Below are 72,089 nucleotides of genomic sequence, written 5' to 3'. Positions count from 1 at the left end.
CCTCCTACCTCGTCTTCTGAATCGCTGGGATGACAGTGTGTACCACCATGCCAGGCTAAGATGTCTCTCCCTTTTAAAAAGTGTGTTACACCATCGTACTTCAATTTTGTTATTGTTATAAAATGAGACTTTGATACCAATGATTTTTACACTTCACAGAGATTAGCCTATGATTAGAAATATTTCAGAACTCTCAAAAAGGGGATATTGGGTGAGAAATCTGTTAGGGAAATTCCTAGTAGAAGTTCAGTGTATAAATAAATATCACTTAAGCAACTTCCCTAATTCAAAGTTCTTGATTAACCCCTAGAGAGACATACAAAGCACAAACCTAGTTACCAAATAATTCAATAACATCAACATATCATGAAAGTAGAAGTCCTCTTCCCCCAGAAAAGGCATCCCTCATTCCATTCCCCAGAAGAAATTGCTGCTAAAGGTCACTTGAATAATCTTCCACTTCTCTTTGCAAATACAAACACATGTACATATATTCAACATAAATTGATCATATGCTACATATGATTTTGATACTGCTTTTAAAATCCACTTTATTTTTATAGTCATAGTAGGTCTTACACAGCTTGTCATGTCAACACCTATAGCTCTACCACATTCTTCTTAGGGAACATTTCATATCCCACTATTGGTGATTTTTCATTTTTAACCATTCTGCCAAATTGATTGGTTGTTATCCAGTTCTTCCCATTCTTACTATTTCAGAGAGCTTAATCAAACTAATAGTCTTACCTGAAGACATATAATGTTTAGTTAATATTATCAAAAGTTGTATTTGCCTGTTTTCCCCTTCTGTGGAATCCTTAAGATATTAATGGTGTTTAAAACTTTGCTTAGGCCATTTTGAAATGGCAGTAGTTTGAGGTTCTGGGGGGCTATGAAGACCCATTGACTAAACTGCAGATCCACATTATACCATGTGCATTTGCAGTAGATAAGTTTCAGGGAACTCCAAGCCAACAATCAGTCATAGAGTCTGCACACTAGAAAAGGACTTTGCAGGCCCATTAGTTCAACCCCCATAGTCTATAGATGAAAAAGGCAAGGTTTAAAAGAATTCGGTCAGTAGCTCTAAGAGGCTGAACCCTGGCCTGACTGTTCACAAGATTGATAACTCCCAAAATAAATAAACGAGGAGAATTCAGATGAATCCTGGCATGGCTCTAATTTGTTACAAGACACAAGCTATTGACCTCACTTCCTCATTTTTTGTTTTTTGCCATCTACTAGTTTCCAGTTACATACATCTCCTTCTCATTCCTGATATCACAACCATATATCTCTTACAAGCTTGCAAAGTTTTGAAGATAAAAATGCTGTATGCAAAGCACAAAGTTCGGAACATCTTGGTTAATGTTTCTTCCTGTTGGTAATCATATTTCTACAACTGTAAACATTCTGGTGGAAATATAATATAGATCTAAAATCAGGAGAATTCAGTTCAAATACAAACTCAAGTCCTGCCACGAAAATGGTGCGTCTGAATGAACAGGTTTTGCCACTTTGAAGATTTATTTATTCAAGCTTTTGTTTGCAGGGTGGGCAAGCAGCATTACATTTAGATATAACTAAATGTTATTGTCTCACCATATATTTTCCTGATAACAGAGGAAGTTCTGTTCACAAGAGAAAGTCAGGGCTTCTGGTGACTCAGCCATGGTTAGTAAATGAGTAGGAATGGGGTCTGACTCATCACCAGTCCCCTACTTTGTCTAACACAGTACCTTGCACAGAGTAGGTTCCCAGTTCTATTTGTTGAATGATTACATAAGGGTAGAATTTCCTATTATGAAGGTAAAGCTCAAGGTGCCTTTAAGAATATAAATTCATAAATTGCCCCCAATGTAGCACAGCTATATCCTATGTCCATAGGATACAATTCACAAGAAATACAGCATCTGAAAAATGTTTCTGCTTTTTTCCCTTCAACTTAGTTCTACTCAAAACATAAATACCACTTTTTTAATATTTGGAAAATGTATTATGAAAACATACAGCCCTGCCCCCCCACACCCCCTATAAAATAGGACAAAACAGAAATATCAAAGTGCCAAGAATCACTAACTGAAAAGGAAATTGACTAAACTGCAGATCCACATTATACCATGGGCATTTGCCATTAACTGTCTCAGGCAACTTGAACATAGATGGGTCAAAACCAAGTTTGAATCTTGGTTTGAAATTGACTCTCAGATCTGTGCTTCCTCATCAGTAAAACAGGAATATTTACATGCCTTTTCAATTTCAGTGTGAGAGACCAGTGATGCAATAGAAGTAGTGTGTCTGCCTTAATACCTGGCATACAATAAGTAGGGAATAAAAGTCACTATTTTGATACTAACACACACACATACATACACACACACACACACACACGATTGAAGGCCACACAATCTGAATTCTACATTTTCCAGTTTAACAAATGATGTGATTTAGAAAGAGAATAGAAACACCTGTGCATACAAAAATTACACACTCCCATTTCTACCATAATTGGTTCACTAATTGAGCATCCAAATTTACCCAGTGTATTTGCATGTGTAATTAGCTATGATTCATCAGCAAAGCCAGGCCTATGTCATGGTGTACTATGCTATTTTACAAATCAAATTACTAAAAGATGCATGACTTTAGGCACTCATTGACCCAAAAAACAGGCAAAACAAAATTACATGGATTGTTTACATCACTTAAAAAATTAGACCTGGCTCAGAATGGAACTTTTACATTTTAAAATAATATGATTTGAAGCTAAGTATGTCTGAAGCTGGTTGGAAAGGGGGAATTTCCACACTTAAAAAGTTCCATTGGCATAAAGGAATATTTCACATTTTGAAACCATGCTCTCCAAAAGATCCCTTAAGTTAGGAAGCCTCAAAGGTATCTTTCTCTTTAAATAATACATTTAGAAAGGCTTTGTTCATTGAGCTCATTTTCTCCTTCACCTGCTTGATCAGAGCCCAAATTCCTCATTGCAGTTGATCTTCCTCCTGGCATGAGTCCTAGAATGCTAACTTGTTGATATCTTCAATTCCCAGTCTTTCAGCCCAGCCATCAAGGAGAGCTAAGAGACACCTTGTTTGCCATATAACATTCCAAGGGCTTGGGCTCAACTATTGAGCATAGAACAGGACTAACCTTGTCCTGGTTGTGCCTGTTCCCAGGTGAGACAAATAAACCCTGTACTTCCACTGGTGGTTCAGGATGGAAGGGATAGAACTTCTGAGAAAAAGGGTGAGGATGGAATTTCCCTGATCTCCACTGCCCATACCCTTCTAATGACACCAGCTGCTTTTCTTCTGTGACACTAATTCCACTTCAACCCTTCCTTTAGAGGACCCAGTCCTTTCTAGTCTCTCCTTATCCACTTTATAAAATCTGACCTTCAGAAAAGAAAATCTTTCTAGTGATGATAGTTTAACATGGGACTTCTATGGGATTTTTTTTTAAGTTTCAAGCTTTGATTTCCTCAGCAAATGCTGATCATGCACTCACTATGTAGCATTATGATGAAGTGTAAATAAGGTGTCTGAACCTGAAGTGTCCCTTGCCTGTAGAGAGATGAAGACAGCACAGTAGAAGGGCTGGAGGGAAGGCTCTGTGTTTGAATTACCTGGAAACTGCCTTGGTGTGTTGTAGCATCTCTGCTTTTCACTTTCTTCACTGAAAATGAACATATCTCTTAGAATTGGGAGAAGGAGTGAATGATTTTGAAATTAGCCACATGTGAATGGATTTACAGGCTTTTCAGGTAATCCCACTTCTCCTTGGTAGACTTGGATTGAATTTTCTTTATGTTAAGTCTATGCACAAGTTTAACACAGCCTAAAATTTTATCCAGACCAGGGGTCTGCAAACTGTGACCTGCAGGCTACATCTGTTCTGCCACCCATTTTTGAAGAACTGAGTTGAGGATGGTCTTGTAATTTGAATCACATTAGAATTACATTCTACGTAGCTACCTAAGTATCTCCATAAGATCCTCAATTTCACCTAAAGTATTATGTTTATATAGAAAGTTTGCCAACTCTTGGTCTCGACAAACCTCTAACAGAAATTTCTGGGATGATGAACACATTCTGTATCTGTATCTTGCAATACAGTAACCACTAGCCTAATGTGGCTTTTGCGCAGTTAAAATAGAGTTAGTGTGACTGAGAGACTGAATTTTAATTAATTTAAAACTAAATAGCAACATGTGACTAATGGCTATCACATTAGAGCAGCTCTAGAGAACTTCAAATGCAAAGACTTTGTTTTCTGTCTGCTCTCTGGGTTCTGTGCTCCTCACTTTCAATTTAATCAACTATCCTGAGGCTCTCTAAGTCAATGGGGAGGTAACACTCTTAATCAGATATTTGCCCTGGACTGGCTTTTAATGTCTGCTAGAAAATGCTTAATGGAAAGTGCTTGAAAAATGCATGTGGACATAGGCTTATTTTCTCTAAGGCTGCTACTTTGATTCTATCCATTACATCTGTCTTAGTTTGGGAAAAAGTAGTTGGCTTTTTCAACTTAACCAGGCCTCAAATTTTAAAAAGTCATAATCAACTTAGTGTTCAGGCTGCAGGCAGACAAAATCTCTTTTATCAAAGTTCTGTTTCCTTCCAGTTCTTCTTTGAAGACTGGCCAACTTCAGCACTAGTTCATTTTTTCTCATAGGACTGCTGAAGAACAGCAAGAATCTACCTACACATAACCATCATTATGAATATTGCCAAACCATTTCTCCTAGAGTAAAGTTATAATTGGCATATGTTCTGCCTTCCAAGATTTTCCAGGTGATAGTTTATGAAGTGTCTTTCAATAGTATAATATGGGCCATCAGCTTTCCATCCTCCAAGACCTGAGTCTTTCTTGCTTATAGACTGATGAAATCAACATTAGATAATTTAGATTCTCTCATGGGCAGCAATTTATTTACAAATTCTATATTGGTTAAAATTATGATTGTGTGCCAAGCATGGTGGTGCATGCCTTAAATTCTAGCTACTTGGGAGGCTGAGGTAGGAAGATCACAAGTTCAAAGCCAGCCAGCCTCAGTAACTTTGTGAGGCCCTAAGCAACTTGTTGAGAACTTGTCTCAAAATTAAATAATAATAATAATAATAATAATAATAATAATAAAGGCTGGGAATGTGACTCAATGGTTAAGACCCTCTGGGTTTAATTCCTGGTACTAAAAAACTATTAGGTTTGTGTTTGTGCAATGAAAATCCAGTTAGCATTGATGTACCATAACTATTTTCTGCTTTATCATTAACTCCTAGAAATCAGTAATTCAGAACCATTATTTCTATTCTGCTCTATGAGGTCACACAGGAATGATCTGGACACTCTGGATCATCCACCTTGTTGCTTCACTATCCCTAACTTGTTTCCCTCATTTGCATCATCTAAGATGGCTGCCTACAACATTCACATTATAAGAAGCCACATGGAAGTAGATGGGAGGAAGGGGAATAGCTCCATTGTTTAAGGACATGTGCCAGAGATTGCATGCCTCACTTTCTCTCACATCTCATTGACCTAGTCATAGGTTCACACTTAACTGCAGTGGAGTCTGGGAAATATAATAATTTTACAGAGTGGTGGATGCCCAACTAAAAATGGAGAATCTGTCACTATGAGATGAGGCAAGTGGGGAAAATGTATTGGGAATATATTGCAATTGCTAAACTCTGATGATAATAGAAAGAAGTAATTGTTAGTATTAAAAAATACCAAATGGAATAAGAACAACATACATTTAAACTACACATAACACAAGTGTCAGAATCTTGTCTGAAAAGAATTAATGGTTTTCTACATTGTAGACTCCTGTTGATTCCAGAAGTATAACCTGAAGGAACCTTCTCTGAGGGGAATTATTCTCCTGCAGAATAAACATTAAATGAATAAGCCTATAAATCAGTAAGATAATTTCTGACTGTGCTAAGTAGTATGAAGGAAATAAAGCAATGTAGTATAATACAATGTATGCCTCTCTGTGTCTCAATTGATTCATCTGTATAATGAAGACACACAGGTTTACAATTCCAAAATCCCAAAGCTGAAAGTTGCGTCCTAACTCAGTTGAAAGCAATATGTCATGATCTGAGTTGCTCTCTGGGCCCCAATATGTATTATATATACAGGGTATATGTGTCATGTTACCTTCTGAAATCAGTAAAAATCTGAAATCCAAAACACAAAGGTTTTGGATAAGCGACTGAAAACCATTAGAACCCTCTCATTTGGTTATTGTGAGGATTAAATGAGTTAGTATATATAAAGTACTTAAAATGATGCCTGGTAAATGCTGCCTAAGTTCACTACTATTACTATCATCATCACTACTACTACATGGGAGGTTATTTAGATTAATTGGTCAGGGACTTCTTCTCTGCAGATTGTCACCTGAGCAGACACCTAAGAGGTGGTAATGACCTGGCCATGGGAAGAGAAGGAGAAAGAAAATCTCAAAAAGAGGGAACACCAAGTATCAGGATTGAGAAGGTTACAAGCTTGGCTCCAATGCAGAAATGAAAAGAGGTGGCCAGATGGCTGATATGTGTTGAAAGAGGGGAAAGCTGGTTCAAGGTTAGAGAGGTAGGTTGGAAGCAGAATATACACACAATAAAGAATGGAAAAAACTTTGGATTTCATTCAGAGTGTAATTAGGAAGTCATTTTAGTTGATTGGATTTGTGTTTATAGAGAATGCTCTGATGCTGATTAATGAATGAATTTTAGAGAAGGGGAAGCAGGGAGATCCATTTGGAGTCTACTGCAGGAGTCCAGGTAAAATTGAATGACTACTTGGATTAGAAAGGTGGGAGTAGATGAGCAAAAAAGTAGACACGTGAAGAGAAAATTTAGAAGGTGGTAAAAGTTTTCTAATTAATTTTACACTTGAATTTATAACACCAGTATGTAAAAGCTAAAACTTTCAGTCATTGTCAGGTGTGTTAAACCAAGTGGTATGATGCACTCAGTACATACAGGCTTTACAAGAGCAATTCTGTGTATCTCTCCCCATTGCACAAGTAGCTTGAAATAGGCCATGGTGAAAGTATTTACACCATGGACATTGACACATGCTATGAATCAGGACTTGACAAGTGAGAGTATTTTGCTGGCAGGGGAGAAGGAAGGCCAATCATTTAACATTTATCTGCACACCACTGGTTAAGATGTGACTTTATTTTCTATAATAATACTTCTTTAGTGCCTCCATTTTAATTGATCACAAAAGTACTTAAACTAGAAACACCCTGGGAAGCTTGGTTGGTAATTACTGGCTCAATCATTTAATGTTTTTAAATCAGTTAATTCAGGTATACTCCCACTTCTACCTAGGGTCTCATATATGTTCATGGGAATGGGTTGGGAAGAGAGCACCTGTTTCATGATTGTCCTTTATTCATGTTGGGCTCCTCTGGAATAGAGTGTGCCTCCCTGGACCACAATATCACTCTTAGCAGCAGTATCTATTGCCTTCAGATAGTATGATCCAAGCACCCATCATGCTTTTTTTAAAGAAGCATAGCCAGGGTAGGGGTCCAAGGCCTGGGAGCCTATAATCAAGGCCCATGCATAACATTCACTCTACTTCTCTCCTTTCTCTCTTCTAAAATATTTCCTCCTATCTTGACTCATCCTCTCCTCCCTGAGTAGTGAACACTTTCCCTGTATGTTTGAGTAATTGTGATGCTCTAGGAAGATGTGCCATATTTATCTAAGGTCTTCTTGTATCCCCTGGCCCATTACCATATATTCCCAGGTATCTGCATGTTAGAGTAACATAGCCTTAAATAATTCTGGTGGATGAAGAAGGTAGGAAAGAGTATGGCAAGTGGGGGGACTTGAAAGTCAGTGAACTTGGGTTTAGCAGTAAGAAAAGCTGGTACAGGAGTTATATCAGATAGACCTAGACAAGGAGGCAAGGGGAAAAGTTATGGAAGACTTAGAATCCGTGATAAAAGCTCATGCTATAAAACGTGAGAATAAAACAGAAAAAGAAAATAATTTTAAAGACTACACAGCAAGACAATCACTTATTAATGTTTGGGAATCTGGATGGATAATGTGGATTGGAAGAGTGAGGGCATAGGGACTAGGCTTTGGAGTAGACCAAGGCCCAGCTGGTGTTGTGTCAGCTAAAATGGGAAAGCAAGGAGGGTGTTGAGAAGTGTAATGGAGGAGGTCAGCTGTAATTGATGAATGGTTTTAATGATGTGGAAGAGAGGACAGGGTTGTGAAAGGTTAAGAGGACAATTTTGTTCCCTTACCTTCAATGCACTTGTGGGTTGCATGTAAAGATGGGTTCAAAAGCCATTTTGAGATCCTTCTGAGCTATATTGCATTGGAGAATAAGAAAGCTAGGGTAAATTTTGCTTATTTACCTCCTTTTAGTGGAATTAAGGGAAGTAGGAATTTGATTTATTAGATATCAACATGATTGATTGTCCATTGGGAGTGCAAAATCATTAGTTGAGCCAGAGCCTACTGTAGAAACATAGTCTGGATTGTTCCATGTATAATTACTAGTAAAACTAACACCAGCATTTCAAAGTAAAATACTGATAGAAATCCTGAAATATGACAACAAGTTCATGTTTGAACCTCCTTCTAAGGCAGGGCCACTTGAAATTCATATGCTGATCAGCGAAGTTCTTCAGTGCTTCTCATCTTGCCATTTAAGGCTCAGTTTTCCAGGGTTGCAGTGTCTTTCCTGCTAAACCTAAATGCCCAAGAATCATCTTTCAGGGTAGATTCCTGTGTGTCCCATTTTGCCCATTTTGCCATTTTTTGGTTATGCTTATAATCTCAGCATAATCCTTTATGACTGACCCCCTTATCCCCTGTAAGTATCCACTTGATCAATTATATTACTCTAATTATGGATCACCCAGGTAAATTTATGTAATGTAAACCTAATGGATTGGGAAAAACATTCATCCTCAAATCATTTTGGAGGTGATTTCTGGAATTATTTCCAAAAACAGTCCATGAGAAGAACCAGTTTATAGAATGGCAGTAAGGCAGTGCCAAAATGGCAGGAGTGTATTTGATAATCAAATGCCATTTGTTAAGTGGGTGACCTTGGGAAAACCAGTTAATATTACTAATCTGTGCCTTAATTTGTAATATAGGGAAAATGGATCTCTTATATTTTCTTATTTAGAGTATTATGAGGTTTGAATATTATGAAAGTCTCTTGAAATGTGTACCAGGGCATGGTGAGCAAGTAAACATTAATTGTACTTAAGTCCTTTTATTTTTCCCGTGCTAGGGATGGAACCCGGGGCCTCCCACATACTAGGCAAATATTTTACCACTGAGCTACATCCCTAGCCTGTACTAAAATCTTAATGTGTGGTTCTTTTCAGATGCATATGCATTTTTCACATTCCTTGATCCCCCAAATTTAAGACTTCGATAGCTAATTGTTGACTCCTTCTTGTTGTGGTATTCTATTTAACAACAAATCAGAAAAAAGTCTGCTTTTGCACAATAAAAGATATTTTGCTAGAAAGTTAAGGTGCCCAAAACTGAATATGTGACCAAATTATGGAAAACCTCAGTGATTGACAAATACTGTCCCGAGGTATGCTATTTAGATAGCTAAGAACAAGATCTAAATTGTTTATTTTACAGAGAGGTAACAAATGGGACTTTCAAATTCTGATTACTAGCATATTTTAGAACAATGGTTTGTTCTTTTTTTATATTTTCAGGTGTTTCCAATGTGGACATTGAAGAGACAATTTCTTATCCTTTTAAACATGATCCTAATTTCCAAACTCCTTGGGGATAGATGGTTTCCAAAAACTTTGCCCTGTGATGTCACTTTGGACGTTCCAAAGAACCAAGTGACTGTGGACTGCACAGACAAGCATTTGACAGAAATTCCTGAAGGTATCCCTGCCAACACCACCAACCTCACCCTCACCATTAATCACATAGCCAGCATCTCCCAAGACTCCTTCCATAGGCTGGACCATCTGATAGAGATTGATTTCAGATGCAATTGCATACCTCCTCGAATGGGGCCAAAAAACAATGTGTGTACCAGGAGGCTGCAGATTAAACCTAAAAGCTTTAATAAACTCACTTATTTAAAATCCCTTTACCTGGATGGAAACCAGCTTCTAGAGATACCTCAGGATCTTCCTCCCAGCTTACAGCTTCTGAGCCTTGAGGCCAACAACATCTTTTCCATCATGAAAGAGAATTTAACAGAACTTGCCAGCATAGAAATGCTCTACCTGGGCCAAAACTGTTATTATCGCAATCCTTGTAATGTTTCATTTTCAATTGAGAAAGATGCCTTCCTAAACCTGACAAATTTAAAAGTGCTCTCCCTGAAAGATAACAACATCACAGCTGTCCCCACTGTTTTGCCATCTAATTTAATAGAACTGTATCTTTACAACAACATCATTACAGAAATCAAAAAAGATGATTTTAGTAACCTCCACCAATTGCAAATTCTTGATCTAAGTGGAAATTGCCCTCGTTGTTATAATGTTCCATTTCCTTGCACACCTTGTGAAAATAATTCCCCCCTAAAGATCCATGATAATGCTTTTGATGCATTAACAGAATTAGAAGTTTTACATCTACACAGTAACTCTCTTCAGAATGTGCCCCCAGCATGGTTTCAAAAAATGAAGAAACTTAAAGAACTAGATCTTTCCCAAAACTTCTTGGCCAAAGAAATTGGGGATGCCAAATTTTTGCATTCTCTCCCCAACCTCATCCAACTGGATCTGTCTTTCAATTATGAACTTCAGGTCTATCAGGCATTTATAAATCTATCAGATGCATTTTCTTCTCTGAAAAAACTAAAGATTCTGCGGATCCAAGGATATGTCTTCAAAGAGCTGACAAGCAGAAATCTCTCTCCATTACGTGATCTTCGTCATCTTGAAGTTCTTGATCTTGGCACTAACTTTATAAAAATCGCTAATCTTAGTATATTTAAACAGTTCGAAGGATTGAAAGTGATAGACCTTTCAATGAATAAAATATCACCTTCAGGAGAAGTTGGCTTCTGCTCTAACTCCAGAAGTTTTGCAGAAAGTCCTTGGCCCCAGGTACTTGAAACATTCCATTATTTCAAATATGATGAGTCTGCAAGGAGTTGCAGGTTCAAAAACAGAGAGGCTCCTTCTTTCTTGCTTTTTAATGAGGATTGCCACATGTATGGGCAGACCTTGGACCTGAGTAGAAATAGTATATTTTTTATCAAGTCTTCTGATTTTAAGCATCTTTCTTTTCTCAAATGCCTTAACTTGTCAGGAAATAACATTGGCCAAACTCTTAATGGCAGTGAATTCCAACCATTAGTCGAACTGAAATATTTAGACTTCTCTAACAATCGACTTGATTTACTCTATTCAACTGCATTTGAGGAACTTCACAAACTGGAAGTTCTGGACTTAAGTAGCAACAGCCATTATTTTCAATCAGAAGGAATTACTCACATGCTTAACTTTACCAAGAACCTAAAGTTTCTGAAGAGATTGATGATGAATAACAATGGCATCTCTACCTCCACTAGTAGGATCATGGAAAGTGAATCTCTTCAAATTCTGGAATTCAGAGGAAACCACCTGGATGTTTTATGGCGAGATGGTGATAATAGATACTTACAATTCTTCAAGAATCTGATAAACTTAGAGGAATTAGACATCTCTAAAAATTCCCTGACTTTCTTGCCTCCTGGAGTTTTTGATGGTATGCCTCCAAACCTAAAGACTCTCTTCTTGGCCCAAAATAGGCTTAAATCTTTCAACTGGGGAAGACTCCATCTTCTGAAGAATCTGGAAATTTTGGACCTCAGCCACAACCAATTGATGACTGTCCCAGAGAGATTATCCAACTGTTCCAAAAGTCTCAAGAAACTGATTCTTAAGAATAATCAAATCAGGCACCTGACAAAGTATTTTCTAAAAGATGCTTTCCAGTTGCGATATCTAGATCTCAGTTCAAATAAAATTCAGGTTATCCAGAAGACTAGCTTCCCAGAAAATGTCCTTAACAATCTGCAGATGTTGCTTTTGCACCATAATCGATTTCTGTGCACCTGTGATGCTGTGTGGTTTGTCTGGTGGGTTAATCACACGGAGGTGACTATTCCTTACCTGGCCACAGAAGTGACTTGTGTGGGGCCAGGAGCACACAAAGGCCAGAGTGTGGTCTCTCTGGATCTGTATACCTGTGAGTTAGATCTCACTAACTTGATTCTGTTCTCATTTTCCATATCTACAGCTCTCTTTCTGATGGTGGTTATGACAGCAAGTCACCTCTATTTCTGGGATGTATGGTATTTTTACCATTTCTGTAAGGCCAAGATAAGGGGGTATCAGCATCTGCTATCAACAGGTTCTTGCTATGATGCTTTTATTGTATATGACACTAAAGATCCAGCTGTGACAGAATGGGTTTTTGAGGAGTTGGTGGCCCAATTAGAAGATCCACGAGAGAAACATTTTAATTTATGTCTGGAGGAGAGAGACTGGCTACCAGGGCAGCCAGTTCTGGAAAATCTTTCCCAGAGCATACAGCTTAGCAAAAAGACAGTGTTTGTGATGACAGACAAGTACGCAAAGACTGAAAATTTCAAGATAGCATTTTACTTGTCCCATCAGAGGCTCATGGATGAAAAAGTAGATGTGATTATCTTGATATTCCTTGAGAAGCCCCTTAAGAAGTCCAAGTTTCTCCAGCTCCGGAAGAGGCTCTGTGGGAGTTCTGTCCTTGAGTGGCCAACAAATCCACAGGCTCACCCATACTTCTGGCAATGTCTGAAAAATGCTTTGACCACTGACAATCATGTGTCCTATAGTCAGATGTTCAAGGAAACAGCCTAGTTTTTTTTTTTCAAAATGTGACTATCTAACTTACTCAGGAGGTGCCTGGTTGCCTGAATTTTCTCATTAATTTTTCACCACAAGACTGCTTTGATATTCTCCAAGAATTAGAATTTCCTATGTTGGAGGAAAGTCACCAATGTATGACAAAGAAGTTGGAAAGATGGAATTTATGTAATATATCAAGTCTTCTTTCTTCTTTCTTTGTATCTCCATTTACATTTCAGCTTCTCATATCAACTCTTGTATAAAGTACTTTTGGAAGACAGATGGCAAGGAGAGAACATGAGGCTCTGATTCACCTGCAATTATGATCATTAAATATATGCACAATCTTGAAATTAAGAAGAACCATACTACTACCCTTAAGAAGTTGGCATATGGGCTGGGGCTGTAGTTCAGTGGTAGAGCACTTGCCTAGCATGTGTGAGGCACTGGGTTCAATTCTCAGCACCACATATAAATAAATAAATAAAATAAAGGTATTGTATCCATCTACAACTAAAACATTTTTTAAAAAGATGTTGGCATGTTCAGAAATAGGTAAAAATACTAAATCTCTATGATACCAAACTATACCAGAGTGAGTTTAGTGAAATAAAAACCCAGTTAACTCCTCAACAAATTGCTTGCTAGCACCCCTTCTGTGAAGACCAAATGTTGGTACCACACAGACAGTTACTGCTTTTGTGTCTCTTGTTCTTGTAGCTTGGGTCTGTTGATGGGCTTCATAGGGAAAAAGAAACATCATTACTATCCATGAACATGGTCTACCTATAGGTGGAAAAATAATTAAAACAATTTACCTTTATGCAAAATGATGTTCTTTACCTTTGATGATAATTTACTTGTGAAGTACTTTTATCTGAACTGCAAAATATTATATCCAAAGTAAATTAGCCTCATCAAATGATCTTTCAAACTACTTTGTTAACTAACACTATATATTTAAAAGTATCTGCAAACTTGATGCACCAATATTATGTGGTCTTGATGGTAAACCCCAAAAGAGGATGAAAAGGGCATGTATTTATAGTTATCAGAGATGACAATTAGATGGTTGACAACTATACAAATTCCTTTTTATTTTTGAAGACAGGAAAAGAAGAATCAGAGGTTGATAAATCTTAACATTGAAAAAGTTTCATTTTCAAAAAGAATCAAAACATTCTTAAGACAAAATGAGTATAAATTCACATGAGTTCAAAGTTTGAAATCTGAAATCTGGCCAACTTGCTTTATTTTATAAAATAAAATTTCTACAAAGTTATCTGTGCCATTTGGAAAAATAGCATGCATATATTCAAATCCTGGAGCATTATCTTAAAGAAATTGCATTTTCCTCATATGTGAAGATGCCAAAAGCTGTACTGTAAATGAATGCATACTATGTGAATTAATATAGTATAGTATATAAATTATCATAGTATCTGAATTACTTGCACAAGATATTTAATCGATTAATAGGAGTACACATTCCCAAAGGAATTTTTGGAATGATAGAGAGGTGATTAAGTTGCTAGAGTCAACTATTTCACAGCTTCTAGTAGCTTTGCTGTGCTCAATAGATTTTCCTTTTTTGTGAAAACAAAGATAATGTTGGCTTTGGGCCATTATAAATTTTCTACTATTAAAACATAAAGTCATAAAGATTAAACTATTTTGGTGATTTATAAAATCATAAGTCACTTGAAGACAATTTAAACATCTTCTGAAATGGATTAAGAAGAAGGGAAATTAAAAAAAAATAAGGCAACTCAGAAACCACAGCTTCTTTTGACATGAAGTTAAGTACGGTGGTTTGATGCAGAGAAAACAACCAAGAGCATACCAATCATGGTTTTTGTTTAATTCCTTTATGACTTTGACAAGTCACACTTTTAAATGAGGGCCCTCTGTGAAGTTTTGTGGGGCTGGAGCTGTCCATGGATGGCTCTGATCAAAAGCCATCACCTCAAGGTTCCAAGAGAACATGACTCCTAGGTCCCTCCATAAAGCTCAGAATAAAGAGCTTCTCTGCTGACCCACCTCTGGTTGGTTCTACCCCAGAAGGGACTCCTAACTTTTCCATAAATCCTGCTCCACCATCAATATTTGGCCCCCAGGTCCTTTCAACTCTGTGCCTGCAAAGGTGTGTTCTTCCTGCTCGGATAAATGCTGCACCTGAGCAAGACTTAGACATTTTTAGGATTCAAGCCAAGGGATACGTTGGGCAGGGCATATATTACAGTTGAGGGAAAAGCAAAACAAGTGTCTAAAGTTTTTAGGGGAGAGAAAAGATTAATTTGATTGTAGGCCTATTTCTAAGTCAGGTTCTCTGGGCCCCAGCATCCTGTTTACTTCCAGTAATATCTGTCTGAACCCTCTTAGGTCCAGATGGTCTCTCAATTGTAGTCATGGAGTATAGAGTACATGAAGGGATGTAGTGATCTGAAAATGTGGACATCTTGTTTAATCTCCTAGGAAGCTGTGGTAAAGGTAACAAGGACACACACCCTTCTTTTGAGGAGGTCTTTTCCCCTTCCATAAAACATGCCTTTTGTTTACTTCCTTTTCATCCTAATCCAGGTAAATGAGAAATCCAGGATGCACATCCTGCTAGTTATTTATGGTCCAATTATTAAATGGGGGTGGAGCTGAGGTTGGAGTTTTTCCTATACCTCATCTGCACATGCTCAGTAAGAAGAGAAGATTGACTTGGGAAATCACTCCTGCTTGGAATTTTGAGGTGCCAGGTCCCAGAAGCAGTTAGTTATGGGACATGCTGCCAGTTGTATTTGATGAAAGGTTGAGTGCTTCGCCCTAAGGAACATTGGGAACTTATTTGCAGCATCTGAAACATAAATAGCCATCTGTGTGGGAGGAAAACAACCAAACATGATTGAGGAGACTCAAAAGTTTAAGGACACCAAGCAGAAAATCAATCCATTTAATTGGGTTAATCTAATGAAGAAAACATGAAACCAACCTATTTACCAACCAACACATTGAAGGGGAATCATGCTGGAGAAAAAGTCCCAAGCCCACAAAAAGATTGTAAGGAAAAAAGCCCTGGTGACATAGGGGCCATCCATGCTGGTGAGAATGGAATTATAACAGGGCATTTTTGTGCAGTTCTATGTTTTCTTTCTTTCCCACCATCCTTTTTCCTCCCCTTCCCTCTCAGTTTCTTTTTGGCTATAGATACACACAGCAAGCCTCATGAAATGCACAAGAATGAAAAGAAGGCAGCTATACTTGCAGGTGGATTCTTCTGTTTGGAAAGGTGGTCACGTGTGTACTTTTGGTTTAAAACCTCTCTTTCCTCACACACACAGAATAAATCCCCACCTGCTTCAGTGAGCATGACCTTCTATAATTGGCTTGGTGAAAACTTCCTGGGTGACATTGGCTAGATTTTCTGCCACATTCAAATTCGTATTTTTCTACTTTCAAGCATGGGAGGTAAGAAACTGGATATGAACTGGTGCTCTGCCTTGAGGATTGCCCTAATCTCAGATTTTAATTCTTTTCTCACATGTTTGTCATGACATTTCAGTGATTTCATTTCTTCATATGTTTATCCTTGCCCCTTCTTGATGACTTATATTAATTAAAAGTTTTAGAAGTGTACAGAGTTAAACTGACCGTGGAGGTTTGAGTCACAGTATCTAACAATAAGCACCCTCTGGAAACAGTCTGGTGGGATCTGGAGAGGAAAAAGGAAGTCCTACTGCCCTTGTGGCAGTTTTCAAATATCCCTTAGTGCCCACCACTGGGCAGGGGGAGGAAGGCAGTTTCTTCCACAGACAACAAATGGCTCTTAATGTTCTTCTGGTTGGTGATGACTCCCAAGGCTAAACCTAGACAGAAATGGCCAACTTGGATGCCACACTGCTCTTTCATGATACACATGACGGCTTAACATCACCGGTGAAGGTAGCACAGTGGAATATAGATTCCAGGGACTTTTGTAACAGTGAATTTCATGAATTGACATCTTGAGCAAACTTTGTAGTAACATCTACATGAACCCATATTTGAGGCCCATTGTCCAGGGGGACCACACTGTTAAGATCTCTTAAGCTGTTTTGGGAGTTAGGGCTTGGCTGTTGTCCGGCTGTTGTCTCTGAGATTGTGAATAACATCTCTGGGCAAGGTTCTAGTGGGGCCCAATACACAGGACTTAGATACCTGGTGTTATGCATTAAACAAAATAGCTTTCAGCTTCTATCTCTCATTTTTAGGACTGAATTTGCCACAACGTAGTTGCCTTTGGATTGAGGCATCATAACCAAAGTTCTCAGTTAACTTATAGCCTGCCAAGGATTATCCTAACACAGTGTACTTAATCATTAGTTGATTATTTTATGAGATGATCGACTCTTCAGAACAGGTCACCTAAGAAAACTGGACACTAGAAGAACATTTTGAATGGGGAGGTGCATTTTAAAATAATCCCAATTTGGGTTCCTACTCATGAGAGCAGATCCACAAAGGAAATGACAGACAAGGAGAAACTGAGGAGGATTTTAGGAAGACAGATGCAATATGAAGTCTCTGGGACCCCAACAATGTTATTGAGTGGGGGGAAGTCACATATATTATGCAGCAAATGCAAATTAAATGTTTAATTTATTCCATTAAATCTTCATATCACCTCTACGAGGCTAGTATCTTCAGTACCTTCATCTTAAGCATGATGGGTTAACTCAGAGATGAAGGGGCATTAGAAAATGAGCATTAGCTGCCCAAGGTCACAGAGAAACTAAGTGATAACACTAAAGAATTGATCTAACTTTGTCCGAAAGGTCCAATTGCATCTTGAATTCTACCAGGAGCTGATATCAACTAAGGAGCTTGGAAATCATGTAGATTCCAAGTCCCCACACCAGAGATTCTGATAACTAGGCTCAGGAATCTACATTTCTAAAACTAGTGCAGGTATATATGAAGCAGCTCACTTGCAAAGCAATTTTGGAAGACCAATCCCTTAACGTATGTTCAATTATTCTTTTTCCTTCTGTGTATAAACCTTGGTGCTTGTAGTCCATTGCCAGGGAGTAGAGTTTCACTTGAACTCTAATTGTTCCCCACTGGAAACCTTTGGTAGGGGAATATAATTTAGGTATGTCTGATAATTGTGTTCAAGGCTAAAATGTGAAGATAACCTGGACAAAAACACTGGTGCTGGTTTAGGCAGAGAAAAGGGCAGATTCAGGGTAACTGAATCTCAGTCCCATAATTCCTGATAAATGGAGCTACTACTTACAATTAAGGTGGGAAAGGATATTTTTACCATATTTTTTCCAAATGTCTTACTGAATGAGTAGATACCAGATGTGGTTCTACCTATATGTCACAGGGTGCCATCTAGTGGAACGTGAAGCCCTTCATGGGTGCTGATGCTCTGCTTCTAAGACCTTATCTGGGTCTCCAAAGTGGGATCTGGAAAGAAAATACTGTGTAAGAACAGATGTAATCATCTTTTCAAAAATATGTTTGTGGCTATTTTTATCATAAATCCAGTGTATTAGTACAGAAATTAATAACATATATATCCAGTGTATAATTACAGTAGGGGTGTGTGTTAAATATTGTTGACTTGTGGGGAGACAACATAAAAGGGTGAAGACAACACACCATCAAGGTTTGGTTTCTCCTACTTATTTCCAAGGCTTTTGCTTGATGTCTCAAGATGGAGCTGATCATGCATGTCCCTTTGCCCACACAGATGTAGATGAGTAACTAAGTTAACTACATGAGTGGCCCTCTTTTCCCCTACAACACTTTTCCCTTTTTTTTCTTACAGAACACGCTCCCCCAATATTAAACTGTGTTGGAGAATCAATAGAACCCCTCTTTCATTTTCACTTCTTGAGTGCACTCTCTCATATTTCTGAACAATCCAATCATTAACACTCCTCTCCTACCACTAACTCCCACCACTCTAGAAATGGCATTTTGGAAGCCTGCTGTAGCTTGACAGTGTCTGAGGGTTAGCAAACTTTTTCATCCTCCTCCGTGCCAGTTCATGACAATGGGATGGGCTTGATCAAGCTGAATGGGCTTGATGCTTGGATGTTTCCTGCCTGCTTCCTGAAAAGTTAATCAAGTCAAAGATGATGGAATGCTCACTTGCTGAAACTGTATGTGTGTGTGTGTGTGTGTGTGTGTATCCACATATTTATTATATAATTGTATATGTATCTGTACATATATGTTTGTGTATATATGCATATGTAGTTATGCAAGTATGTATATATTTGTGTTTGTGTGCATGTATTAGAATCACTGAAGTCCATGCCACCTTCTACATAGGTTAGTTGTAAACCTAAGGGAGAAAATCCACGAAAAGTATTCAGCATAAGATATAACATCTACCAAGATCTCCATAAAGATTATCTTCTGTTATTTTTATTTTATTGCTTTAGACAATCGATTTTATCATCTCAAGAGAATAATTATGTGTTCTTCATACAGTTACTATTTTAATCTTTTTATTTTAGCAAATAATATTTGGTAATCTTTTCCTACTAACCATTTCTGCTGTGTATAAAATTTATGCTTAACATTCCAAGTACTATGTTCATAGATTACATAATTTTTTTTTAAATTTAAAGGATAGCACTTAATTTAGTCCTTCCATACATTACATATTCTTAAACACTGCTTGATATACTCTTGCTTTTTCTGGATTTAAGTTCATTAAACTTTCCAGAAATGTCCCAGATACCCAGAGCTCATCTCTGTAAGCTTTTTTTTTATATAATTTTTTTTTTTATTTTCCAAATATTCTACCATAAAAATGCTGGCCACTTCTTGCTTAAAATTTATCTGGGGAAAGTCCCTTTTAGTTGATATCCAAGTTCCCAGATTTCTCCAGTTCTGCATCTTCCTATAATACCACAAAAAGAAGAAGAAAATTCAAAAGTATGAAGTAGTGCCAAATGTTGGTTTGCATAAAATTCAGTGATAGTTTCTTACCTGTGAGAATCAGAATTAAGGCTTTCCTGGTCTTTTCTTCTCCACTTCATGCTGTTTCCTTTAATTCTGGGTATAATTGGTCTTCTCTACTGTTATAGTGAGTTTCAATTTTTCCAGATATAGCCTGTTTTCTTAAAATGCTATGTTGAGGGAGACCACAACAAGTTTTATATAAACAACTGTCAGGTGGTTTCTTCTGATAATGCAATTGACAGGGTTTGTCTCTCCAGGGGAAGCACTGGCCTCCAAGGTTGTGCTAGGTCCAGCCTTTGTGAAGTTCACCTGGGAATTTACAATTCCACTTAGAAAGGCTGAAGCTTTCAGAATTGTTGTTTGAAAGAACAGGTTACTTATACCTCTCTCCATATGAGTGGTAGAGACAAGTGCAGTTAAAAGCCAGTATTTGTGGAATTTGATGTCCATAGCTTGCAATTGTCATCTTGCAACGCTCCAGTCCCTCCATTCAATTGAGTTGACCCACTCAGTCACAGATAGAAAAGGAGAAATGTAAGACTTCACTCCAGAGTGAAAGCTCTCTGTCACAGAGAGCTTACCTAGGAAAGCAGAAGCCAAGAGAGGGTGCATATGGGCAGACTGTCCCAGGGGAACAAGAGCCAGGGGACTGGAGTGAAGAAGAGCAGGAACCCTTTCTCCTACTGTTACAAATCCACCAAGTCACTCCATGTTTCATGAGAAGCACAGGGTTGGGGAAGAGGGACAAATTCCCTTCCTTCCTCATTTCAGAGATTGATGTTGAAATGTAGGGAGAAGAGAAAATTCCCTCAAAAGTACCATTCTGAATCAACAATAAATTAATAATAAATTCTCAACTAAGTTTTCATACTGGTAAATTAGGTCAGTAAAATATGATGCCAAGCTTGAACTAATGTGATAAGGAAGACTCTTCTCTTTTGAGCAGAGACCAAAGTTTACTGGTTTCCCTCATCATGCATCTACCTTCCAGAAGAGTGTCATTTATAAGACTTATTATTATTGATTAAATTCTGTAGTTTCCTATTTACCTCAATGAGATGATACAAAATGTAGCTACGGAATTTGTATTCTGCTTTATATAGATGTATTATTCAGAGAGGAACTGCATTCATTCATTCATTCTTTAATTCATTTACTCAGTCAGTCAATAAATATTGATTGTGTGCCTACCATGTGCCAGGCATGGTGTTTAGGATGAGGAGACACAGGTAGGCAAAAGTAGAGATATTTCCTATCCTTCCAAAGATTATTTAGAGTTCCATTATCAGATAATCACATCGAGGGAGACAAGAGTTCTATGAAGGAAAAGAAAAGAAAGGAAGAACTTTCTGTAAGAATATATAATTTTCATGTGATTAGTCAAAGAACTGAGTCAAACTGGGGAACAGGAGAGGTAGGTTTCCCTGAGGATGGCCAATCACATGGAGATGGAGGATCACATTTGGGGGTGGAAGCTAGCAAGTGTGTCTTAGTCATTTCGAACTTGGGGGCCTTCAGATAACCAAATTGGAGATGCTGAGTAAGTAGTTGTCCATAATCAACGGAGCTCAAGGAAGAAAACTGAGCTGGCGAGATGGAGCTGGAATCTCCTGTGGCAATGGTAGTAATAGGCATCTTGGGTAGGACCTTACTACTCAAACTGTGGTCCTTGACCATCAACATCAGCACCTGCTGTGGGTTTGTTTTGAAGGCAAAATCTCAGGCCCCACCTCAGACCTGCTAAATCAGAATTTGAATTTTAACAAGAAGCTCAGGTTATTCCCAGACATAGTATAGTTTGAGAAGTACCTTTCTATGGTAGAATTTCACTGCTCAATCACTATTGACAGTTGGGGACAGAAATTCTTTAGTCAGGGAAGGAGTAGAGCTGTCCTGTGTATCCTGGAATATTTAGTAGCAACACTGGCCTCTACCCATTAGATGCCAAGAATGCTCCCCTCCCCAAGTTATGACAATCCAAAATATTTCCAGACAATGCCAAATGTCCCTTGGGGAATAAAGTACAGCTAGCTCCTCTTCTGAGTTGAGAACCACTGACCTAAGGGCAGAATATAAAGTAAAGTGGGAAGAAGATCAGAACTGAAATTTGAATAATTCTAATCTTTCACAGTGGGTAGATGAGAATGAGCCTGAAGAGGAAAATAGGGGTGGGGTGGGGGAAGGGCACAGATAAACCCAGGAGAATCATGTCTGGGAATCAAAGAAGTAAGGATGCCGCTAAGAAAAGGATGTGGATTAAAACATGCCCATTTAATTTAGAGAAATGGAGGCTACTGGTGACCCCAAAATAAGTTCTATTTGGTAGAGAGAAAAGATTAAGGTGAGTAGGAGGTAGGGAAACTAAGACTGTGAGTTAGTTCCTTAATACTCAGTGTGGCCCCCAGACAGTAGCATCAGAATCCCCTGGGAGCTTGTTAGCAATGTAGATTCTTGGGTCCCACCTCAGAACTATGGAGTCAGAATCTGCACTTGAACAAGAGCCCTTGTTTCCAGGTAATTCCTGTACCCTGGAATATTTAGTTTGAAGAACCCCAGAATAGGCAATTCTTTAAATCTGCTAGTGAAGGAAAAGAAAAAACAGACATTATACAACTGGTTTGCTACATATGAGTGCCTTAAATATATTACCTTCTAAAGATTTGAAAGAACCACATACGGTTGAACATGTTGGATCTGTAAAAAAAAAATGTGCAATTTACAAACTCATAAATCAGAACTCTGATTGCATTCCTATTTTTGAGATGCTTGCTAGATTTAAAATTGTATGATTTTATTAAGTTCTCAAGTATCCTGGTTATTTTATACTTTTGCTCAGGAAATGCATGTTCAAAAACAAATGCAACTATGTTTGTAACTATTTGGTTTTCATAAAAGAAGAATATCTAGTGTAGTTTGCTGTATGCAAATCTTAATCTTTTTATAAGTTGTTTGTTATGGTGGTGGGAATGCAGTTGACCTATATTGCTCTAAATTTGTGGTTTTTCAATTTGTTTTGGGGAGGGTACCAGGGATTGAACTCAGGGGCACTCTACCACTGAGCCACATTCTCAGCCCTATTTTGTATTTTTTTTTTTTTTTAGAGACAGGATCTCACTGAGTTGCCTAGTACCTCAATTTGCTGAGGCTGGCTTTGAACTCATGATCTCCCAGTGGTTACTGGGGTTACAGGCATGCATCACTGTGGCCGGCCTGGTTTTCAATTTTTTTTCTTCATGCAAACACTCAGGTAGAGGATAACCTTGTCCCCAAGGGTTACAACTGCAGAATCTTTCAGGGTGAGCATAATACCAAAATATCCCAGAATGGAGTGTATATTTATTGTGAGACAGTCCTAGTGATTCAGATAGCAATTCCTCGCCTGTTGCAGGGGTTATTAATTTTGGCTGCACTTTGAAATTACCTGGGAAGTTTCAAAAATACTCATTCCTGGGCCTCACCATGGAGGTTCTGATTTCATTAGTTTGGGCTTCGGCCTGAGCTTTTGTATTTTAAAGCTCAAGGGTAATTCTTATAGGCACACAAATTTGAGAACCACTGCTGTAGAACCATTGCTCTATTACCATTGGTTTTGAAGCTTAAGCAGGCATGAAAATCACCAGCGGTGATTGTAGGTCCCCACCTCAGACTTTCTGATGCACTGGATCTGGAAGTACAGCTTGAGAATTTGCATCTCCAAAAAGTTGGGTCAAGGTAATGCTGATGCTACTGATCTTGCCCTACTCAGTTGTTCTCAAACTTCATTCTTCACCTGCCGATTTCTAGGTCTTATCCTGGAACTCCTCAATTAATAGCTCTGAAGGCAGAGTCCTGACATCTGCATTTTAAAGAAAAACCTACCAAGCAATCTAAAGATGAACTTTTAAGTTTAAATAAAAATCTCTAGAGATAATGCATAACTTTATGCACTGAGATGACACTGGAAGGCAGAGTCAAATGTCATCTCTTTTCTTTCCCTTTTCTTTCATTCCCATTCAAGCTGATTATAAGCTCTGTACTTGTTGTCTCAAGAGACATGTTCAGGGCAAGAAAGTTATTTAGATTTTGTCTTCTTAAGGTTGAATGGTCTTAGGGGAATACAGGTAGGTTTGTGGAAGTAAAGATACTAAATGACATCAATGGGGTGAGTCTCCAGGAAGTGTCCATTTTGGAGAAAGAAAGGAAGAGAGAAGGGAAGGAAGGTAACAGGAAGGCTGAGGAGGTCTGCTGGAACTGAGATAAGATGGAAACTGTCAATGCAGAAAATGTTTCTACATAGAGGTGGGATTAGTAAGCCCAATTAAGAAATCAATTGTGTTGAATCTCTTGGTTTAGTCCACAGAACTACCAAAAGAAAGAAAGAAAAGAAAAAGAGAAAAAGAAATCAGTTGTGCCACCCTTTCACCACCACCACTCTGGTTTTTCAATCAGACCCAGAAACTGTGCTCAAACCGTGTCAGGCTAGGACTCTTTCACTCTCCCCACCTACTGAGTTTCTGAGGCTTCTGGAGAGTTAAGCAGGATGAAAGCTCAGAGACAGAAATTAATCCAAGTCATAGAAAATATGGTTACCTTTCTGCACATTCGAGTTGGTGGACTGAGAATAACATCAGATATATTGCATTTGTATTTGAACATTTCCCACCTAGTTCTGTTTCATATGTATATATATATATATATAGTTTTTGTTTTATTTTAGTTTTTTTTCTCAGTATGTAGATTTAGATTGTACTTTGAGATCTCTGAGCTTGATTACATATCACTTGTAAAATAAACTACCCTCTAGCTTATAACTTAGTTAAAATTCTCTACCTATTTTAAAATTGGAGGAGCCAAAGATTATTGTGTCATAGTGGTGCTTTTCTTAAATCTTTAGCATTTTTACATCCATAGAACAAATTATCAATAAAATGTTTTTAAACATGCCTTGTGTTAAATGAATTGGCTCTAAAATCAGAATAAAACGTTTGTAAATGTGTATATTTTGCTAACTTTTACAACAGTTTAAAATCTTATACTCATTTTTGTCCTGTATCATGAAAAAAATCATCTGTCTGCTGAATTTGAAGTCTGAAATACTGGGCGTTGGCGCCATCTGGTGGCAGGATGATTAGGAATTCCTTTGCCCTTAACTAGATCTTCCAGTCATTTCTGACACGTGAAGGTGGTTCCACAGTTCCTTGGGGGCACGATACAGAAAAAAAGAAACAAAAATGGCCTTATTCAATGCTTCAAGCACCATTTATGGTTATATGAAGATTTGAAAATAAGAAATGGAGGGAGGGGCTGGGGTTGTGGCTCAGTGGTAGAGCGCTCTCCTAGCACGTGTGGGGCACTGGGTTCAATCCTCAGCACCACATAAAAATAAAAGATATTGTGTCCACCTACAACTAAAATAAAAAGGTATTTTAAAAGAAATAGAAGGAAAGAGGAAAGAAACATGTAACAATCTAAATGATGGAAATTACCCTTCTAGAAACTACATCTCCACACATGGAGCCCTGGGCCTTAAACCTAACAGATTGTTCTTGTGCTTTTCAAAGTGTCTTCATATATTTGAATTGATTGGCTGTTCCTAAAATCTTCCCAAGCATTTTCAGCCTATGGCACTGACCCTTCCTGATATGCTCGAGTTCGGGACCCCCAAAAGACCACCAAAGACCGAAATTGATGTAAGCAGCAAAGAGGTGTTTATTGCAAGCTAGTTCAGTCCTCCGTGCACACACAGCAACTGGTGACGCTGACAGGCCCTGAGCCAAGGGTTTGCAGCAGTTTTATACACTCTTTGGGGAAGGCAGGGACTTTACATACATCATAGCATCTCTTAGCAAATCATCACACACCGCAGGAAAATCATAAAACAACTCTAAAACATGATTAGCACATTCACTGGTGGGAACAAGTTGGGTAGGGGTGATTGGTTAGTACAAGAGGGGGATTCGTTTGAACTGATTGGTTTAAGCCATGAGGGGTGTACCTGCTCAACTACATAGTTTCCCAATGTGTTATCAACCACCATAAACTACTGGGAGGGTCATCTGGCATCCCAGGTATTTCCCTGTCTCATGCTGATTGGTGGTTGCTAGGGAGTTGCAATGGGTCTTCACCTAACCTGACTGAGTCAGGGACACCTGGCGCAGCAGATCTCTCCTGTTATTTGCAGACAAAAAACTCAGCAGGGTGGCTATCTGCCTAGAAGTACTCTGTCGGTTTTTCCAAGGACAGGGGTCACGCCCCCTTCCTTGGACAGGCTTTGCTCTGAGGTAGAGGCTGGTTTCACAAAAATGGAGTCACATCAGTTTCTCATTCCAACCTCCAAGTAAACACCGCACCACATTTCCTACCTCATCAAGAAATCTGAGGCCCTCCAATAGGCACTTCCTCAAATTCCTTCCTGTCTACATCAAAATGTGTTCTATGTCACCTACCCCATAACCATTTTCTCCTTCCACTGGGGAAACAGGTTTCATCAGTTTTATTCCATCTGCTGTATAATCAAGCTTTTCCATTGTGCTGGCTTTTCCTCCTCACCTGAACCCACTGATTTTTAAAGTATCTTCCCTCCAAAGATGTTTGTGGCAGCTTGCTTGTAATTTTTAAAAACTGGTATAAACACAAATGTCAGTAAGTAGGAGATTCATTAAATAAAATCTTACAGCTGTAACAATGAATATTGCATTGCATTAAACAACAACAACAGAAGACAGATCTGCGTGCCCCAAATAGGAAAACATGGTACAGAACAGCACATATTATATGAGCCCATTTGTACAAAAGTATTCTGTACATTTCTGTATGCCAGGATATACATTAAAAAAATCTTGAAGCGTATACACCAAACTGTTAATAATGATTATCCATGTGGAGTGGAATTTGTAGGGCTTTCATATTATATGTTAGACATTCCTGTATTTGGATGTTTAGGACCACATAAGGGTAATAAATATGTAGGTAAAATATTACAATCAGGAATATTTTATAGATAAGAATTTTTCTTAATTCTATCAATACCATCCTCTCTGTATCACCCTTTCATTTTCACCAATATTTACCAAATGATAAGTGTGTAAGACTGGCCTGGATAATTAAAACAGCCCTGGGGCTCAAAAATTTTTACACTCTAAAAAAGAATGTAAGACAGACCCACCAAAATGAAGCCAGAGCACAGTATGGCAAGTGCAATAGAGATTTCAGTTCAAATCTCAGATTTGCTGCTGAATTGGGGTATATTATCGATTCTTTGCATGCCTGTTTGTTCTTCTGAAAATGGGATTATAGTAACAAGTAAAAATAAGCATGAATTAAAAATGGGTTCAGTCTTAGATAGGTACCTTGTGCAAAGGATGCCATTTGATCTTAAATTGCTTAGAGTTAGGCAGGAACCTGGGGAGACAACTCTGATTTCACATCTGCCAGCAGGACCTGGTTAGAGAAGGTACCAGTAGAGAAGGGCAGGACACTGTTAGGCTGTGTCCTAAATGCTTGTGGCCACAGAGGCCCCCCCAAGATCACAGAATGCAAACCCCCATGATTTACAGAGTTAGGGTCAAGTGGAGGCGGAAGACATCTGTTTTGGAAGCATAAGACTTGGGGTCTCTCAAGGAGCAAACAGCAGTCACATCAATTGAACAGGTTTCAAGTCCAGGAATATTGTGAGGGAAAGGGGAAAAATTTGATGTATGTTGGAGAGAAACTTGGCCACCAGCTCACTGGTTCATAAATATGGTGATGGTCTGAGTTAAGATGATAGTAATTGCTGCAACAATTTGGAAAGGTTAATCTGAAGTTCTGTGTGGTTGTTGGTGGGGTTGGTGCTGAGTGAGAAGGGCTGTCATTATTGTTTAACCTTCTATCACCTGGCTTCATTCTACCACACTGTCAAAACAACTTTTGAATGTTATTAGTAACCTTCTGTTTGCCAAATTAGGTGACTTTTTTGAAGTTTTGAGACAGGATTTCACTAAGTTGCCCAGACTGACCTTGAACTTGTTGATCCCACCACCTCGGCCTGCCAAGTTGCTGGGATTGTGGATGTGTGCTACTGTTCCTGACTAAATGAGGTGACTTTTTATAGGTCCCTGTCATATTTAACGTTGTTGGGATATTATATAAAGGTTAAGAGCACAAACTCTGGAGCCAATGTAATCTGACTTTTTTTAAATGTCTTTTTGCTTCAGCTTCTTTCTATGAGAAATGGTGGTAGCCACAATCCTTTCATAATAGGCCAAGTTTTTATGGAGGAGTGAAATGGGGCTGTGTGCATGGGGGCAGAACATTCATGGGTGCAACTTGGTAGGAAGAATGCAAAGCAACTTCAAAGACTATAGTACTGGCTGAGGAGGGGAACTGGTCTCTCCAAGAGCTGGAAAGAAAGCCAGAGCCCATCATGAAGGGTCTTCTTCATTTTCCTAAATAGGTTAGATTTTATCCTGAAAGCAGGGGAAATCCTAAGAACTTTTAAAAACAGGAGGTGAGAGCTACATTCTAGAAAAATCTCTTATCTTTTTTCTGGCTTGTTCTCATCCCTGGGGTACTCATTGCCTGTCTCCTTTGACAGCTCAACACATTGACTGAACACTTGATAACTTCTGGCTTTTCACTTAGGACAGTCACATAGGGAGGAGCTGAAAGAACACAAGAGCAGAACTTGAGCAGTGAGAGTTCCAACACTCACTTTCCCACTATTGCACCCTTGACCTTTGGTTTCAATTCCCTCATCCATGAGATAACAGGACTTTTCCAGTTTTAACCTGTTATGGTTCTTGGAGGTGTCTTGGGCCATTATTTGGGAGTCACTGACTTGAGAAAATACAGAAAAATATAACAATTTTTAGAAGACTCTGGTTTTCAGATAATTACCCTGATAAAGATGGACTCAGAAAAGGAATCTGTACAAGACTGTGGATACCTTGCCTTATCCCTGCACTTAGGCAGCCACAGTTGCCATTAGAAGGGGCAGACTCATTCATCATGGTGAAATGGGCTTCAGTTTGGTTTAGCTGGACCGCCATGTACAGTTGCACAGTTGGCTCTGCACAAGGCTACTTGGCAATATGGCCAGGCAAGCCCAGCTCCATGCCCTGATTTGGAGCTATATTAGCCCACAGGAAGAGTGTTGTTAGCTACCGAGTTCATCCAGAGAGTCACCATTTTCTAATGGGCACTGAGAAGTTTTATAGGCTATCACCTTCAGCTTTTATTTCAATTGAAAAATAATAGCACATATGGAAAACAACCAACAGAGGTTGGGGATGAGTGTAATAGAGTGGGTGGAAGTTAGAGTCCGTGTGAAGACTGAGAGGGCTCGGGAAGAGTGGGTTAAGGAGCTTCTATGGTTTAAGTGTTTGTGTCCCCTCCAAAATTCTCATTGAAACTTAATTCCCAGTGCAAAGGTACAAAGAAGTGGGGGCTTAGTATTAGGCCCCAAGGGCTCCCTTCTCATCAATGGATTACTGCCTTATAAAAAGGCTCAAGTTCACCCCTTCCATCCTTTCCACTATAGGAGGATACAGGGTTTACTCCCTCCCTCCAGAAGATGCAGCAACAAGGTACCTACTAGGAAGCAGAGAACAACCTCACCAAGTAACCAAACCTGCTGGTCCCTTGATTTTGGCCTTCCCAGCCTCCAGAACTGTGATAAATTAATTTCTATTGTTTATAAATTACCCAGTCTGTGGTATTTTGTTTTGAAGCACAAACAAGGACAGGGACCCAGGAGTGAGGACGGAAGACTAAGACGAGGGCATAAGCTGGGAATTGTGAGCATTAGTACAGGATAAAGGTATAATAAGAAGAACAGCTATACTCATTGAATGCTTTCTTTGTGCCACATATTTTTCTGAGTTCCATGAGTGAGAACACATTTAATCCTCAAGTCTACTATATGAGAAAGGTACTATGATTATTACGTTATTTTCATTCAAGAGATGAGAACACCGAGGCTCAGAGAGACTCATCTGCTGGTGATGTGGGTATCTAGGATGTGGATGCTATCTGGTAGATCTTCTCCCCTCCATTTTGGAATAAAGACCTGTGACAGCATAGATGGCATGGGGAGAAAAAGGGAAGATTGGCACAGGAGATTCCTAAAAGCTTTGTGCTTCACAGGGCAGAGCAGGGCAGGCAAAGTAGGCCTGGGCACCAAGGGCAGTTTCTGGGCTTGGGCAGAGGCTCAGATCACCTGACCGCTTTGCACACTGGATGGAACTTTTGGTTCACAGTGCCCTTCCTGTCCTGCTGCCAATTTCATTTTCATTTTCACCTTCCATGGTACTGATAGTGGGGGGAAACCATGAAAACTCATTTGTTGCAAACAATTAGCTTATTTTTATAAGTTCACCTGGCATAGACACTAGATGGTATGTGTATATATACATATATGTATACACACACATAACAAATATATAAACATATTTTATAAGATTCTCTGATTGTTCTACAATTGACTGGCACTTGGTGGCCTAGAAGCCAGCACATGAGACTCTGGCTTTTCTAGAAAGACTGAAAAACTCTAGCCCCAAGAAGCCTCACTCGGTCCACTACTGGAAGTAATTTTTACTTACTTTCTCTGCTTTATTTGTGAGCAAATGTTTCAAGGGAAACCAAGAGACTGAGAGGTGGCCAGATGATGTCTTTGAGCTCACAATCAAAAAGACTTTTGGTTAGCCCACAAATAAATACCCAGGATACACTCTGATGTCATGGGAATTGCTTCCCAAACTATGCAACATATCTTGATTTGTTTTGGGTCATTAGAGGTCAATTTTGGGAATGGCCACCCAAGCAATTTTGTGACTTCTGAAAGGCATTCTTCATAATAAGGCTTTTCATAGTCTGTCTGTCTGTCTGTCTGTCTCTCTCTCTCTCTCTCTCTCTCTCTGTGTGTAACCCCTGTCCACCTTGTCTCCAACATAATTTTCTCCCATTCAGGGGGTGTAAAACAAGGTGAAACACATTACATCTCATTCCAAACATTGTTCCTTTGGCCAGGGATCAGTACATTTTTCGTAGAAGGTCAGATAATAAATATTTAGGCTTCTCAGGTCAAGAAGCAAATTTCTCATGTTATGTATACACCTACATAGTAACAGAAAAGCAAATTTAGTTCCTTAATTTAAAAAAATTAAAATATAATAAAAATAATTGAAGGCAGTTTTTCAGTATGTGTCCAGTAACAGGAAGAATAGAATTACTTTTGAAGGAGACAACATTTTAATTAATTGGAGTTTAGTGTTCCTTTTCATCAGATCAATTGCCAATTGTTCATCTATAAAATTTCTTTTTCACTTGTGGATCAGAGTTGGCTCAAACATTGCAGCTTGCTGACTTCTGTTCTTGATTAAACCTGAGGCCCTGGGTCTTAAGTCAAATTCACTTATCAGACCAGATCAAGAAAAGTAGATTCTTCAGCCTCATAAAAGTTCATCAACCCTTCACTCACTTATTCATTCAATGAATAATTATTGAACTTTTACTATATGCCAGGTGCTGGGTGAAGTACAAGGTCACTCAAGGGAAAGACTCTCTTTGCAGCCATAGCCTGGTGGGTTACCCACACCCACCTGTGTTGTGTGCTGTCTTGTAAATATGTGGAAGACAGGTGAAGCCATACTTGGGTTATATACCTACATCTGTGAGTTACACATCAAAAGATGAGTTTATAAATTCAGTATAAAGTTGGCTGATTTTTTGTTTGTTTGTTTTTGGTACCAGGGATTGAACCTGGAGGCATTAACCACTGAGCTACATTCTCAACCCTTTTTATTTTATTATTATTTTTAAATTTTCAGACAAGGTCTCACTAAGTTGCTTAGGACTTTGCTAAGTTGTTGAGGCTGGCTTTGAACTTGTGGTCCTCCTGCCTCAGCCTCCTAAGCCTGTAGGATTACAGGCATGCACTACCATGCTCTGTTTGTGGTCATGATTTTAGCACTACCAAAAAAAAAAAAAACTAAAATTTTCTCACTACAATGAAAAAGTTCTCCCATTTTCTCACCCTCATTTTCCCCCAAACCTGCTCTCCAGAAAAAATTATATTACCATTTGGGTGAGGATCTTCTGAGCCACTCCCCATCTATACATGCACACACACACATATATACACCAACTCACAAAAAATGTGCTGTTTATATCTGATTTGGGTTCTATTTATATAATTTTATAAATGACTTTTTCCCCAATTTCAGTTTCCAAATTTTAAAGCACAGTCAATAAATGATTTAGCAAGAGTTAAGAAATCACTAGTTCCCTTCTTCCCACATAAACTTCTGCAAACCACATGTTCTGTTCTGCTGATGGTAAAGTGAGCCATTTCAGGAAGTGAGCCAGTCTCTTCTCTTCATGCACCTAGTGCACAGAGGAAACCAGCTGATGCTGCTTCAAGTTGTGGAGTGAGAAACTAGAAGAGGCATCAACAAAAAGGGGTAAACCATGCCTATTATTTTATGAAAGCTTTCCAACAAAATAGAATTTCTGTCACAGAGATCTGGGTTGGTGGTTATTCATAGGAACGCAGAAAGAAATAGATTGTTTATAAGTATAAAAAGGTAAAATATTATAACAACCCTGAATGGAGGCAAAAAGGCTTTAATTTGTATGGATGTTAATATAAAGTAATTAAAGAGTAATGCAGAAAGTTGAATGAAGTGATAATCTTATTGTTTTGAACAAGAAAACAAGACAATTCCAAGATAGAAATTGAACTGGAATATTACTTTCTGCCAACATTCTCTTCTAGAACAAAAGAGTCAGAGAGGGAGAGAAAAATTTTTATCTTGCTATATTATAGAAAAAGACAAACTCCCTTCACATGTGTGGATTAGTTTCTAGAGGCCTAGTGAAGCTGTGCTTAATATAATTACTAAAATCTTAAAGTTCAATATTAATGGCTACTTTTCTTGTTCAAAGTTTTAAAGTAACATTACTACTTCTAGAATTATTATTCTACAGTGTCTAGTCATAGTTTGTGTATTATCAAAACTATAATACTGTTTTGTATTATCAAAAACTCTCAGATTAAGGGCCTGGCTTGTAGCTCAGTGGTAGAGTGCTTGCCTAGCACCTGTGAGGCACTGGGTTTGATCTTCACCACCACATGAATAAATAAATTATAGAGTTTTTTTTTAAACTCTCAGATTGAAAAACTTTAGTAGTCTTGTAAGATGATATAGAAAATTTAATGAAATTTAAGAGCAATTGAACCTGATTTCAAGAGAACTTCATTCAAAATTTACCACATGCTTTTTTCTCTATCATTTAGTGCTTATTTATGTCCTTGGAGTTTTGCAACAATTTTTCAACAATTTGATGTATATTTAAGTCTTCTTGAAGTTAATGTTTATTCTCAACATCCATAATGGATTTTTTTTTTTTTTGGTACCAGGGATTGAACTCAGGAGTGCTCAACCACTGAGCCAAATCCCCAGCCTTAATTTGTATTTTATTTAGAGACAGGGTCTCATTGAACTGCTTAGCACCTCACTTTTGCTGAGGCTGGCTTTGAACTCATGATCCTCCTGCCTCCACCTCCTGAGCTGCTGGATTACAGGTGTGCGCCACGGTGCTTGGCCCATTATGGATCTTAAAGGTGAATTAATTTCGCACTAAAATTTTATTACACTTTACAAAATGACTGTAGTGGCCCAAGTCAGCCAATGACAGATATGAAATTGCAGTTGAAATCATCCCATTTCTATTTGATAAGTTACTATGATGATCAATATAATTGTATCACAAGAAAGCAAAATATAGAATAATAATAGAATCAAATTAAACTTGGGAAAATGCCTATCTTGCTCCCTCTGATGGTACATGGAGGTCAAGGACCTTTATGCTACATTTTAGAATCACAGAGAACTTTACGAAGTCCTGCTGCTGAGGGTGAACCTCAGACATACAAAATCAGAATCTCTGAGGGTGGGTCTATGCATTTGTAGCTTTTAAAATTCACAGTCATCTCCAGTGTGCAGCCAAAGTTAAGAACCCCAGGAAGTTTTTGGTCTTTTCATTACAGAACCACCTTGGTTTGATTTCAGAAAGCAATATAAAAGTTCTGGGCATACTAATCTTACAAGCTGAAACTGTGAATAAGGGTGAGGGCAATTGATAGAGTTCATTCTCTTCCTTCAAGCATACCTTTTCCTCCTTTCATGTAATAATTCTAAAAACTGCAGAGTTGATAAGAGAGGAGGCAGTCCTATGGGAAACCTTAGATTCACAGAGGATCATGGTGTGTCTTTGAGGGGAAGAGGTTGTGATCCATGGTTGTCTTTAAAATTGGGTTGGACAATATTTGTAAGGGCATTTTAGTGTTGTCTAAAAGGTTCATTGGGGGCAGGGAGTGCCTTTCAAAAGATTGTCTTTTGAGTTCAAATGAATTATTGAATGGAATTGAAGAACTTGTTATTTTTAAACTCTTGGCTCCAATTGATGACCATTCAAGACCTGTAAAGACAGAGTAAATTTAAATGCATACCTGTGATTCCACATAGGCATTAGCAGATACACGCTGTATTGTCTTTACAAATTGTTACAAATGGCTGCTAGTTGGTGCATACGTATAAAATCAGTGGATTTACTGTTCTTCTGCATAATGTCTGAGAATCTGGAAGTTCTCTCTGGTAGCCTGATCAGTGCAGAAAGGAAAGGTGGAAAATCTGCCCAGCTTTTTAATCCTGTAGATTCTAGATATGACTGTGATATCTCTACTGACAATTTAAACCAGATTACTTCAAACTAGCCCCTCAATTCCAGTGTTCCTGATTCATTAAGTACTCAGGTAGATCTAGGCTTGATTTAAGCTCTGCTACCTAGTGACTTTGGGTAAATTAACCTCTCTGAGTCTCCCTTTCCATGTCTGTGAAGTAGGGGCTTATGATACCACACACCTCATTGATTTTTAAGGATTGAATGAGAAAATGCATGACTTGCACTTTCCCCAATGTTTGCCTCATGATAAAGCCCTCCACTATACTCCCTACCATATTCCTGGGATGCAAATGGCATAATTTTTCATATTTTATGTATGTGAAATCAGGATCCATCTCTTCCATAATGGATATATTTAATGTCACATTTTCTTTTGTCTTCCTAAGCTGTTTGTGAATCCATAAAATTTGGAATTGATAAAATAAAGTATGTACTATTAATTGTAAATTTCATGTAGCATGATAAAATCCTGTCTGCATCACCAGCAGTAGGACCATCTCTAGAGACAAGTATACCTAGGGAGATGGTCTGAGGAAAATAATACCCTGGCAAAGAGAAATCCAGCTAATCCTGAAGAAAGCCTTTGAAGGAAGAAGGAAGGAATCATTTTTTGCAAAATGGCTGCTGCCTGCAACCTACAAAGGGCTATGACAAGATTTTTTTTTTAAATGGCATAATCCAGGAGGTAGCACTAGGTCCCTCCTACCATTCACTGTGGATTGTGTAAGATTTATTTCAGTCTCACCTGGGGGTGCTGCTTCTTTTGTGTCCACACACCTAGTCTCTGCCCCACCTAAGGCCCTCCTCAGGGTGGGTTCTGGGAATGGCCCCTCAGCTTACTTTGACCCTCAGGGAGCAAGTCCTCAGATAAGGGACACTTTTTGAACTGCTATTCAAACTGCTCTGATGTCTTTAAAATGTATGTTAAGTGTCCTATGGGGTCCAATTTGAAATGTAATATTTGGGTTAGGACTGACAGTGGTTGTTATCCTTGTGTTACTTGGTTCCTTCAGAACCTGAAGGAGAGAATTGGTGGGTTGTAGACCATGGACCCAACCAAAGACAGATGATGTACAGGAAACAGGGAAAAAAAAAAAAAAACACTGTGAAACCACTTCCTCAGTAGCAACAACTCTATATGTCAGAGAGAAGAGAAGTTAGCAGGTATTTTTTTTTTCATGATTCGTATTCTTTAAAAAAAAAGAAATGGGTTCTGTTTTGAAATATGTGAATCACACAGGCCTAGTCATCCTCTCTAGGGAGTTCCATGCAGTGTGTTCATGGATATGGCCAGTATACAAGGCTTTTCTGGTAGGTTTAATTTGTCCACCAGTGTGTTCCATCAAACAATCTTATTTTCTTAAACATTTTATGGGGGTACTGATGATTGAACACAGGGGTGCTTTATCACTGAATCACATACCCAGAATTTTCTAGTTTTTATTTATTTACTAAATTACTGAGGCTTGCCTTGAGCTTTGCAGTGCTACTGCCTTAGCCTCCAAAGCTGCTGGAAATACAGTTGTGTGCCACAATGCCCAGCCAGATCAGGTTTTGCTGCCAAATAAATTATGGGAGGAAAAATTTTTGTGGTGCTCAGACTTTTAAAGATTTCACGATTGCAGAGAGGAGATTGAAAATCTGTTAAAAATAGTATTAAGAAAATAAGCCAAGTTGGGTACAGTGGCACATGCTTGTAATCCCAGCAGCTCGGGAGGTTGAGACAGGAAGATCACAAGTTCAAAGCCAGTCTCAGCAACAGTGAGGTATTAAGCAACTCAGTGAGACCCTGTCTCTAAATAAAATATGAAACAGGGCTAAGGATGTGGCTCAGTGGTTGAGTGCCCCTGAGTTCAATCCCCAGTACCAAAAAAAAAAAAAAAAAAAAAAAAAGGAAAAGAAAAAGAAAAAAAAGAAATAATAAACCACCCTCCTGGGGTCAGAAGGCCTACTTCCAGCAACTGCTTCTCTTCTGATTGTTTTCTTTTTGCCTCTTTCCATCTTTGTTTTTCATGCTCATGCCTGGTGCCGCCCATTTCATAGCAGTGGTGGTCCAATAAAGTGTTGATTAAAGCTCCAGTTGTAAGAACAGGGCCTCCCACCTGATGAGGCTTACCATGGATAAGGGTTGTGAGTCCACTTGTTGATCAGGCTGTGCCTAATGTAATCTGGAGACATCTGCTACCATGTAGGGCCAGGACTAGAGGAAGTGAGCGAAGCACTCATTTTAGGTGCAAAATTTAAGGGAGAGACAAGTGAGCCAAAAAGCTGAGTAATGGAACTGAAACAACATTTGGTTCTGAAAAACTTTTAAACGTGTCTTACATTTTTATGAAACACATGTGAATAAGTAATTTTACATTTCAAAAAAAGATTAATGATATTTTAATGCTATATTTTTTAAAAAATCACAGAATGCATACTTATTTTAGTAAACAGATTTTTATTGGAACAAGAGCCAGACAGAGGGAGAGCAATCGAAGCAGTGTCTTGCAAGTACAGGGTCAGGTCCTCTCTTTTTAAAAAATATGTATCTTTTGTTCATTATAGATTTTCATTCTTTTAAAGACTATGCATCTTTTTTTAATATTTAGTTATTTTTTTAGTTTTTGGAGGACACAACATCTTTGTTTGTATGTGGTGCTGAGAATGGAACCTGGGCGGCATGCATGCCAGGTGAGCGCGCTACCGCTTGAGCCACATCCCCAGCCCAAGACTATTCATCTTGATCATCAAGTTTTTCAATGCTCCCCTATGTTTTGCCTCACCCTGGCCCTGCTACTGTGATTTTCTGTTGTCCCAAAGCGAGATCCTCTGATCTTCTGTCTCGGATGCTGGAGTGGAATGTTCAGATGACAACAGATATCAGAGTTCCCAGAGCTGAGGCAGGGCTACTGGGCTCCATACACAGACTATGACATCATTCAGCCCCAGCTGGCATGTCACCTCCAAGGTGCCTGCTGCCTCCAGGTCTTGCATCTTCCCAAGGTTCTGTGGGGTAAATTGACTTTTCTCAGCTTGGCCCAAAGACTTTAGCCTTCTCTGGTCTGCTCTGTCATGTACTACTCATCTGTCTCCTTTCCATTTTCCTGACCTTCTTACATATTTAAACACTGCTGGTGTCTCCTTTCAGCTTTCTTTGCTTTGTAGGTTCTATTCCTTTACTTTTGGTTTAATGGGAGCATTCAGCTGCCATATTCAACCAATGGAAGCAGGCTGGAAGCTTCTCTCTCTCTCTCTCTCTCTCTCTCTCTCTCTCTGTCTATTTGCATAGTTGCAGTTTTTTCTCTATTGTCTTTGCATAGTTTCCATTTCACTTTTCCCAGGCTGGGTGGTTTTTATTTATTAGTTATACCACAGGGACAGCAAATTTTGAGGCTAGGGGTGTAGCTCAGTGGTAGAACACCAATCTAACATGTATGAGGCTCTGTGTTCCATCCCCAGCACTGGAGGGGGGAAAGAGTGAATTCTCACTTCATCTGGGATCAGATTCCCACTGATATCCTTTTGGACCTGAGACTTTTGGTAGTCGGAGGCATAGGTGTGGCCAAAACGAAGAACTTGGCTGAGGAAATACAGCTCTTGCTGGCTCTTTGGGCTCTGCTCTCTCTAGGATCCACATGGATGTTATGAGCTGGGGTTCACTCTACTGGGCATTGTTACATGGTGCTCCCCTGGATTTCATCTGAGCACCTAGGAAAATGAGCACTACCAACTCCATGGTCCTGAATGGAATGGAATGTGAAGGCTTGAACAAGCAGTGATTTCTCCTTAACTTCTTCTTCTTTTTTTTTTTTTAGTACTGGAGTTTGAACACAGGGGTGGTTAACTACTGAGCCACATCCCCAAACTCTTTTTATTTTTATTTTTTGAAACAGGGTCTCGCTAAGTTGCTGAAGCTGGCCTTGAACTCAAGATCCTCCTGCCTCATCCTCTGTAGTGGCTGGGATTACAGGTGTGTGCCATCAAACCCAGCTCTCCTCAACTTCTTGGCTAGCTACCTGCTCACTATTTTCCATTGTTGCCATTCATGTCCTTGTCCTGAGTGTACATGTTATTGGTGTTTGTCAACTAATGTTCTTACCTCAGTCATCTTTTTTGGAAGAGTGACACTAGAAACCTCAAGCTATTCACTCAGAAATCTCTTGTGGAGTGTTCTATTGATTTCCATGGCCCATAATTTAAGTTACTTCCAACTCTCTGGGAGGTTATTTTCATCCTGAAAACTTTGCATGAATCCCAAAGGCTCCTTTCTTGGTCTCTAGCGGCCCCTAGAGGTTTTTCTCCTCAATTGTTCTGATTTGTATCAGAGAATTATATTTGAAATTAAATGTGGAGACTTTACTTAGAGGCTAGGGAGGCCACACAGAATTGCCCTGCCCTCTGGACTCCCTGAAGTATTCACCTAAAGATGTCTCACCTACCAGTGGTACTATTTTTATCAGACAAAGGGAAGGGTCAGGAATCTGTCCTTACCCTGACATGTTCCCCATAGACCTCTTTAAAAACTAATGTTTTATTAATTTATAGACAAAAGTTGTAATAGGGATCTGAAAAACACTAACTCAGTCTGATGATAAAGGTCTACATCAACAGGGAAAGCCAGGTTGATAGCATGTATTCTTGAGACAGGAGAGCACTTCACCAGTATGATATTCCTCCCCTAAACCCATGACCCCAGTCTGATTTTGACAAAAACAATAGACAAGTCCAATTGAGGGGCATTTTAATAACCATCCTCTTTCCCATCTTAATTTTTATCCATGGTACTTTCCACTATTGAACATTCTGTCTTTCAACATCCATTCCAAATTGACAGGCATTTTCACTTGTTTTGTTATTTGCTGCATCTCTAGCATGAAAAAGATCCTGAAATAAAATTTACATTTAATAAATGTTTGTTAAATTAGTGAATAGTGAATAAACATAGAATTGTCTTATCCTTTGTAATTGCTACATGGTATTCCACCATAGCAATATACATATTTCAAAATGTCCTGCTATATATCAGAAATATATACAACTTTTAGTTGTAAATTTAAATAAATAATTTTTTGCATTTGGTACTAGGGATTTAATTCAAGGTTCTTTACCACTGAGCTATGTCTCTAGTCCTTTCTTTGGTTTTTATTTTGAGACAGGGTCTCTCTAAGTTGCTGAGTTTGACCTCAAACTTGTGATTCTCCTGACTCAGCCTCCTGAGTCACTGGGATTACAGATGTGCACACCACAACTGGCTAAAAACATAATTGTTTTGAATCCACTCCTCTTGTCTAAATCCCTGGCTTCCTTTGAGTCCTTTACATTTATATGCTTGCTAAGATGAGGGTTGGAAAATGACCATTGAATGGGGCAATATGGAAATACTGAGAACCTCAGCAATATTATCTGTTAGTTCCCTGCTATGTGCCACCCCAATCCTCTTGGTCCTTCCTCTTACTCTGGACTCTGCTGTTGTAAGCAGTTCTATGCAAGCTTCAGCCAACTTCCCAAACTTGAAACCTGATGTACTTTGTCTCAGCCAATGTTACAACTCCCTTGATTTCCATCCCAGGGTTGCTCTAAAGGCACCGCATAGGGAACTCACTGGGATATACTCAGGGCCTTTGCATATGCTGTTACCTTTGACTGAAACATTCTTTTGACCTCGATATTGCTGTATTTGAAAAATAACTTCATGTGTCTGGAAATATCTGAGAGTTCTGCTTCATTTCAATTTTCATCTCATAAGGAGCTGGCTTTTCCTTGACTGTTTGAAGTGGGCAGTAATTATTGACCCTCAGAATAATCAACATCCACATCAAAAATCTTTTGTAACCTAGTCAGGGTATAAGGGTGTTATTGCATCAACCCTAAATTGTAGGAGAATTTCACAAGAAGGAACTTTGGGTTTAACTCATAATAAAGACAGTCTTGAGTTGGGCTTTAGTGAAAATTCTACTTTGGTAAAGTTGGTCTCTAGGTCCAGTGAAATAAGATTTTTAGAGTACTCTTAAGCATAACCTCTGATGAAACCACATTAATCTGCTCATTGCAAATAGTTACCAAAAGTAATACTTCCAGCCCTTCTATCTTAAGAAATGTGCACAAACATTGAGGCACTCTACTGAGTGTTGCAGAAGATGCATGAAAGCATAAAGCACCATGTCTTCCTTACAGAAGTTTCAAAATTAGCAAATAGCTGTTGGTGTCACCATTTGCATGAAAAGGGACATATGAGTAGTAGTTGTTCCATTAACATTTTTTTGAGTGCTATTTACACTTGAGGACGTTATGGCATAAGGATTTCGAAAGAAAATCATGCAGCATGATGGCTAGTTGTGGCAAACAAACAAAAAACCTATTTGGGAATCAGAGTGGCTCAAGTCCCAGTACTACAATGTATCATCCTTCTGAAAGTTATTTAAGTCTCAGAGTTTGTTTCTTCATCTACAGAATATGGATAATAAATGAAACCTACCTCATTGTGCTCCTGTGAGCCTTAACATGGGTGAGGAAGTTTTTAGCACTTTGTTTTGTTATTTTTATCAGCATAAGATGTACACTTTTGGGCTGGGGATATAGCTCAGTTGGTAGAGTTCTTGCCTCACATGTGCAAGGCCCTGGTGAGTTCAATCCCCAGCACCACACACACACACACACACACACACACACACGTGCTCACACAAAGATGTACACTTTCCAGTCCTGTGTGGAGATAAGAGAACTTGATGTGTATCATCATCAGAGAGGTATGGAAAAATAGTGGGAAATGCCAGTAAGAGATATTGTTGGCAATGATACTGTCTTGAGTATCTTAGGTGATATCACATTAGAAACTGGATCTGATCACTCCTTTGAGGCTGGAAAATTTTCATCAAGAGTTGTGTCAACAGGTTGATGCTATAAATACACAGGTGCTATGCTATAGCCTTAATATGAACCAGAGCCATGATTCAGCTGAGACTCAATATGGTAGTGGGGCATCTTGATAATTGCATCTGCAAAAACTTCTCACTGCCTTAATCTCATATAACTTTATTTTCAACTGCTTTTAGTACCCTGAAGCTGAACACGGTAAACAAGTAAAATCATTTGGAACCTCATTTAAGGCAATTTATTTAACTTTTAAGAGAACTTCCAGTTCAAACTCATACGAGTGTGAGGAAGAATTGTTAATTTCATGATGAAATGCCCAGCAAATGTTGCTATTCTAAAATTGTGTTTCTACTTTTGATTTTTCCTTTAGGAAAAGATGTCCTTCTGGTCTTCAATTCTGATCTGCCTTTTCCTGCTTATCTCTGATTCCTGTGAGTTCTTTGCTGAATCGAATTACTCCAGGAGCTATCCTTGTGATGAGAAAAGGCAAAATAACTCCATTATTGCAGAATGTGACAGCCGTCAACTGCAAGAAGTTCCTCAAACAGTGGGCAAATATGTGACAGAACTCGACCTGTCTGATAATTTCATCACACACATAACAAATGAATCGTTTCCAGAGCTTCCATATGTCACTAAAATAAATCTAAACCACAATGCCAATCAAGAGCACTATAATAAAAATCCTGATATGAATAAAAATGGCATGAATATTACAGATGGAGCATTCCTCAATCTAAAATACCTACAGGAGCTACTGCTTGAAGACAACCAGTTAGAGAGAATACCCTTTGGTTTGCCAGAGTCTTTGAGAGAACTTAGTTTAATTCAAAACAATATAATTTCAATAACTAAGAATGATACTTTGGGACTTATGAACTTGGAAAGTCTCTATTTGGGCTGGAACTGCTATTTTGTTTGTAGTGAAACATTTTACATTGAAGATGGGACATTTGAATCCCTTACAAACTTGAAGGTGCTGTCACTGTCTTTCAACACTCTTATCCATGTGCCACCCAAACTACCCAACTCCCTTCGAAAACTTTATCTGAGTAACACCAAGATCAAAACTATAGGTCAAGAAGACTTCAAGGGATTGGTAAATTTAAGATTACTAGATTTAAGTGGGAACTGTCCAAGATGTTTCAATGCACCTTTTCCTTGTACACCTTGTGATGGAAATGCCGCAATTGAGATACATCCTCTTGCTTTTCAAAATCTGACCCAGCTTCTCTACCTAAACCTCTCTAGCACTTCCCTCCGGAAGGTTCCTTCCACCTGGTTTGACAATATGCACTACCTGAAAGTGTTGCATCTCGAATTCAACTATTTAGTGCAAGAAATGGCCTCTGGGGAATTTTTAACAAAGCTGCCCAATTTAAAAATACTCGATTTATCTTTTAACTATGTAAAGACAGAATATTCACAATATATTACTCTTTCCGAAAACTTCTCTAAACTTCAGTCTCTCAAGGCACTGCATTTAAGAGGTTATGTGTTCCAGACACTCAGAGAAGAAGATTTCCGACCTCTAATGGTTCTACCACAACTTCGAACTATCAACTTGGGGATTAACTTTATTAAGCAAATTGATTTTACCCTTTTCCAAAGATTCCCCAAACTGGAAATTATTTACTTGTCAGAAAACAGAATATCACCATTGGTAAGTGATATCAGGCAAACTCCTACAAATGGTTCCTCTTTGCAAAGTCATACCATTAAACGACGCTCCATGGATGCCAAGTTTGACCCACATTCAAATTTTTATCATAACACCAATTCTCTAATGAAGCCACAATGTACTGGTTATGGCAAAGCCTTGGATTTAAGTTTAAACAGTATTTTCTTTATTGGTAAAAACCAATTCAAAGGTTTCAGTGACATTGCCTGTTTAAATCTCTCTGCCAATGGCAATGGCCAAGTATTTAATGGAACTGAATTTTTAGCTGTGCCTCAGGTCAAATACTTGGATTTGACCAACAATAGACTAGACTTTGATGATAACAATGCTCTCCGTGAACTGTCCCACCTGGAAGTTCTAGATCTCAGCTATAATGCACACTATTTCAAAATAGCAGGGGTAACACATCGTCTAGGATTTATCCAAAATTTGACACAGCTCAAAGTTTTGAACCTGAGCTACAACAGCATTTATACTTTAACAGAGGAGAAGGAACTGAAGAGCATGTCCCTGAAGGAATTAGTTTTCACTGGAAACCGCCTTGACCTTTTGTGGAACACCAAAGACAACAGGTACTGGTCCATTTTTAAATGTCTCAGGAACCTGACACGGCTGCACCTGTCTTCTAATAACCTCCAGAATATCCCAAATGAAGCATTCCTTAACTTGCCAGCCAATCTCACTGAACTGTACATAAATAATAATCTGTTAAATTTCTTTAACTGGACACTACTCCAGAAGCTTCCATATCTCCTCTTGCTTGACTTAAGTGGAAACGAGCTGTCCTCTTTAACTAACAGCCTATCTAAATCTACACCTTCTCTTCAGACACTGCTGCTGAGCCGGAACAAGATTGCCCACCTTCCCTCTGGCTTTTTTTCCGAAGCCAGCCATCTGGTGCACCTCGATTTAAGTTTCAACTTGATAAAAATGATCAACAAATCCACACTTCAGACAAAGACCACTACCAATTTAGCTCTTTTGGAACTAGGCAGAAACCCTTTTGACTGTACCTGTGACATTGGAGATTTTCGAAGTTGGATAGATGAAAATCCAAATGTCACAATTCCTAGATTGATAGATGTCATTTGTGCCAGTCCTGGGGACCAGAGAGGGAAGAGCATTATGAGCCTAGAGCTGACAACATGTGTTTCAGATACCATTGCAGCCATACTCTTTTTCTTCACGTTCTTTATCACTACCATGGTTATGCTGGCTGCCCTGGCTCACCACCTGTTCTACTGGGATGTCTGGTTTATCTACCATATGTGTGTTGCAAAGATCAAAGGTTACAGGACTCTTTCCACATCCCAAACTTTCTATGATGCTTACATTTCTTATGACACCAAAGATGCCTCTGTTACTGATTGGGTAATCAATGAGCTGCGCTACCACCTTGAAGAGAGTGAAGGGAAAAATGTTCTCCTTTGTCTACAGGAGAGGGACTGGGACCCGGGGTTGGCCATCATTGATAACCTCATGCTCAGCATAAACCAGAGCAAGAAAACGATATTCATTTTAACCAAAAAATATGCCAAAAGCTGGAATTTTAAAACAGCTTTCTACTTGGCATTACAGAGGCTAATGGATGAGAACATGGATGTGATTATATTTATCCTGCTAGAGCCAGTGCTACAGCATTCTCAGTACTTGCGACTGCGACGGCGGATCTGCAAGAGCTCCATCCTCCAGTGGCCTGACAACCCCAAGGCAGAAGGCTTGTTTTGGCAAAGTCTGAAAAATGTAGTCTTAACTGAAAATGACTCACGATATAATAATCTGTATGTTGATTCCATTAGGCAATACTAAGTGATGTTAAGCCATGTTTTGACACCATAATAAAAATTCAAGGCAATGACCCTTCTCGCTTAGGTATCTATTACTGTGTAACAAGTTACCACACAACCTAGAGGCTTAAAACAACCCATGTTTGTGATCTCATAGTCCCTGGAAGTCAAGAGACCAGATGCAGCCTAACTGGGTCCTTTGTCACAAGGTCTCTCAGAGGCAGCATTCCAAGAATTGGCCAGGGCCACAGACATCTCTGGGATTGGGACCCACTTTCAAGCTCACATCTATGTGGTCATTTTCAGGATTCAATTTCTTCTGGACTATTGACCAAATGCTGCTCTCAGGTACCTGCCAGGTGGACCTCTCTCACAAAGCAGCTGGTTTCATCAATGCCAGCAAGAGAGAGGGGTTGCTAGCGACATTAAATCATGTGTAATTAAATGACATTAAATTATGTGTGATCTATTCAGGGAAATGATACCCCAATACTTGGACCATATTCTATTTGTTAAAAGTCAACCACAGATCCCACCAGCTTCATGGGAATGACCACTGAAGTCCAGGGAAAACAGCAGAACTGGTGGGACTGTGATCACCTCAGTCTGTGGAAATCAGTCTATGACAGATCAGTGGTTGACTTAGACAATCATCAACAGTTTCCCCTGGACTACCATCCAGCCTGCCATCTTGGTCATACTGTGAATGCCAGGAGGTATGTATCATTGTGGCCTCTTAGCAATCAGCCTACAACACCTGCTTTTTAATATATAAGAACTTATGGCACTGTTAATTAATGTTTCTGATTAGACTGATCATAAATGTTATGGCTACATGGTTATATTATGCTATGATTGAATTAGCCTTTCTTTTACAATAACTTTTAGAGATATTGGCTATAATGTTTGACTTTTAAGGTTTAGATGTCATGTAAAGGCTGAAGTGGATAGGTTTTAGTATCTTTTATTTCTTAACCATTTTTTTTAAAAATGTATGCATCTACACTGAAAGCTTTTGGAGTATTTGTTAATTTCCCACTGCTGTAAATCTTAAGATGAATGATTAAACTTTCTTCATTTTACAAGACAAGTGTATGATATGTATATAATAGGGAAATTAAGCTATACTATAAAAGAAATTGTCACCTATGCTGGGTTTTTGAGAATTCTTTTTGGAAAAAAATATCATCAGTAGAAATCAAAGGAAAAGCCATTTTTATATTAAGATAATTATTAATACAGAAATTAATTCTTTCTTAATTTCAGACTCAGAAAATATAAAATCAGGTGTCTGTTGGTACCCTTTACATAATCTTCCCAAATAAAGCCATTTGGCTTCCTCACCACTACTACTAGCCCCATAGTTCCTGCACAGCAGGTCATTGCACCCTCAATCCAGTATCAATCTTGAATCAGCTTATGAAATCTACTTGAGAATAACTGGACCTTAACTAAGCATAAGAAAATAAAGTGCCTTCAGCATGAAAAGAAGAATCACCTCCATTGCATCATTCTTCCTAAAATATAATAGCCTCTTTGTTAATCTTGCAGGATGAGTTATCTTTAAATGTGTATGTCTAAGCAATTGACCCAAACAGTATGTCACGATGTTATCTAATATGGACAAAGTAAAAATCAACACAAGTTTGCCAAAGAGAATTTAATTTTGTCATATTGAACCCTATTTTGTTGCCATGGTAAGTTTTTAGGGAGATATTTATGGCTGTGCTTGTTGTGGCCTGGGGATAAAAATTTAAAAGGCAAGATTGAGTTGAATCTGTGGTGGTGCATGCCTACAATGCCAGCAACTTGGGAGACTGAGGCAGGAGGATCACAAGTTTGAGGCCAACCTCAGCAACTTAGTGAGGCCTTCCCTCAAAATCAAAATAAAAGGGACTGGCATTGTAGTTCAGTGGGAAAACACTCCTAGGTTCAACCTCCTGCATCAAAAAGTAAAATAGAATAACAAAATAAAAAATAAATGAAAGGCCCAATAATTCCATTGAACAGACAAGAATGATAAGGGGGCAGTTGGAGCCATCCCTCCGCTTAGTCAGTTTGGACAACTATAGTAAAATGCCAAAGACTGGGTGACTTACAACTATAGAAATTTGTTTCTCTTAGTTCTGAAGTTTGGAAAGCCAAGATCAGAGGGCCAGCATGGTTGGTTTTTTGATTGTAGACTGCTGACTTCACCTTGTAACCTCACATGGTGCACAGAAGGTGAGAAAAACACTCTGGGGTATCTAATATAACGACATTAATTTCGTTCATGGGGGTTCTACCCTAGTGACATAATTACCTCCCGAGGGCCCCACCTCTGGTAACCATCACATTGAGGGTTAGGTTTTCAATTTATGAATTTAAGGAGATACCAGCTGTCAGACTGTAACATCTCTGTTGATACCATATTAATTTGTTTTCTGCTAGAGGTTCTTTCTTATGGTTTCTAATTATTTCAGTAAAATTAAAATGTCAATTTTTTTCAGTAGCATTGATAATTAAGAATCTATGTGAAGCTCATGTACTTTAGCAGTATTCTGCTAACAGAAGCAAAAATTGATGAAAGTGATGCCACAATATCAGTGGTCTAAGACAACTGAAGTTTATTGTCTGGAAGCTGAAAGTCTAAAATCAAGATGTCCACAGGGCCATGCTTCCTTTGAAATCTATAAGGAAGATCTTTCTCACCTCTTCTAGCTTCTGGTGTTTACCAACAGTCTACTGCATTCTTTAGGTTGAAGATGTATCACTCCAATCTCTGCCTCTGTTGTCACATGGGGTGTCCTCCCTCCATGTCTCTCTCCTCTTCTCCACCCTACTCCACTGTGATTTCATCTTAACTAATTACATTTGCAACCACTCTATTTCCAAATGAGGTCACATTCTGAAGTACTAGCAGTTAGAACTTCAACCTGTAATTTGGGGGTGACATAGTTTAACTCATAACAACCTCCATGGCTTTTCTTTTTATAAATTACTCAGAACTCCATGGAAATTTAAAATTCCTTTGTGAATGGGAGAGTTACTTATGATTGTTGGAAGAATAAAGGCGATTTCCTTGTTGGTTATTAATAAAGTGATTTTAGTGTTATGGTCAGATTTCCAATGTCATTATATTTGAACTTGAAGCCACTATAGTATCCATGATTTCCATGTTTTCATTTCTGACTGTGAGTGCTTTAATGAAAAGAGGGAATTGGTAAAACTCCATATCTTACTGAACAATCATGTTGTGTTCTTGATAGAACAAGGCAAGGGATAGTTGTGTTTTGAATCTGAGGAGAACAATTCAGGATTTCCTGTGCCAATGACTTGAAATGAAAACCAGTCTTTACACATGTCCTTTCAGTGTGCAAAGGGCAGGGACTGGGATTTAAAATTCAACAGCTAATAGTCAGAAAAACAAAACCAAAAAAACTCACTTGTAATAGTAGAATGTTGCCATTGGAAAGTTTTTAATAATCTGAGCCATTTTTATTTCTTACGTGGAACACATTTCTAGAAGTAGAGAGAAAAGACTCATCTCTCATGTCCTCAGTCTTTCCCTCCTTTGAGATTATATCTGGACTATTTTTGGAAGAGCTCTCTCTGGTTATCTCATGATGATGCCACCAGAAATGCAAAGATGATGAAGAATCATGTGTGTATTTTCATGAAAGCCCCAAATGCAGTTGCTCATACCTGGAGCTCATTGTTGATGCTTCCTTCTTTCCCCCACAGCCAAGTATATATCAAACGCATTTGATCTGACCTCCTAAATTCTTCTTCCTTCTATACTCCACCTCCATCTCCATCAACACCCCTTATCCAAGCCACATGCATCTCTCACTGGTTTCCTGGTATCTACTTTAGTCCATTCAATTTAGTTCCAGCAGCTAGAGTGATTCTTGTAAAAGTTATGGCTTTTTCTGAATTCAGTTTTAAATCTGAATAAAACCACAAGGCCCTCTATGACTTCCATTCTCCTGCCCCTCCAGCCTCCTCTCTAAGCATCCTCACCTCTAGTCCTTAGTTTGTGCTGAGAACACACCCAACTCCCATTTCGGCACCTACTCACACTGTACTGCCCCGAGGGACCTCTTCCTCCAAACTTTACTTAGCTAATTCCTGCTTATCCTACAGGGAGAGGTTAAATGTCTTTTAGAGAAGTCAGTATATGAGCTGCAGTTGGAAGTGAGGTGGTCTGGAAGAGAAGTCAAAAGAGTTGGGAAGGGTATGAGTAAGCACACAGTCAAGAGAGACTGGAATAGAAAAGTCTCAATCAGCAAGGAAGGAACAGAAAATAAACTACTTCACAGCTAAAGAGCCCACAAAATACCTATGACCACTCTAGGAAATTATTATTTGCATGCTATATAATCAAATGAAGAGATGGAGAGGAGGAATAATAAAGATGATTGAGTACAATATTCAAAAGAAAGTTGAAAATGTATTCCAGCATATTGATTCTTCTTCTATGAAGCATGTTTAAAAAATGCATTTCATGGCTGTGGTTGTGGCTCAGTGGTAGCGCACTTGCCTGGCATGTGTGAGGCACTGGGTTCGATTCTCAGCACCATGTAAAATAAATAAAGGTCTATCAACAACTAAAAAAATTTTTTAATTAAAAAAATATTAAAAATACATTTCAGCATATTGGTCCTTCTTTATGAAGAATGTTTAATTAAAAGAAAATTTTCCTTAATAAACATACACACTAAAATACATTTAAATATTTTGCATACATTTTTGGTGAAATGTTGGAAATTTGTGTTTATATTCCTCCAGAAATCTTTTTCCCTATGTAGTCCCAAATAGATCTTCCTATACATTCCACTCACCAGGCACTGTGCTGGCCAGGGAGGACTCAAAGAGGAAAATCCAAGGTTCCTGAACTCCAGGAGTACAAATCATATTGAGACAATCCTGGAAAGACTATAATGGAGAGTAGTATTTGACTAGACTGGTGAGAATTTTGGGGGAAAAGACACGAATCAGAAATATGTTTTGGGACAAAAATCCACACACCTTGGAGACTGAGTGGGTTCAAGGTAACACTAAAGGTTTTATCCTAAAAGATTTAGAAGAACATGAAGAATCAGTTTTAGAAACAGACAAACCCAAGGAGAAATGGTCTTGAGCTTTGATGAGTTGACGTAGAGGTAAAGTAGTGATGAGATATATTAGGGCAGGGCTTCTCAACTTTGACATGTTGACATTTTCAACTAGATTTTTTTTTTAAGTACTGGCAACTGAACCCAGATATACTCTATTACTGAGCTATACCCTCAGTCCTTTTTAAAAATACATATGTATTTATTTATTTTGGTACTAGGGTTTGAATCCAGGGGCATTTTACTATCTGAGCAACATCCCCAGCCTTTTTTATTTAGACACAGGGCCTCACTAAGTTGCTGAGGGTGGCCTTGAACTTGTGATCCTCCTTCCTCAGCCTCCAAGTCACTAGGATTACAGGATTGTGCCACCACACCTGGCTCAACTAGGTTATTTTTTGTTGGAGACTGGAAGAGGGTCTGTACTGTGCATTTTAGTCTGTTTGGCAGCTTTTCTGGCTTTGATCCACTGTATGACAGTAGCACCCCTTCTGCAGGTTGTACATTGTATACATAAGAAAAAAAATACTATATTTTTTAAGTCCAAGTTTATATCCAATCTCTACTGGTTATACAAAGCAGCCTATTTTACCTTCAAACTTGGGGAAAATATAGAGGACTTATATCTCTCTCTTCTCCAAAGTGGCTAGTTTGGGGGAGAAAATGAGAAGTTCACTGGTGTTTATATGCAACTCTCATCTATACTGTTCCAAATGCAGTTACTACTGGTCTGGGTCTCTGCCTCAGTAGTTGCCATTTCCACACCCAACCAGTGAAGCCCTTTAGAGACACAGATGGTAAACCCAGATGTGCTGATCCCTCTATAAGCAGCATGATAGCCTTTATAGAAGCCCCATCTGTATTGAAAACTAGGCGGTAATAAAACCAACCAGGACTGAGAAGATTCCAAATGGCAGTTTCATGCCCACAAGCAAGCCCAGGTTTTCTCATGGGCAGTAGGTGTGCATAAAAATAAAAATAACACATAGAATTAACAGTCATTTACTGAGCACCAACTCTGCTTTGTATGGAATCCTTACCTAAAATCCTCACAGAGAATATTACTGTTACCATTTACAGATGATAATAGCTTCTGGGAGGATAAAGGACTTGCCCCCACTTACACAGCTTTGTGACAGAGTGAGGATTTCCTCCAATTTCTATTTGCCTCCAAACCTAAACTTGATCTTTCCTTCTATGTTTCATAGTAAAAGTTGCATTAGATAACAGGGCATAAATTACAATGCAAATGTAAGAGATGTGTAGTATAAATGCCCTCCTACCTTCCCCTCATTATAAAAACTTTTGAATGCCTCTTTATGTCCCACATCATCTTCTTTTTGAAGTGTTGATTCTCAAACTTTGGAATGCTTCACCTGGAGGGCTCATGAAAACAGTCTTGGTCATATCTGGCAAGTTGCATCTGTAACAGGTTGCCTGGTGTTTCTGGTTGGGGAACATACTCTGCGAAGCATTGTTTTCAACATTACCAACATGCCCTGTTCAAAATCCCTGGTTTCCATCTCTGCATTTGACAGCACTTTGCTCCTGTATCATGGCACATCTGTATTCTATCTTGGTCATAATAGGTTTGTTTCCCTCTCCAACAATATTTTAAATCCCTCGAAACAGGGATTTCAGTTTACTCATGCCTGGATTCCCCAAGAGTACCAAACACAGTACATCTTAGAAGTAGTTTAATAAAAGCTTGTGGAAGAGAATTCTGGAAAGTGATCTGATAAATTTGTTTGGTATATAAATAATGCACATATTAACCTTTGTCTTTTAACTGTGCAAAGACAGAGTATTCACAATATATTACTCTTTCCAAAATCTTCTTTGTACTTCAGTCTCTCAAGTCACTGCATTTAAGAAGTTATGTGTTCCAGGTACTCAGAGAAGAAGATTTCCAACCCCTAATGGCTATTCCACAACTATGGAGTATCAACTTGGGGGTTAACTTTATTTAAGCAAATTGATTTTATCCTTTTCCAACATTTCCCCAAACTGGAAATTATTTACTTGTCAGAAAACAGAATATCACCTTTGGTAAGTGGAATATAATCTTTGGTAGGTGATATCAGGCAAAATTGTACAAATGGTACAGAGGTTTCTAAGCTTTGTTTCCTGAGGGCCATATCTTAAAGCCAGATGAAAGCCTTTCTAATGCTGTCTGTTTGAGCAACACACCAGGACAGTGGAGAAGACCTTTAGGCAAAGACCTGCTGATCAACTTTTAAACTGCAACAGTTAGCTTCTGCTATTTCTGTCACTCTTACTTATCTGGACAGTGTTACCTACCCTCCTAGCCTCTGGTGGCCAGAAGTTTTAAATTAGGCACTAATCTGAACCTATGATCATAATTTTCTGATCGCAGAATATGAAGGCTCATTTAAGATTCACAATAAAACGGTAGAAGGACAAAATAAACTGCTAAACATGTGCATATCCCTATGCTACTTACCTCATCTGATATATTTAAGGGAGCTCCTTTCTGCCTACATCATTGGTAGTAAAATATAGAGCAAGGGCATGGATCCTCCAGGCTTTAGAAACAGCAGGACCCTGGCAACTCTCACGACTCAATACCAATCACTGCCACTAGATGGCAGCAACAGACTACCTAAAGCTTCACTTTGGCTTTAGGCTCAGCAGGAGCTCAGGGTGTGGAATCTTCATGGTTTTCTCTGAAACCTGGCTCCTCACCTGCACCTGCCTGTGAACTCAAATCCTCCTCTGCCAATACCACAACCACCGAGGAAATGTGTGGAAACAAGAGAACTGGTAAAACGCTGAATGTACTGTAAATCAGAGACTGGACTCAACAAAAGAGCGGTGCTTGGAAATCTAACCCCACACAGTCTATCCAGAAATTTCTAGGTTGAATCAATTCAGAACTTAACTTGTAAGCTGCAGCTGCAGTGGAAGTTTTTTATTGGTTCCTGGTGATGTCACTTCTAGTGAAGCTGGGAGAACTGGTTTCCTAGGTGTGGGAATCCTTATTATCTGAAACACCTACTAGGAAACACCCTGAGGCCTTTCACCTCTGTGGGGTGAGGGCCTGTTGCCCTAACTGAATACAGTATAATGCTTTTCCCAAGTAGACTCTTTACTACAACAGAAAATCCAAGAAATAGAAGTACAAAGGAGGAGTAGGGCAAATACACTGCATTAGTGGTCTTGACCTTGGCTGCAAGCTGAGAATCACCTGAGAGCTTTAATATGCTTAACTGATGCCTTGTCCCCCTACCCCTAGTGTGGATCCAGTCTGGGCAGCTGGAGTTCTGAGAGGTCCCCAGGTGAGTCCCAGGTGCAGTCAAAGCTGAGAACCACTGTTAGGCATGTAATCTTTGATCCTGGGTTAATTAAATCCTCACACCTCTAACCAGTTTAAGTTCCTTATGCCTTGAGCACATTACAAATAAAACCTAAAACTTATTAAGAATCATTAGCACTGAGTTAGAAGAATAAGAGCCCAGATAAAATAGAGTATAAAGCAAAGTCGTTTTTTCCCTCTGAAATTGCCACCATTAACTCTGTTCCCAAAGGTCAATAGTATCCGCCTGATATTTACTTTATCCATTTCTGAATGAAGCACTTGTGTTTGGTTACCTTCAAACACTTGCAGGTTGTCTAAGAGGAAGTCATGTGGTACTTTGACTTTTGGTGACCTAGCAATTTGTTTATATCAAATGCCTTTAAACTTCTCCAATTGAAGGCAGAGAATGCCCCTTTTCAGAGCTGCCTGAGCTCTGAAGTGGAAGGCTTCAAACATAATTTAGGGCAAGTCAGCAGTGACCCCAGTGAACTCCATTAAACGTCATGTATATAGCCAAAAAATGGTCCTTCCACAGCTTTAAGCATGACAGTTACAGTTGAACATGTGGTTATGTCCCATAATTCTCTTGGACAGTTGGGCTCACCATATCTCCCAAGGATAGGAAGAGTTGGAGGAATATTTAATAGTAGGGAGGATAGAGTGGAAAGATGACAGAAGCTTTGGGCTAGGTCAGGCTTACTGCAACACCCACCAGCTGGGTAATCTTAGGTGCATTTATCACTGTCTCTGAGGTTTACTTTGCTTATCTCTACTATAAAGGAATAAAAGGCCATTTCAGGTGGTTTTCTTAAATAACTGGGATAAACATACAGTGTGCTAATAACTGTTTAACAACTGTTTGGTGAGGGGAGGGGAGCACTGATTTGTAGTATTGGCCCATTTCCATGCTGTAAATACCCTCATCATGGCTGATTTCAGATACCAGTGTGCCATCACTGAGAACTTCGGAAGAGATGTGCAACATCTGGAGCAAACTGTTGTATAGTAACCTGTCTAGAATGTGTAGCAGGCACTCAGAAAAGATTATATCCCCTGCCTTTCCCCCTCATAGGAACATTTATGTTCACATAGGGCTTTACCATTTTTAAAGCATTTTTACATATGCTAGCTCATGAAATTCTCAGGATAACACTGTGAGATGAGAGGGTGGACATTATTTTTGTGTTTTTGGGGTGAGAGTCCTCCAGCTCAGAGAGATCAGAGTAAGTCACTCACAGTTATGTAGCAAGTAATCCATAAAATGGGTGTAAGGCACCAAGACAGAGCCTCCCAAGGCTGACAGCATTCTACTCCTGGAAATTTGTGACTATCTTTGGTTACTCAGCAAAAAGGGATTAGGTTGCAGGTGGGATTAGGATTGCTAGTCAGCTGACTTTAAAAGAGAGAAATTGTTATGGAATATCCAGGTATACCCAATATAATGAAGGGGTCCTTAAAACTGGAAGAGGTTTTTAAAAGGAGAGAGTTGGAGAAAAATGTAACCGCAGAGGAATGGAGACAGAAATGCCACATTGCTGGCTTTGAAGATGAAGGCAGGTCCAGAGCCAAGGAATGAGAAATGGTCTTCAGAATCAGGAAAGGCATGAAAACAAATTCTCTTCTAGGGCCTCCAGAGGTAAGAGGTCCTCTACCACCTTGACTTTGACCCAGTGAGACTTCTGAATAACAGAACTGTAAGATGATAAATGTGTGATGTTTGAGCCAAATTAGTGATGATTTGTTACAGCAGTGCTAAGAAACTCCCTGGCAGTCAGGTCTCCTCCTCGCTCAAGTCTCAGCTCAAATTCCAGGGGGATTCTTCTTTTCCTTGCCCTTTCTGGTCTTTTGCTGTCTCCTGAGTTCCCATAACACCTGGCTTTTAGCACTTACCATATGGTTGCGATTCTTTGCATACCTGTCACTCTTCTGCCTAATCCCTAAGGACAGGCAGAATATTCTTGTCATTTTTGCATCACTTTCCACCAGCACAGTGCTTTCCCCAAGATCAGAGCAAAATAGCCAGATTTTGAATATAGGAGTATGTGAATAAATTAAGGAATGAATGGAAGCTGACATTAGCAATAGCACTGCACCTCATCACCACGAGGATTCATGGCGCAGAGCTGTCAAAGCTGCAGAATAATCAAGAGCATCTCTCGATGGTGGTGTGAGCCACCCTCCCCCTTCTGCACTGCATTCTGGGGTCTTTAGGAAAGATCAAGACTGCTTGTCTTCCCACTGGCTAGCACAAGTGGCCTTCCCCCAGAGACCAGCGTGCATCTGCTATGGTCTTATGCAAGGGTGGGGGATTCTGGCTCAGACTGCAGAGACAGGCATGATGTATGCGTTCAGGAGCCTCAGACTCTGCTGTCGGCATCTTTGTCTCAGCAAAGCTCATAATTGGATTTGGGCCTTTAGGCCAGTCACTTATTTACTGTTCTCATTTATCAAATGTGAGAAATTCTAGCCCTGTGCTCTGCTTACATCTAAGACTTCTGAAGAAAGGAACAAAAGAAGTATGAGCAGGCTTTGAATACTGCCACACAATACACTGAAAGCAGATGTGACCACGTGCTCAGAATAGCCAGGGCTACATAGCAAAGTTCACATTCACACGGGAAGTGAAAGTGAACCACGTCACTGCTTCTATCATGTGACAGCTGTGGGGTGCTAATCAACTCTCAGGGCCTGTAGTTCTTCCTGTGCAAGATGAGGATAGTGATAGTTCCCATTTATGGAGCATGTTCAATGTGCCTGACCCTGTTCTAAGCCCTTCTCTGTTATTTTATAGTCATACAAGTCATCAGTGTCAGAATTGGAAGCAGTTACATAGTTTGTGAGCCTAGTGACCTTGTTCAAAAATGATTGAGATGGGCTTTGGGGTGTGGCTCGGTGGTAGAGCACTTCCTTAGCATGCTGAAGATCCCCACACCACAAAAAAAAAAAAAAAATCAAGATTTTTCAAGATGGCAGCAGTGGAATGTTAAGCCAAGCCCAGAGCCCTCCTAAGTACAGGCCCCTATGTCACTGCATAGGAGGAATAGCCATGAACCTGGCCCTGAGCAGAATTAGCATACAAATCCTGGCACTTTGTTCACTTTGACTTCTACTTGAACATCTGTGCTACAATAGCTGTCTTTTAAGGTCATTGTGAAGTTGGAATTGAGATTAATGCATTCCTGGTCAAGGGAACAGTGTGAATAACTGGAGGTGTAGGCATGTAGAGGAATGTGAAGGAGGAATAATAAACCCTGGTGGCTGAGGGTTTGGTTACTTGGAGGAAGCTGAATGTGCTGGTTGATAATCCTAGCTGCCCACAGTGGTGCTCTCTGACTGCCAACCTGAGGTCCATTACTGCCAGTGATGAGGAGTGCTGGAAGGCTTTGAAGCAGGACATGGCAGGGCCCTCGCCAGTGAAGTAACCCTAGGGGGCAGTGTGGGGCAGAGCTGCCTAGGGCAGGGCACTCCCTAGAGGACGCTGTTGCTCCAGCACTCCCTGGCCCAGCAGAGCAGAAGTCTGAAAGGGAAACAAGAGAACAGCTTCCATGTAAGTAGAGTTGATGTTTGGCATTACAATCTGGACACACAGTATTGGGGGTATAAAGAGAAGCTTATGGTACCTACTGGTCTAGTCTTTTGTTTGGTGGGACATCAGACCTATCTTGGTGTGTTATCACATACAGACTATATTTTTAGTGCACTACAGACAGAGTACAAATCTTTAGGTAGTAAAAACTCTTTGAGAAAAAGAAACGGGTGCAACTCTCTAAAATAACAGCTGTTACTGGCTATAAACTTGGGCATTTCTCTATTTGGGCTTTTTTCCCTAAATACTCCCTTCCAATTTGCAGAGGCATAATCAGCTTTCCGATTATGTTCCTTGCATATAATTATATCATATAATAATGACAATTGTAAACTCTGGACGAAACAAACAGTGCAATTAAAACAAAACAAAATGAGAAAGAAAACAAATTTTCCAAGTCTTTCTGAGATTCTTCTCTCCAACTAAGTAGGAGACTAAGGGATAGGACATCTCAAGCCCAGCTGCCTATATTCAAATCCCAGTTCTCACTAACCAGCAATATGAGTTTGGAAAAGTTAAGTAATCCAATTTTCTACCATGAAGTCAGAGCAACCAAACCTTATCTCAATTACACATTGTTACCATGTTCTGAAGATTAAATGAGAAAAGCTTAGCTCAATCTCTAGGATAGAATAAGTAGGCTATAAATGATAGCTGTTATCAAACTTTCCAGATTTTTACAATCACCCTGAATGACATTTAAGATCACAAACATCTAAATAAAATCATCATGATTTTCATGACTATCTATTTCGTTTCAAGGAAGAATGAAGACCCCATAGATAAGAGGTTGGGTGTTGCCTTATGACTGCCCTAGAAATCTAGAAAGAAGGGCTTATGAGCTTTCCCTCCCACGTAGCTAATAACAAACAGGGTATCTGGCTAAATATCAGAAGCCTGAGTTAGTGAGGCCACAGGAAGGGGGAAGCAGCCCATGTCTGTACCTGTTTCTGAAGAGGAGCTCTCCAGATTAAACACAATTTTCCCACTATTTGTGATTCAGAGTTCAAACCCTGCCACCTCAGTATCTGTTCAAGAAGCATCATTTATTCAGGGCTGACGTTGCTATGTGCTGGAGATTCAAAAAGAAATAAGACCTCACCTGCCACTGAGGAGACCCAGCCCAATGGGGAGAGGAGATAGGGCAGCAACAAATGACCGCAACTAGGGCAAATAATACCACAAGGGAAGACTTTCCAAAGCATGGGGGTGTGGGGCCTACATCCTGCCTCAGAGTGTCAAAGCTTCACCCAGCCAACATTTAAAGCACAAATCTCTAAAATGGCTGAGAGACAAGGAACCTTCTGGATGATGGAAGTGTTCTGCATCTGTATGGGGCTGATGGATATGTGAGTGTACATAGTTTTCAATATTCATTGGATACATGCTTAAAATGAATGCATTTTGTTTTATGTAAATAAACCTCAATCAAGTTGATTGTGAAGCTGCCAAAAGGGAAGTTACCATGCTGTCGTGTTAGCACATTGCCTGGCAAGTAGTGGACACTCAATAAGTCTCTGCTGAATGACACCATGAGGAGCAGGGGGAGGAGGCACCAAAGCTATGTGCATCCCAAGGAGCCTAGGGGACATTGCTCCTGCTTCTGAACTCTGCTTTTGGGTTACCATAAGAATATCAGAGCCTTGCTTTGTCTGAGTACAGGCTTTTGCTGGGTGGACCAACTCAGAGACTCCCAGGTCCCTTTGTCATGTTGGTGTCTCCCGTTTGCTTTTTTTTTTTCTTTTTAATATTTATTTTTAGTGTAGTTGGACACAATACCTTTATTTTATTTTTTATGTGGTGCTGAGGATCAAACCCAGGGCCTCGCATGTGGTAGGCAAGCACTCTATCACTGAGCCACATCCCCAGCCCTCCCAATTTGCTTTTAAAGCTTGTCGTTCACAAAGCCCACTTGGTAGAACTCTAAGCCATCTTCCCAGAGGCAGCTCTCTCCCAATACCTCTCCTCCTCACTCCCCCCTACTCCCTCTCCTCCTCCCACCCCCTCTTTCTTTTCCCCTTTCTAACTGGGCCTGGGCTAGTGGGAACCCCTCAAAGGAGAACTTAGAGGTCTCAGATTTGCTGAGGTAGGTGGTACGTGAGTGTGTGAAGTGTGTGTAGGGGGGTATGTTTGGGTGGGACTGAAGTCGCAATGGACTCTGAAAGGATCTAAGTTTTCTCTCTCTTTTTGGACTGGGGATTGAACCCAGGGGTGCTTGGCCACTGAGCCACATCACCAGTCTTTTCTTATATTTTATTTAGAGACAGGATCTCGCTGAGTTGCTTAGGGCCTCTCTAAATTGCTGAGGCTCACTTTGAACTTGCAATCCTCCCTCAGTCTCTTAAGCAGAGTGAAGCCGTTGGGATTACAGGTGAGCACCACCCCACCCAGCTGATTTCCCTTCCAGGGTAGAGTTGCCACAGAAAATATAGGATTCTCCATTAAATTACAATTTCAGATAAAATATTTTTCAATAGAAATGTTTCAAATATTCCATTTGATATACTAAAGGGTGGTTTGTTATTTACCTGAAATTCCAATTTAACTGGGCATCCTGCATTTTTATTGTTTAAATCTAACAACCCCTGTCTCAGGGTATGGTGGGGAATGGCAGGAAAAAGAGAGAACATGGGATTCCTTTAAGGCTCACTTGGCACTCTCAGAGAACCAAAGCATGGATGGAGCCTACATAATTCTCTGTGACAGAGAGCATCAGAATCAAGGCCAGCTATGGCAGGAACAGTAGGGATTATAGAGTGGTTGTATGAGGCTTCTCTCCTCTGCCTCTGTGTGTAGTGATTATCTAATAACATTTGTGTGGAAACAAGCAGTTGACAGACATGGGAAGGGAACAGGGGATGAGAAAATGCTTTGTTCCCCTCCCCCACTTTCTGTCCCATGGGACTCCATCCCCCATGCTGTACAGAGAACAAGTCAGGCAAGTCTGAGGGACAGGGATTATGGGCTACAATCAGAGGCTAATATGGGAGCAGAGATTGGCATCACCTGTTTTTCTAGGCTCGCCCCATCTGCCACCGATATGTGTCCCTCCCTTGTAGCACCCCCACCTCAGTGTCCCATTGGCACTTCAGTCTTGAGGGAGGCCTAGGCAAAGTCAGTGGAAAGTTACTTCCACATCAACGGTCCACTGAGGGGTGATGAAACCTCAGGAAACCACAGCTCCTCCCCTACTGGGGCACCAGGCCAGAAGCCACCCTGCTGGTCTTGGGACCCAGTTCTGGCCTCACTAAGTGCCCAGAGACCTTGGGCAAGTCACTTACCATGTGCCTCATTTCTTCACGTATAGGAGGGAAGCTGGTTGCCCACTGTCACCCTCAGAACTTTGGGGAGACAAGAATGAGCTAGCAGACACAAACAATCAGCAAAATAAAAAATTTAACATCTGTATAAGTATACACTTTTATAATGGTTCAACCTGGCTACAGGTGCTTCTACTTAAAGAAACCCCTCTCATGAATAATTCAGTCATGTTCACACACACCACTAGATGATCCTAAGAGCAGCTTCCCTAAGCTGCTGAAAATACAGATGATGAAGTTCACCAAAATGTAGTGTCCTGCCTACATTTTACAGAAAAATATCCAATGCATAGCAGCTGTGTTGAAGGGTGTCCCTTAGCGGGGCCTGCATGGGGGCTGGCTGACTAAATTTGGTGTGTTGCGGGAGCATTGTACAAGGTAGCATTGTACAAGGAGGGCCTGCTGCAGACTTGTCAGGGTTAACCTCATTTCAGGATGTAAGAGTGATAGACTTGAAAATAACCATCCTCCTGCCCATTTAAGAACACACGTTCTGGGCTGGAATTGTGGCTCAGCAGTAGAGTGCTTGCCTAGCACCTGTGAGGCGCTGGGTTGGATCCTCAGCACCAATAAAAATAAATAAATAAATAAAGGCGTTGTTTCCAAAAAAAAAAAAAAACACAAGTTCCTTCAGTTGCAAATAAGCAGGAAGTCCCCTTCCTCTGGCTGCCTCTGGGGCCTGTGTCTGGGTGGTGAGTTTCACTTCCTTCCAAAGGTGTTTTCTTCCTAAAGAAACCAGGAACCCAGGGTCACATTCTGTTTCTTTCAAAGGCACACTCAACCACCTATGAGTTGGTTTTGTGAAAAGATGCTTGAGGGCTGGGATTGTGGCTCAGTAGTAGAGCGCTTGCTTCCCATGTATGAAGTACTGGGTTTGATCCTCAGCACCAGATAAAAATAAATAAATTAAATAAAGTTATCATGTACAGCTACAATAAAAAGAAATATATTTTAAAAAGATGCTTGAGTGGGAGCATACACAAACAATATTTAAAACCAATAGAAAAGGAATATCTGCCTCTGGAAAAAATGTCCATTTTGTAAAATGGATTTTCCATTCCCTTTCCCCAGAGGTAAGCTCTAGTTAACAGTTCTTAAAATTCCCTTCTGGAAATTGTTTCTATACACCTGACTTATATTTGAATTCTACAGAGAAGGCCATACACTATTTATGAGGTTCCCTTTTTTTCTACTTGAGAATATACTTCGGACGTAGTATAATATAGTACCATGAATAAGTCTGCCTTCATCTTTTTCTGAGGCTCCTATGGTTTTCCATTGTTTGATGTTCTATCATGCACTTATTCTCCTCATTACTATACACTCCACCTCATGACCAGTGTAACTCCACATCATGTACAACCACAAGAATAGGCAGTTATATTCCATGTATGTATAATATGTCTAAATACACTCTACTGTCATGTGTATATAAAAAGAACAAATTACAAATTGCCATTCTCAAAATATACATATACACTCTGCTTTCTTCTATCTTTCGCTCCATCTACAGTGCTATGGGGGGAAAATACGTATTTGCAAACATGTCCATACACGCACATCCATACCTTTGCATAAGTGTCTAAAGTAAGGCTGTTGATAAAATGTAAACAGTGGCACTACTGGGTTAAATTGGAAATGCCTTTTTGATTGTCAATGCCCCTGGTACCTCTGAAAAGTGCACACTAATTTAGACTTCCAACAAGGATATGTGAGAACTGCTTTCACTCTTCTTTCCCTGCATTCTGGCCAAGGCAGGCATTACTCAACCTTTTCATTTTTGTTGGTCTGAAAGGAACAGTGAGGGCCTCCTCGTTTGATTTGCATTTGAAAGCCTACCCTACAGGGGCATCTTCCTGCCTGGATCCTGGCTCAGTGAGGAGGGGCTTGGAGGCCCAGACTTTGGAACCAGATAGAACTGGATACAATCCCAAGTCCACTGCTTGCCAACAATGATGCCTAGAGCCTTGGCTGATCCATCTATAAAATGAGCATCCTTAAGACCAAGTTCATGGGGGTTTGGAGAGGCTGCAATAAAACAATACAACTGATCACTACAAACAATAGTGTTTCCCGTCAGAGCAACATACATGTTTATATACTTATTTATCTATACTATATATTTATCTGTAATATATAATTATAAATTATATATGTATATATGCTGTTTTGACTTTGTCAATGGCTGATTAAATGTTTATAGTATCTGAGATCTCACCTTCTGCTCACTTGCTGCTCCGTGTTTGAAGGGGAAAGTGAAAATGCTAGAAAATAAAACTTGAGACTGTCGCATGAAATGGTTGGACTTACTAGTTGAGCTGCCTGGGGCATGCTACTTCCCTGAGCCCCAGTTTCTTTTTCTGCAAAAAAATGAAGTGTCTATTACACCCAGCCAACAGGGTGGCTAGGGGAATTCAGAAGCACTCAGGGTGGTGCCTGACTCTAGCAAGGTCTTCATAGGTCATTCTTCTTGTAATTCTTGGCAAGGATCCCCCAAACTGCTTGACCCAATCCCCCCAGGAGGCTAAAAGGAAAGGAGAGTCTCCTCAGCTAAAACAGATGTGAATCAAATTCCTACTACCTGTCAGGTTATCGGAAAACCCATTGAGCCTACAAACACTGAGGCACGGTGCTGCAGAAGGATGCCTCCAACTTTGTGGCCCAGTGTTTTAGATACAGTGACATCCTGCAATGCTCAGCCTCAGGGAGTAGGTTGAAACATCAGCCCTGTTGTTTTTCATTTCCCCTGAAAAGGTCATCAACAGTCCCTTTCTCTAGTGCTTAGTAAAAAATGAGTCTGCTTTGTGAAAAAATCTTTGGAATGATTTTTGCAAGGTAAATACTCTGATGTTTCTCAGATATCAGCTGAGTTTCTGGTAAGTGAGGATGATGCTGATGTGGTTTCTCTGTGTCCTTCATTCCACATGGAATCTCATTTGCATTTGCTCATGCTGTGGAAAGTAATTCACTCTATGGAGGCTGCAAATAATCCCCTCATAACTGAGCTAAGGGCTTTTTGTAAAGACAACTGAAATAACCACGCCACATAGAAAATAGAGACATATTAAAGAGCAGGCCTCAAAAAAAAAAAAAAGCTTTCTAGGGTAGCAACCTGGCAAATAACACCTTTATCAAGTGATCAAAGTTAACATTCCCAATAATGGATCAAACTAACATCTCATGTGCCTCCTGATGCAAAACACTGAGAAGGTCACAGCATCTCTAACAGAGTATGGCTGCCAAAAAGAGAAAGCCCAAATCGAATCATGAAGAAACATCAGTTAAACCTAGATTGAAAGATATTCCACAAAACGACTGGGCTGTCTTAAAAAATATTAGCCTTATGGAAGACCAAGAGAGGCTGAGGAAGTTCTAAATTAAAAGACACTGACAGGAAATGACAACTGAATGTGATGTATGCTCCTGGATTGGAATCTGGACCAGAAAAAACTGTTGGAAGGATATTATCAAAACCAATAGACAAAATTGGAAGCAGGTCTTTAGATTAGATAGTTGTATTGCGCAAAAGGAAATTTCCTGGCACTGATAATTGTACCAAGGCCATCCTGGAGAATGCCCTTGCTCTTAGTAAATGTACACTCAGTGTTCAGGGATAAAAATGTGTTGTATTCACAACTTATCCTAAAATGGTTTAGAAAAAAATAGGTAACTAGGTAGGTAGAATTAAAAAACAAATGTGGGCTGTGGCTGTGGCTCAGTGGTAGACCACTTGCCTGGCACATTTGAGGCACTGGGTTTGATCCTCAGCACCACATAAAAATAAAATAAAGGTATTGTGTCCACCAACAACTAAAAAAAATACATATTTTAAAAAATGTGACAGAATATTAATTGGAGAATCCAAGTGAAGAGCTTACTGGAATTAATTGTTATATTTGTGCAGTTTTTCCTTAAGTTTGAAATTATGCCAAAGTAAATTTTTAAAAACAATCTGGTAATTCCAAACCATGATGTACATTACAAATTAAACAATAAAATGGGTCCTAGTTAAGAAAGGAAACAACATATTAAAGTTGTAGAAATTTAAAACAAAAAGCAAATAGTACCTCTCTCCTGACACAAAGCACTGGTCCTTCCATTCCTTATCACCCATGTTTACACCCTATCTTCAATTCCTGGAAGTTTCAGCATTTTTTAAAAAATTTTTTTTAGTTGTTGATGGACCTTTATTTTAATATATATTTAGTTGTCAATGGATCTTTATTTTTATTTATTTTTATGTGGTGCTGAGAATTGAACCCAGTGTCTCAAATATGCTAGGCAAGCACTCTACCACAACCCCAGCCCAGTTTTAGCATTCTTGTTCACAGAATAATTCAGTTTGGTTTTGGTTTTGTTTCTTTCAAATTTCTCTTAGTATATAATGTAAAGCTCTTTCATCCAAAGGATATGCATGAAAGACCCAGTAGGTGTCAAGCAGTGACACTCATCCTAATAGCTCTTGTTCTCACCAGAAGTAAAGGGCATAGAAAGTTGTGTCTCTTCTTCCCCTAGTTGCCTTTGGGAGAGGAGGTGGGAAGAATGGGAAGAAGAGAAACAAAAATCTTCATTAAAATACTTCCTGAGTGGGTGCGCGGCACACACCTATAGGATTGCAAATTCAAAGACAGCCTCGGCAACAGCAAGGTGCTAAGCAACTCAGTGAGACCCATCTCTAACTAAAATAGGGCTGGAGATGTGTCTTAGTGGTTGAGAGCCCTGAGTCCAATCCCCAGAACCAAAAAAACAAAAAAAGAACCTTCCTGACCTGTCTACTTGTGCTTTCCTGGCAAATCAAATGTCTTACGTCCCATTAAGCTCCAAAACTTCCACCCCCCAAAACCTGAGTGCCCCCCCACAGCCTTCCCTACTTCCATGGATGACCATAATCTGTGGTGTCATCCTTGACTCACTTCTTCTCCCCTATGAATCCTATAAGTCAGCAAATCCACTTGGCTCTACCCTCAAATTCTATGCAGCATCTGTCCACTCATCCCTACACTACTCTCTCATCTGGGTCCATCTTTCACCTGAACTTTGCAATCACCACCCAAGAACTCTCCCTTCTTCTAGTCTATTCTCAACTCAAAAGCCAGAGTGGTCACTTTCAAACCTAAATCATATCATGGAACTTCTCCCATTGCAAATTACCAGAGACTTCCTAACTTACACAAAAAGGAAAGGTCAAGGTTCTTAAAATGGCCTACAAAGTCCCTCATGTTTATACCACCCATCCCAAACTTTAATGAAGTTATTTTTATCCATTTGACATCATATCTTGTGCATCTTTGGATCATTGTTACTCTCCTTACTTCAGCCACGCTGTGTATGTGATCCTTGCTCAGGGCTTTGCCATTGGTTATGACCTCTCCCTGGCATTCCATCCCCAGATGTCACTTTTTCATTCCCTGGAGTCTTGCTTCAGATGGCACTTTGTCAATGGAGCCTACCTGGACCACCCCTCCTACATATAGACTCCTGTTATTTCTCCTCTGCCTGCTTCAATTTTTCATATTCGTGTTCTAGTATACTATCCACATTATTCATTTAAAAAATATGTATTTTTCCTCTCTATCCCACTAGAATGTAATATCATTAAGAGCAGAAGTTTTGTTTATCAAGATATCCCTGGCTCCTAGAACACTCTTACCAGAAACTAGTTGCTCAATAAGTATTTGTTGAACAAATGAAGATTATTTTTTAAACTAAGCATAAGGGATCAACAGAGTTGCATTCTTTTTATGTATGCTATAAAAGATAAGCAGGACCATCAGGGATCTTTTAATAAATTTTTCAATATCTTTCAATAAAGGTATTTATTCTGGATTCTGGAGTCTTATTCAAATAACAATTATTATTGCAAATGATACAAAGCATCTGGCACTGGCTAATAAATGGGAGTATGAGTTTTTCCTCACTTTTTCATTCTGTAAATCTATGCAGAGTTAAGACCAACTTTACAAGTTAAGGACAGAGTCCCCAAGATTTCCTCACTTCAGATACCAGTCACACTTCAAGGGTCCCAGGAAAACTCTCTCATCTGACCAGCTGGCTAAAAATTCAAGGGTTCCTATGACCATCCTCAGGTTTAATAATTTGCTAAACCAACTCACAGAACTCAGGAAAGTGTTATGCTTCCCCTTACAGTTTTATTATTGCAAATGAAACAGAGCAGAATCAGCCCAAAGAAGAAAGGCACAGGGTGTACTCTGGGAGCATTCCAAGTGCAAAGCTTCTGTCATCCAGGGGGCTGTGCTAATATCCCAGAATCAAAGTGGGACAATATTCAAAGAGTATTGTCAAACAAAGAAATGTATTTGAGCTTTGGTGTCATGAATTCTTATTGAAGCATATTAAACAGGCATGATTGGTAAAAATTACTGGCTATATGGTTGAACTCTATCTCCAGCTCCCCTTCCCTCCCCTTCCCATCCTTTCCCTTCCCTGAGATTAAGCTGATATCATGTGGCTTAAAGTCCCACCTCTCTAATCACATAATTGGTCTTTCTGGCCTAGCCAGCCTCACATCCCAGTCATCCTATTAGCATAAACTATCCACCAGTAAAGCAACTCATTATCATAAATAATCAGGCATAGTCCAAGGAGCCCACCATGAATAAAAATGTTACTCCAATCATTTGAGAAATTGTGAGGGTTTATAAGCTACCTACTAAGAACAAGGAACAAAGACTAACCAAATTCTGTATTACATAAAACAAAATACAGTATTCTAGCTATAAAAGTAAGGTATTTGTGCAAAATACTCATAGAATACAAAATATAAAATTCAGACACTAAAACACTTCTTCATGGCCCAAACCAAAATTGTGTCCATGTCTGTATATAGGTAGAAAAACAAAAAGATTCAAGTCCAAGTATATGATATTTCTTTGTGCCAAGTACCATAAGTAGTAAAAAAAAAAAAAAAAGAGAGAGAGAGAGTCATTTTCCTGAGTGAGGAAATTTCATCTTTGGAATCCAAGCATTCAATTTCAAATTTGAGAAATGGATGCTTGAGTGACTATCCCCACCAACTGCCACTACCACAACAAAATCAGGTGTACTATTGTTAGCTGAGCTTTGGGAACAATTCCAGCATTGATAAACCATTCTATATTTAGGTAAAATATTGATGATTGAGCTTCATGAACAACTGAATTTGACCCCCCTCCCATCCTAGATGTACAGTCTTCCTCCTGAAGTATGGATACCATGAGCTTTAGCACCTAAAACCATGCCCAAAGGAAGAGGAGCCACAGTTGAAAACAAGGAGTTTTGGTTTGTAGTCTTGGCTCAGCTAATCAAATGAACACCCTTGGGCAGTTCTCTTAACCTCTCTATGCGGAATTTCATCCTCTGCAAAATACTGTTACCTAGCCCCTTTATTTGCACAAAGGTCCTTTAAAGATAAAACGACATAATAGATGAGAAAACGGCTTGACCAAGTTCACAAACACTAGATTAATATGAGTTGTATTACATAAAGAATTATTAAACTCCAAAATATAAGGTAATATCTATAAGCTGGAATTCTTCCCCTGGGATGGCTCATGTAAGTATAGGCAGCAGGGAGCTGGGAAAATGGATAGAGATGCTGGAAAAACTTGCTCCTTCATTGGCTTTAGTATATTCCAGTCTATTCTGATGTGTAAGTAAGCAGGTAACCCTTGGACAGAAAAAAAAATAATAACCTGACAGAAAAGAAGAGAGCTACTGTATGCACTTCTCATGAGCCCTAGAAAAAATGTCACCAGCTCCTAGGGTAACTGGGCACAGATTGAAGCTTTGCTGGATGCTGAACCATCCATCTATTGTGTACAACCACACTGACCCTCCAGCACAAGGAAGGGGTTAAAAGTGAGGAGCCCAGAAAACTTTCAAGCAGGCTCACAATCTTTCTCACTGCAAAATCAGGATGAGGCATCCAAGAACTGGGAAAAGGAACCACTGAAGGTTATTCAGGGAAGTTCCTTTCTCACACAGGTCAAAAGACCAGGATTTCCTGGGGAGCAAGGGGTGTGTGTTCACACTGTGCACAAGTGTGTTCACACTGTGCACAGGCATAGCTCAGTCCTGAGTCAGCAAGGTTAAGCCTCAAGTGGAGAGAAAATGGAGAAAGGGATGAAAAATCACCAGTACTAGCATTGGTACCACAAGCTCTGCTGGAGAACCTTGATCCAGTATCCTTGCCTCCTCCAATGTGGGCTAGGGATGGGAAGTGGATCAAGACCATGTGGCCTTTAAGCTGTGCCACCAGAGTGCATGCATGTTTAGACTTTAGTGTGATTACAAATCCCATTTGTTTTTGTGCTTTAAGTGTGTTTTTCTTTATTTTCCTAATGAAAAGCCCTTTTGAAAATTGCTACCACATTCTCAACTGAACTAGGCAGAGAAGGATGTTTTCACACCTGGGCAGCATTGGTGGCCATGATGAGGGAGGTCACTGTGATCAGAGGAAGGGGCACGTGAGTAGATGGACCCATTCTTGGTCCAGGAGAACCCAGTGGCACTGGCACACACAGTGAAGGAGTATCTGAGAAGAAGTATCTGACTTCATAACTCAGGGGACACTATGCAAAAGGGAAATGCAGAACCTTTGTTCAAAGTTATGAAGAATATCAAGATGGTGGCAACAGAGCACTAAGTCAGGCACCTCAGGGTCAGCCCAAAAGGTTGCTCTTAGCCTACGTAGGTTTTCCCCTCATATTTGAACCAATTATCTATTACATGCACTTCCATTTTCTTACCATAATGTCATTACCACCTCCTGTTGATGATCTGGGAATTATATTTTATAAAAAAGTTTTGACATCCACAGAAGTACATTAAAATATACGAACACTTGTTACTTCCTAAGTATACATCTACTTTACAATGGAATAAAAAGCTTATCATTTTTTAACACAGAAAACTGTTGGGGGGGTGCTGGGGATGTGGCTCAAGCGGTAGCACGCTCGCCTGGCATGCACAGGGTGTGGGTTCGATCCTCAGCACCATATACAAATAAAATAAAGATGTTGTGTCCACCGAAAACTAAAAAATAAATATTAAAAACTCTCTCTCTCTCTCTCTCAAAAAAAAAAAAAAAAGAAAAAAAGAAAACTGTTGGGGGGCCGGGGTTGTGGCTCAGCAGTAGAGCACTCACCTAGCATGTGCGAGACCCAGCACCACATAAAAATAAATAAATAAAGGTAATGTGTCCAACTACAACTAAAAAATAAATATTAAAAAAAAGAACTATGTAATGCCTTCCCTTTCAAGACTTTATTTGACCCACTGATTTTTAAACATTATAGAAATAAATATGAATGACTACTGAGGAAAATACTAAAATGGTGAAAAATTGTGAGGAAACTACCTCTGTTCAAGATGACAAAAATACCTTTAATCTGAGTGCATTGGCTGTGTAGAAGGAGGCCAAAAGACAAGATTGAATTTCTGTGAAATAATTTGAAAATTGGGGCAAGTAAATATTTGATGCACATGATATGTTATTATAGTATCTATGTTTTAAAGGCTTTTTCCCCCATTTTTTGTTTTTGGGAATAGAACTCAGGGTCTCAAGCATTTTAACCATGTGCTGTACCTCTGAGCTACACCCTCAGTCCTGCTTTAAATTTTTAATGACATTAAACTGGATGATCTATGAAGATGGACTATAGTTTCATTCTATCAAGCCTATAGAATAAAGTCGACAGACTGTAGGCTTCTAGAAAAAAAAAATGTAATATTTAAAGGAGGCAGATTCCAAACCAGCCAGAGTTCAAGCCCTGTCACTGTGTGGCCTTGGGTAGGTTGCTTAATCTCCCTAGGGTTCCTTTATCTCAAAGTGAGGAAAATAAAGGTGCCTCTGTCCTCCATTATGTAAGGATTAGGGAGATCCTGCATTGGAAAGCTCCCCAGTGTGTGGAAGGAACTAAAAAAAAAAAAAAAAAAAAAAAAAAGCTTGCTATTATCACTGCTATAATTATGCCCTGATTGGTATTATTATTACTCTACAACCTGGCCCTGCCTGCCTCTCAACATTATTCCCTGTCACCTCTCATCCTATGCAAGCCCCTGCTAAGCTGAGCGATTCACTGCCCCCTGTATAACTCAAATATTCTTTGCCTTTGAAATCATCCCTTGGCTGTTTATAGGCTGAGTAACCACTTGGAGGGGATGTTGCCGAGGCGAACTCCAGCCACAGAAAGGAAACTGGCTCTGAGATTCCATCAGATCAATAACAGGAACAGGACAATTGCAGCACCACATTCAACATTTGACCGGGTGTTCTTGGACTCTTCTTGGCTTCCCCGTTATCTCCAGTCATTTTTTTCACACTCACAGGGGAGCCCTTTGTTCCAGGGTACTGAGAACAACGTGGAGCTGACATGGTGGTAATCCTGGAGAAAGACATATTTCAGCTAACCAGAAGGCAGAGATGGGTCTCAGTGGAAGGGATGGAGACTTGTAAAATAGAACTGGAGTTTGATCTAGAGCGAGTCACTTAAATTCTCTGAGCCTCAGTTTCTTTAGCAATAAAATCAGATTAGTACAGTGTGCGGGATGAGAATTGACTGAGACATTGTATAAAAGGGCTTAGCCCAGGTACAAATCTAGCCAGTGCGCTAAATATCCTTTTCCTCCTTTCTTCTTTCCATTCCCTGTTATTAACGGGGACTCGGGCTGTGTTTTTAAGGGGATTTAGATTCCAGCTGGTGGAAGGAGGCTGTGTTGTAAAGGAGACCAGAAAGAACAGATGGAGACTGCAGGGCTCCCAGGGAAATGTGGCTGTGGGCAGGTGGGGGAAGACTTAGGAGGCCTTGAACCCAGACAAAGGGACCTGGGCTTGATAATTCAGAGTTAGGACATTTGCTGTTGTCCCCATGTGTTTCCATTCCTCTTCTTCTTCTTTCTCCTCTTGTTCTGGTAAGTGCTGTGCATGAAATGAAATAGGTAAAAAATAACAGAAATCATTTTCATGAATGCTGACTTTAATGGCTATTTCCCTATAGTTGAAAATAGCTCCAACTCTGGCCTCAGTCCTCCCTGGAAAGCAAAATAAAACAGTGTCTCCTAACCCTTCTTCCTGATTCCAGGGGACACTGGCTTGAAGGTGGGGCCACCCTTCCATGTGGGTTCTGTTGCACATTTTTCATAGGGCGCTGAGGCCCTGAGCCCAGGAAGGCAGGGCAATTGCCACATGGACTCTTGTTCGTCTTTCCCTGTATCTTTCCCTGATGAGCCCTGCAGTCAGAGCACATTGTGCAACCTGAAGTCACCAAGTACCTTTGTTAGGCAATTCTTTTTTTTTTTTTTTTTTGTATTTTGGAGACAGGATCTCACTGAGTTGCTTAGCTCCTTGCTTTTGCTGAGACTGGCTTGGAACTCATGATCCTCCTGTCTCAGCCTCCCAAGCTGCTGGGATTACCGGTGTGTGCCAAAAAGCCTAGTTAGTAGGCAATTCTTTTGCCTCTCTCTGTCTCTGTCTTTCAAATAAGGATTTAAAACTCCCACCCAAGGTTATGGCCAGCACATCCTAACTCACTTATAAATGGTGCTTCCCTAAGGTTGGCACATGGATACTAAGTGGATTTAACTCCCTAGAGAAGAAAGCAAGGTTATTAAAGCCACAGGTTCAGGAGGTGGGTTCAAGAACCTTCCTTACCTAAGAAAGTCAACTGAAAGCAGTATAATAAATACTTATTGAACAAGTGTTATCTACTAGGCATTTTGGAAAACAGCAGCCTGTCCTCTCCCATTTTTCTGGTGGTCCTCAGGTATAGGCTCAGGGGATAGAGGTGGAGGCTTTTATGAGTTCCTTAGCAAAAATAATAGAGAGTGACTACCTGTTGGGTAATCCCAATGATGAAGCCTCAGTTTCTCCATCTGTAAATTTCTCCTCATTTGTTGGGCATGAAAGAAGAAAATGAATGTA

The 72,089-nt window shown here is 39.5% G+C and overlaps 2 protein-coding genes across 6 annotated transcripts in view; both read left to right on the top strand.

The window, feature by feature from the left end:
• The window catches only part of Tlr7 (toll like receptor 7), an 18,561-nt gene extending 4,411 nt beyond the window's left edge, over window positions 1-14,150 (top strand). For both annotated transcript variants that reach the window (XM_046424320.2, XM_046424319.2), the window contains one exon: window positions 9,740-14,150. In XM_046424320.2, coding sequence (XP_046280276.1) covers window positions 9,749-12,880 — 3,132 coding nt within the window. In that variant the 5' untranslated portion in view covers window positions 9,740-9,748 and the 3' untranslated portion in view covers window positions 12,881-14,150. The remainder of the gene's footprint in view (window positions 1-9,739) is intronic.
• Window positions 14,151-32,110: 17,960 nt separating this feature from the next.
• Window positions 32,111-44,919, top strand: Tlr8 (toll like receptor 8). 4 transcript variants are annotated; one of them, XM_058572586.1, is made up of 4 exons: window positions 32,127-32,238; window positions 33,263-33,401; window positions 38,401-38,477; window positions 41,751-44,919. In XM_058572586.1, exon 4 carries the CDS (start codon window positions 41,757-41,759, stop codon window positions 44,868-44,870), a length of 3,114 nt encoding a protein of 1,037 aa, XP_058428569.1. In that variant the 5' UTR covers window positions 32,127-32,238; window positions 33,263-33,401; window positions 38,401-38,477; window positions 41,751-41,756; the 3' UTR covers window positions 44,871-44,919. The 4 variants fall into 4 exon arrangements, with proteins under 4 accessions (XP_046280284.1, XP_058428569.1, XP_046280285.1 ...); XM_058572585.1 differs by having other exon boundaries at window positions 32,154-32,238; window positions 33,198-33,401; XM_046424328.2 differs by lacking the exon at window positions 33,263-33,401 and having other exon boundaries at window positions 32,111-32,238.
• The last annotated feature ends 27,170 nt before the right edge of the window (window positions 44,920-72,089 follow it).

Source organism: Marmota monax, unplaced genomic scaffold (genome assembly GCF_021218885.2).
Source record: "Marmota monax isolate L192 unplaced genomic scaffold, Marmota_monax_Labrador192_F-V1.1 WCK01_AAM20220418_F8-fsc00089, whole genome shotgun sequence".
NCBI classification, from domain to species: domain Eukaryota; kingdom Metazoa; phylum Chordata; class Mammalia; order Rodentia; family Sciuridae; genus Marmota; species Marmota monax.
Note: the sequence above shows the minus strand (reverse complement) of the source record. Positions and strands in the feature narration are given on the sequence as shown.

Bases quoted from the DNA above. Each gene is read 5' to 3' on its own strand.
- Tlr8 (XM_046424328.2), top strand. From the start codon at position 41,757: ATGTCCTTCTGGTCTTCAATTCTGATCTGCCTTTTCCTGCTTATCTCT.